This window comes from Hordeum vulgare, chromosome 2H (assembly GCF_904849725.1).
Source record: "Hordeum vulgare subsp. vulgare chromosome 2H, MorexV3_pseudomolecules_assembly, whole genome shotgun sequence".
NCBI lineage: Eukaryota > Viridiplantae > Streptophyta > Magnoliopsida > Poales > Poaceae > Hordeum > Hordeum vulgare.
Window position 1 is genome coordinate 66043635 of NC_058519.1, and position 70909 is coordinate 66114543.

The window sequence follows — 70909 nt, forward strand, 5'->3', positions numbered from 1 at the left end:
TTCACCAAAAGGTTGATTGAAATCACAAGTGGGTCAAACGCCAGTTTGGCGCCATTGTGAAAACACCTCAATGAGACTCGGAATTCCGAGAAGCTTAATCATCATTATCTTCATGAGGTTTTTGATCGCACCTAGGCCACACTGGCTCATTTCAAGAATCGAGCAGAACTTCAAGAATTGGAGTTTGCACAGGACTTCGACTGGTCATGGACACCAAAGAAGAAATTCAAGCCAATTCCAGTTCTAGACCTTGAGGACAGTTTGTTTTCTTCATTCCACACTACAGAATCAGATGAAGACCAACAAGACACTGCCACTGGTCCAAGGAGGAAGTCTGCTCCCAAGAATCCTCACGCGTCTTCCTCAACTGCCAAGAAGTGAAAGTCTTCACGGGGCGTTAGTCCTCAGTTTGTCCCTTTTTGTCACTTGATGACAAAGGGGGAGAAATCTGAGAGATAGTCTTCACGCGGGATATATTTTGGGGCTTATGAACTTTATTTAAGTTACAAACTCTTGGCTCTTCTGAAGTGTTTTATGTAATGAGTTGTAACTTAAGCCCGATGGTACTCTGACGCTTTTGAACGTTTTTCTTCGCATGCTTATTCCTCAAAATAATTAATGCACGCATGCTGGAATTCGTCAGATACCATTTCTCATCATGCATTCTCAATTTCTTCATACTATATGTCAAATGTATGCATGATTTACAAGAATCAGGGGGAGATCTCCATGATATAAATCATCAATGTGCATTTGATGTGAAAAGCAAAATCCTCAAGATATGCACATCTTCAGGGGGAGTCACTCTGAATCTTGATTTCAGATTCCTCAAATGAGCATTTACACTTCATATTTTTATCCCCGTTGAAGACTTAACCTAATTGTCATCAACCACCAAAAAGGGGGAGATTGTAAGTGCATCTAGTGCCCCTTAGTTACTTTTGTGGTTTGAAGACTTATAGGTTAAGTATCTAATGTGTTCATGAGTGTACACAGGATCTATAAGTCGCTGAGGAGTTTGAAATATTCGATGAATATCGACCCGTAAAAATGTATATCTTCGGCTGAAGAAATTGCCCTGAAGCTGAAGAATTGAATCGCGAAGAAATTGCGATGAAATCGATATTCCTCATGAAGAAATTGAAGATGAGGAATTCGGTGTGTCCTGAAGAAAAACAATCTGAAGATTTTGAAGCATGAAGATTTATTATGTTTGTTTTATTTTCTTCACCTTTGGGTCATAGGAACACCGTACTGTTAAAGGGGGTCAAACTAACACGTCGGAATGAATTTCCTCATGATGCTCAACCCAGGCCTAATCCTACCAAAAGCCTCAAGTGAGGAATATGAGAGACATGAGGACTCTCACAGTTGAGGGAACCGATCGTTACCGCAAGTCGCGCCACATCACTGATCTTATCCACACCAACGGTCATATTATTTAAGGTCATTAATGTCAAATCATGTCGGGATGCTCCCAGGCTATAAATAGCCGCTCCCACAACCATTAGCTGGTTGGCTACTCCGTTGGAAACTGACACTTGTCATAAGAGCAACCCAAATTACTCAGAGTCTTCGAGAGTAATTCATCAGTGAGGAAATACCCCAAACACCAAACCACAAACCAAAAACCAAGTGATTGAGCATCACTGAAGAAGTTGTTCCTGTGTGGGACTTAAGCCTTTTACCTTTGAGGACGGTGCATCCTCGAGACGGTTGGGCGTCATGGTCTAGAGCAATCCAGCAGTCATTGTGGATAGCGAGGTGACCAAGTTTGTGAGGGTTTGGAAGTCTGCCCTAAGGACTTACCACGAGTGTTGGGTGAGGACTGTGTGTTCTTAGCCCAAGGAGAATACGGTAGGGACTGTGTGTCCCGGGACTGTGTGTCTTTTGGTTTCAATGTCAAGACGCTCCAAACCAGATATACAACTGTCACAGCAGTTGGAACTGGGTCATCAACCACTGTCTTCACTGTGAAACGGGTTCTATTTCTTCAACTATTTAAATTCCTCATATTGTACGTTCATGATTTTCACTGTCACTGTTTGAAGAATTTGCTGAAGACTTTCTCTGAAATTTCTCAACCCCAAATTCTTCACACGAGTTAATCCTCATCTATTTTCTCCGTGCCTGCATACTGTGCAAACTGTTTTTCATATGCTTCACCTTGAAAACTGTTGTAGTGATACTTTGCACTCCTGATCCTTTGCTGTTTCCGCTGCAAGTTAGTCATCAGTGAGGAATTTCCTCAAAAGGAATTTCCTCGGTGATGAAATTCTAAAAATCTCCTATTCACCCCCTCTAGTCGATATAACGCACTTTCAGGTCCCTTAGTGGAATCACGACATCTTGCATTGTGCGAGGGCGTGAGGAGATTACGGTGGCCTTAGTGTCATCTTAGGGAGCATTGTGCTTCCACACTGCTCCGAATGGAGATTAGCATCCGCAAGGGTGTGAACTTCGGGATACATAGTCGTCTCAGCGTGCCTCGGCTATCTCTTACCCGAACCCTTTACTTATGCACTTTACTTTGTGATAGCCATATTGTTTCTTGTCATATATCTTGCTATCACTTAGTTGTTTATATTGCTTAGCACAAGTGTTGGTGCACATAGGTGAGCCTAGTTGTTTTAGGTTTTGTGCTTGACAAATTAAACGCTAGTTTTATCCCGCATTTGTTCAAGCCGAAACCGTAATTATTTTAAAGCACATATTCACCACCCCCCTCTAGGCGACATCCATGTCCTTTCAATTGGTATCATATCTAGGTCTCTCTTTATTAGGTTTAACCACCTAAAGAGTAAGGATGTCGACTAGGGGTTTAGGATTCTGTGACAATCTTAGTTTCGATGGCACAAATTTTGATGTTTGGGTAATTCACATGCTTAATCACTTTAGGGTCATGGACCCAAATTTGGAGCAAATTGTAGATATGGGTTTTATCCTCCAAAGGATTCTCAAAATATATCTTTAGATGATGAGAAAAACTCTTATCTCAATGCTCAAGCTTCTATTGTGCTTTTTTATGCTTTGAGCAATGTAATTATATTTCAACTCATGCCATTCCGGGATGCTCATGAGTTCTGGACAAAGCTTCAAGATAAATATGGTATGTCCAAGATTTGTGGAATGATAGTTCTCCCTCCACCTCCGATCGTGTGGTCTTCTCAACTTCATCTACTTCACCTACATGTGGATTGCCACAAGGTAATGATATGGTGAGTAGTGGAGATCATTGCAATGATGATAGTGGGCTTGTTGTTCATGATCCTTCATCACTATATTATTGCAATGCTTCATCTTTTGGCGTTAACACTTTGAGCACTCTAAATGGTTTACATGCTCGTGTTGATAGTCCTTGCATATCATGTAAAAACTGCTTGACTAAATCTCATGATGATATGCTTTCTATATCTTGTTGCCATGATAAAAATGTATCTATTTCCTCGAGTTGTTGTGCTAACAATATAGAGGAAATCCATCACTCCATGGAACAAGATGTGGCCTTGAATGATGCTTCAAGGGATCCTACATCATCATCTATTGTTTCTCACTTTTTCCTTATGGCTAAGGCTTCAAAGGTAGCTCCTACTTTGAATCCCAATATATCTCATGATGATGATGTTGATGATAATGGGGATGAGGATAATGATGAAGAGAGTGGTGATATCGCATCCTTAAAATCTAGGGGTGAAATGATTTTTAAATCTCTTTATAAGAATAAACTTGATTGTTCCAACTTCTTGGAAATCATGTCTATTGCCACTGAGGGCAAGAAGTACATTGTGGAGTTGGATGCTCATCTCGAGGAGCATGAGGCCACCATTGAGGCAATGGAAGGTCATGAGCGTGATTACGCTAATGAGATCGCGGAGCTATCTCAAGCTCTTGAAAATGAACAAACCACCAAGGAATCTCTTGAGGAAACCTTTGCTCTAGAATTATCTAGATTAAAGGAATCACATGATAGAGCTCTCGAGGTGGCTAATGATTTTAGAACTAAAAATGATAAGCTTGAAGTTGCACATGCTAAACTCCTTGAGGACTATGAGCACCTCGAAAATGGATCAAGGGCTATAAAGAGTTCGCTCATCGAACTCACCGAGTCTCATGCTCAACTTGAAGCTTCATATGCTAAAGAGCTTGCCAAGTTGCCTTCTCCTCTTATTGCTAATGATGATGCTTGTGATACTAACTCTACTTCTTGTGAAGCATCCATTTTAAAGGAGAATGTTGAGCTAAGGTCTCAAATTGAGTTGCTATCTAGCAATTATGGGAAATTGGAAGAAAGTCATGTAATGCTCACAAGCTCTCATGATGATCTTCTAGCGTCCTATAATGTGCTAAAGCTAGATCATGAGTCCATTACTACCAAGGTAACATCAAGTGAGCCTCATGTGGACAATGGCACTACTTCTAGTCAAAATGCTATATTGCCATGTGCTAGTCCTCGTAATTCTTCTACTCATAATGTTGCTACCTCTTGTGATGAATTACTTTCCTTGCCTTGTTGCTCTAACGATGAAGCTTATACTTCCTCTAGTACTTGTGTTGATACTAACCATGTAGAGGAAATCGAAGAGCTCAAGGCCCAAGTCACTTCTTTGAAGAAAGACTTGGAAAAGAGTCATGAAGGGATGTCCACACTCAACAATGTCTTGTGTGGGCAAAAATCCCCGAATGACAAAGACGGACTTGGATTCAACTCCAACAAGAAGAAGAAGTCCAAAAACTTCAAGAACAAGGGCCAAGAACAAGTCAAGAATTCGGCCAAGATTATTTGCTTCAAGTGCAAAATTGAAGGGCACCATGTTAGATCTTGCCCACTAAAGAACAAGCCCCAAAGTCACAAGCAACAAGGGAAGCGACCACAAGTTCAATCACATACTCAACTACAAGTTGAAGAAAGGCATCTTCCCAAGAAGACCCAAGCCAACACTCCTCGTGTTGAGAAATAAATATGGAAGAAATTAAAGGGTAGATGTTGCTACTCATGTCGTGAGAAGGGTCGCTTCGCTTCTTCTTCCACGAGAGGTAATTTATCCAACCCAATAATTATTGATGATATCTATTCTCTTGGGAAGTATAAGGTTGGCAATGTGTTTGCCAAGTTTGTTGGTACTCAAAGTGGTGTCAAGAAAAGTACCATTTGGGTTGCCAAGCCTATTGTGACTAACCTCTTAGGACCCAACGTGTTTAGGGACCAACAAGCTCAAACTTGATCAATACGTGATTGTGGAGGACATTGGAGACTTGGATACATAATGAAGAATTAAGGGGTCTTCATCATTCATATTATCTCAAGCCAAGTCATTTGGATTATCGAGTTTCTATCTCATATCCAATGTGCCTCCTTACGGTAACTTGTACTTAAATTGTTTACATTGTTATTTACTTGCCCCTTTGCATGTTGTGGTTTTGTACCTTGCATGTGTTTGTATATGTTGTGATTCCAACTTGCTTATCTTGAGTAATCGAGTATGTGTATATTGGTTTGCACATCATGTACATGTGAGTCTTGTATTGAGCCTTTTTGCATCTTGTTTGTATCTTTGTTGGCTCTTGTGATAGATTAATGGATTATCCCATTTTGGGGGAGTGATGTGCTTTGTGCACCTCACAATCCTATAAATGTGTATACATGAGGAATACCACTTAGTATTGATGTTTCAAGATTATCTAGTCTCTATGTGGCATGTCTTACTCATGAGAAATTCAAATTCTAAATGATCCATTAATTATCTCTTGTTGGTTTTCTTTTGCCACTTGTCAATTTTCTTGGGTTATCACATTATGGGGCAGTAATATGCTACGTGGATATTACAAGCCTAGAAAATGTGTATATTTGAGATATTTCCACTTAGTGTTGATATTATGAATTATCTTGTTCCTAGGTGGCATGCTGGCTCTACAAGTGTCATTTGCTTGTGTTTTGGAGTAAATATGACGTTGGATATATTTGCAATCTATCAATAGAAATTATTTCCAAATACTTTTTGTCCTTTGACAATTGGTATTCCCTTCATGTGGTAGACATTGCTAATCATCTTTACATTGGATTTTGTGCATCATTTGTCTTCCTTGCCTCTTGTGGATAGCTTGTTCATGTCTGTGTTTCTTTCTCGCTGTTTTGGTAAAATCTGGAATCATTCTTAAGTTTCAGGCACGGTACTACCGCTCTGATTGCGGTACTACCGCTGACAGACCTTTACTACCATAGGGGGAGCGGTACTACCGCTCTGCTAGTGGTACTACCGCGATGACCAGCGTGATGGGAGGCAAGTCTTGCTCTTTATGATGCTTTCTGCCATCATGAAATTTGTTGAGGGTTTGGTTTGTTTGGAACCTAGCTCTCTTTTGGAAATTAGATACCTCGTGTTTGTTTTTCCTTCAATTGGTATCTTGTTTCCTTTTATTTCGCATGTGTCAATGGATATCTCTTTCCTTGATGTATCTTTTAATTGATATCCCTCAAGTGATAGCTTTTCGTTTGGTATCTGATTTTCACTTGATATCTTGTCTTTTGGTGTCTTATCAACTAGGTGTTGATTGGATTCTTGAAATCCTTGAGCATGCATATTTACTATATGTAAATCCTTTGGCATGTTTTATTTCTTTGACCCAATATATAGGGGAAACTCCACCTTGTCATAAATTGGCTAAAGTGTGCATGAAATTCAAATTCATATCTATATGCACAGATCTATGTGGAGTTTGTCCTATGTATTGTTGGTTTTCTAACTCCTTGGCACCAATGAGTTTGGGCACCATTTTGTTTGTTTTGTTGTTCTAGGAACAATTGGAGATGCATTGGATGCTAGGCTCACCTACAAGGAAGGTTTTGAGACAATGTGCTTATTGGAGCCAAGTTAGGAAGATCAACGAACAACTATCTACTACATCAATCCAATGTTTTCTCGGTAACAAGTATCTACTTGATGCATTCATTTCTTGCAAAGGCCCAAACCTGTCTTTTCTTGGTTGAGCGGTACCACCGTGAATAGCCACGGTACTACCGCTGGAGAGGTGTTACTGCTGCACTGTGCACTAACAGCACCGGCACGGTACTACCGCGTCATCGGGACCGCGAGGGGTTATACCCTCCTCTCGTGGTTCTGTCTCTCTCTCCAGGTTGCATCATGGCATGAATCTCTTGATTCGTTCTTGTGGTACTTGTTTCCTTTCTCAAAGCATCCGAACGATGATGTCTTATTGCTAGTTGAGATGTCTTTGTTGTTCGTATGTTGGAAGTTCATATTGTACAATAAGAAAATAGTAGGCCATGTGCTATGCTTCCAAGCAAAGATCTTATTGATATATTAATGACTTCCTTTTGGATATCTTGTCTATTCCTTCCTGTAACCATTTCGTGTGTACATACTTCTTTGTGGATATATATATCATCATAATTGTCTTCTACCTAGAATCTTTTACACATGAGAGAAGTTACATCTCTAATTGATATCCTCTTTTCTTTCAAATCCACCGTTGCATTTCCGTTCTTCAATTTTTGGTGGCTTCGTGAAAGGATTTGTCTTGAGTATGGATCTTATATCCTTGCATATTGATGCACTCTTTGGTGGTGAAGATTGTTTTTCCTCATGCTTGTCTTGACAGGGGCCTTGCCATTTCGATTGGTATCCCTCCTCTTGACAAGGTTATTATTTCCTATCTTAACCATTGGTTGTCACAAGCGTTGGTTCTTATTTTGTTTATTAGTAAGCTTGTGAACCCATTTTCTAGTGTGTGTGGGTGTGGGAATGATATGTCTCGCACTTTGTTTCTCATTTCATCAAGACTACATCGATGAGTAATGCTCATCTTTATCTTAGTCTTCTCAAGTGCTTTGCCATGACTCGCACACATCAATTTGGTTGATCCTATCCTTAAGTTTCCTCTTTTACATAATGCTCAACCATATGTCTTGTGCAAGTGATATGCTTATTGTCTCATCTATCTTCTTGCACTCGTTGTGTGTTTTTATTAATTTTGGGGGAGCAACGATCCTTTTTTGTGTACTTGTATCAAATACAAAAATTTTGATTAGTGCACAAATCATGGGGAGCTTCTCTAGTTTTGATAAAACACTATATTTATCATAATATCTTTTATTCATGTGGTTCGAAGGACCATGTGATTGTTTGTTCCATCTGGTATCTTTTGATTGCTTGCTTCTATTTTGTATGCCTTTGTGGCATAAGATCCTTCCATTTGCAATCTTTGGGTCCTCGATATAGTTCGTTTTCCTCCAAATTCTTATCATTTTTTATGTGTATTTCTTTACACCCTTTTGCTGAGAAGTACATACTTTTTGTAGGACCACCTACTATATTGGCTTTCTCAACTTTTTGTCCATTTTGGCAATCGATGCCAATGGGGGAGAAGTTTAGAGAGTTTACTTTGGATATGTTTAGAGGGTTTTGCTTTTATTGTGTAAGCATTTACATCTTGCATTATTGCTTTGTAAGTATGCGCTTGGTTATGCTTATTTCCTTATATAAACTCTCTTGAAGTGGTTGTCATCAATTACCAAAATGGGGGAGATTGTTAGAGCATATTTCTCCATATGTGGTTTTGGTAATTGATGACAATCTCTATGGACTAATGGTTGCCTTAGTTATATTTATATGATTTGTCCATAGGCACTTCTTGACGTCCATCTGTTGGGTTCAAGGAATTTATATGATGACCAAGGTGGTATTCAAGGTATTATCCAAAGAATGGTCATAGAGACACAAGGTTGATCAAGATCGTCAGACAAAGAGTAAATCAAGATGATCAACACTCAAAGCGTACAAGATGTATCGAGAGGGATCAAGTGATCCCATGGTATGGTAAGCATTGTCCATTATGTGTTTGTGTACTAACCCATGGTCTTCGTGAGAGTTCTATCTGGGGTTAGGTGTGTTTCCATGGGTCTTGCGTCAAGAGATAGATCTCATACAACCCATGGAGGATGACATCAAGTGGTGATCGTCATCAAGATTGCGGTGTGCAAGTTCAAGTGGATCATCACGAAGATATCATGCTTGAAGCTTGTCGTCCATTGTGGTGGCAATGGACTTGTGAAGATATGCTGAAGAGGGGCTCAACCATAGCGTGTATGGGGGAGCAATCAACTAGCCTTCATCAAGCCAACGCAATCAAGAAAGGTGGTCCATCTTGAGGAAGCCAAGATCATCGTCATCTATCCCAAGAGGACGAGGTGCAAGGTATAGGTTTTCCCTTGATAGGTTTTCTGTTTTAGGATACTTTGTCGTACTGTTAAGGGGGACTCTCAAGTGAGTAGCTTGATCGTATCGTTCGTTAAGAGCTCAAACCATTTGCATCCTTGCATCATACTTCTTGGTTCTTGTTTGTTGTTTGTCTTTGTTAGTTTTAGAGCTTATGGTCATCTTCAGGACAAGCTCGAGTTCATAGAAAACGAAGTCCATATGCATCTTCTATGATGTTTTCGACGTTGGGAGTTTTTACCGGTCTTATTCGAGGAAGGGTTCTCACCATTTTCTTATGGGCCTTTTCTCACTTGCTTCTTATTGATATTTCTATCAATATTTTGTTAGCCCATGTCGTTAGCTTTCTAACAAACTTGGTTTCATTGAATTCGGACTCCGTATGCGAAAGTTAAGGCAGTTTCTATGGCGAGCGGTAGTACCGCTTGTGCCGAGCGGTAGTACCGCTCTAGGAGCGGTAGTACCACTTCGTGGGACTTTATTTGCGCCTACTTTTTGCCTCATCATGGTTGCTGAACCTACCGAGCGGTAGTACCGCTCCCACGAGCGGTAGTACCGCTCCGTCGGACTTTATTTGCGCATCCTTTTTGCCTCAGCATGGTTGGTGAACCTATCGAGCGGTAGTACCGCTCCATCGGACTTTATTTGCGCATCCTTTTTTCCTCAGCATGGCTGGTGAACCTACCGAGCGGTAGTACCGCTCTGTGCGGGCTGTGAAGCATAACGGTTGGATTTTTCCCCACCTATAAAAGGGGATCTTCTTCCCTATTGACCCTTATCCATGAATCTCGAGTTTGCCCCCCATTGTTGACCTTCTTCGAGTTTGCTAACTCCCAATCCCTCCAATGAAAATTGCTAGTTCTTGAGGGAAAAGAGAGAGGAGATCTAGATCCACATTTCCACCAATCACTTTATCCTCTAAGTGAGGGGAACCCCTTTGGTCTAGATCTTGGAGTTCTCCGTGTTCTTCTTCGTTCTTCCTCTCATTTTCCTCCCTAGCATTAGTTGCTTTGGTGGGATTTTGGAGAGAAGTACTTGGGCACTTCGTGTGCCCTTGTCATTGCATTTGGTGCATCGGTTTGAGTTCTCCACGGTGATACATGGAAGTGAGAAGTTTAGAAGCTTATTACCCTTGGGTACTTGGTACCCTAGAAGCTTGGTGGTGCCTCGGAGCTCAATCATTGTGGTGTAAAGCTTCAGGCAAGCGTCGGGGTCTCTAATTAAGTTGTGGAGATTTCCACGAGCATTTGTGGTCACCTCGAAGCCATATGCCATTGTGGTGTAGCTTCATGGTGTTGTTGGGAGCCTCCAATTAAGTTGTGGAGATTGACCCAACCTTGTTTATACGGGTTCGGTGACCGCCCTCAAGGGTCCTTAGTGGAATCACGGCATCTTGCATTGTGCGAGGGCGTGAGGAGATTACGGTGGCCTTAGTGGCATCTTGGGGAGCATTGTGCCTCCACACCGCTCCAGATGGAGATTAGCATCCACAATGGTGTGAACTTCGGGATACATCGTCGTCTCCGCGTGCCTTGGTTATCTCTTACCCGAACCCTTTACTTATGCACTTTACTTTGTGATAGCCATATTTTTTCTTGTCATATATCTTGTTATCACTTAGTTGTTTATCTTGCTTAGCATAAGTTGTTGGTGCACATAGGTGAGCCTAGTTGTTTTAGGTTTTTTGTGCTTGACAAATTAAACATTAGTTTTATTCGCATTTGTTCGAGCCTAAACCGTAATTACTTTAAAGCGCCTATTCACCCCCCTAGGCGACATCCATGTCCTTTCTGGTGGTCCGGATGATCCGGGAGATCGGAAGTCCGAGTGATCCGGAGGTTGGTCTGGGCGATCCAGGTCTCTAGCCCCAGACTTAGCTAGACGATCCGGACCTGGAGCCGGATGAGCCGGGCAACGTCCGAATGATCTAGGCCTAGTTCCGGATGATCCGGGATCACCTAGTCTTGCTCCTTCTCGTGCATCTTCTTCGTCTTGGCCTTGGGGATGCCTCCTTGGTTCTTCGTGATTGTCTCCCTTGTACCTAACAACACATAGGGTTTCATTATGATGCAGCATCCAAGTCCCATTGATATCGATGTCTAGCACGATGAGCAGTGAGTTCACCTTAGCTTCGATGTCACGAGTGTGTGCTCTTGTCATAGGACCACTTGGGGTTTGTTGAGGTAGTGTGGACTCCATGGAGATGATGGTGGGATGCTCCAAATGACTAGGTGCATGTTCACTACCAGATTGTGTCTCGACATGAGAAATAGAAACATCATTGTGATTCTCTACACGTTCGCTAGGGGCATGCAACGTCCTATCATTTTTCTTTTTCTTTTTCTTCTTAGAAGGACTATGCATATCATCATACATTCTCTGAGAATCTTGTTTAATTCCTTCAGGGTGACATTCAGGATAAAGAGGTTCCTGTTTCATTCTAGCTCCTCTTGGCACTACTCTAACAACATGATCACTAATATTATTCATCTCGGTAAGCAAATCATTTTGTGACTTAGCTACTTGATCTAGTAGGGTGTGAACCATAGAGGCATGTTTACCTAGACCTTTCACATCATTAGCAATTCTAACCATCAAGTCACTCAAACGATTTATCATCATGGTATTATTTCTCAATTGACTCTTAACATAGTTGTTGAAGTGCTCTTGCTTAACAATATAATTATCAAATTCGTCCATGCATTGATCAGGAGTCTTAGCATATGGTATCTTATTCTCATTAAAGGAATGGAGAGAGTTTATCTCCACTACCTGTGTCGGGATATCAAGTCCATGTATTTGTTCGATCAATGGTAACTTATCAATATCCTCAATTTTAATTCATGTCTCCTTCATAGTTCTTTTTTTGCTTCTTGCATATCTTCGGGACTAAGAAATAGAATACCTCTCTTCTTTTGGATAGGTTCAGGTGGTGTTCGGGGAGTGCCCAATCATTAGCATTTTGCAACATATTATTTAATAGCTTCTTGGTTTGTTCAATGGTTCTTTTCCTGAAAACACAACCAACACAACTATCTAGGAAATCCCTAGAAGGGTCTATTACTCCATTATAAAAGATATCCAGAATTTCATTTTTCTGAAGAGGACAATCAGGAAAAGCTCTTAGTAACTCGAGAAGCCTCCCCAAACTTGACGGAGATTCTCTTCTTTAATTTGAGCAAAGTTAAATATTTCCTATAAGGCAGCTTGTTTCTTATGGGCACGAAAATATTTTTCAGAGAAGTAATGCATCATATCCAAGGGAGTACGCATACAACCATGAGAAAGAGAAAGGAACCATTCCCTGGCCTCGCCTTTTAGCGAGAAAGGAAATAGCTTAAGGATATAATAGTATTGTATCTTTTCAACATTGGTAAACAAGGCAACAATATCATTCACCTTCATGAGGTGTTCTACCACAGTTTCATTTTCATAGCCATGGAAAGGATCATATTCCACTATAGGAATCAATTCAGGGTCTATAGAAAATTCATAACCGTTATCGGTGACAAGTATAGAAGAAGTAGCAAATTTAGGATCATATTTGATTTTCTCCATCATATATTATTCTTTTAGTTTGCCTAGTAGTTTCTTCAAATCATCTCTGTCATTACAAGGAAGAAAGTCCCTAGCTACTTCGCCATGCATAACATAACCTTGAGGTACATAAGGCAATTCATATGTATTAGGTGGATGGGGTGTAGCAAGTAATTCAAAGTCTTCATCAGTTTCAGCATTTTCAAGTTCACTAGCTCTAGCAATATGAGCATCAAGTAATTTTCCTAGTGGTACAATTTTAGTTTCATCATGTGTAGCAATAGTATCATCATTAATTTCATATGTAGAATCATCAAATTCATGTGGCAGATCACGTCTAGCAACAGGTGGCGGTGTAACGAGCCAATTCAAAACAGTAGGTGAATCAAAAGCAGAGCTAGATGGCATTTCCTTACCTCCTCTCGTGCAAGACAGGACGATCTCGGTTCGATTATCTTTCAGATTCTTCATAATGGCACTTGAATATCCTCAAGTCAACACAATAAATAGTGCTTTGCTCCATGGTAACGGCGCCAGAAAAAGGTCTTGATAACCCACAAGTGTAGGGGATCACGGCGGTCTTCACGGGTAGTATTTCATCCTAATTTATTGATTCGACACAAAGGAAGCCAAAGAATATTTATTGTCCGTAACATTTGAGTTGTTAATTCAGCCACGCTTGGAATATTATTTTGCAGCAAATATTTAGTAGCACAACAAGCGATAGTAGTAACACTAACATTGATAGCAGCAATTTTAGTAAGAGTAGTAGTAGTAGTAATTTAGTAGTAGGTGTGATAGTAGAATCAACAGTAGTAACATAGAACGATTCAATATATGTGACACGTAGGCACATGGACCAACAGTGAATAATGATTAAGATGACATTGATCATATAAAAGTTACACACTAGGCGACACAGAACTAGCTCCAATTCATCAATATAATGTAGGCATGTATTTCGTATATAGTCATATGTGTTTGCAATAAGAACTTGCATGTCATATTTTGTCCTACCTTCCCGTGGAAGCGGGGTACTATTGGAAACTAAGGGATATTAAGGGCTCCTTTCAAAGGAGAACCGGAGCAAAGCATTAACACATAGTGAATACATGAACTCCGCAAACTACGACAATCACCGGAAAGAATCCCAATTATTGTCACCTTGGGGTATGCGGATCAAGACATGTAATAGGTAACTATAACTTGAAAAGTAGGATCCAAATCAATCTTATATTCATGAAAACATAATAGGTTCAGATCTTAAATCATGGCACTCGGGCCCTAGTGACAAGCATTAAGCATAAAAGTCATAGTAACATCAACCTCAAAACATAGTGGATACTAGGGATCAAGCCCTATCAAACTTAACTCGATTACATGATCAATCTCATCCAATTCCATCGCTGTTTAGCAAACCTACAAAGTAATTACTCACTCCCAATTGTGAGCATCATGGTGGTGTTGATGGAGAAGCGTTGGTGATGACGACGGCAATAAATTCCCCTCTCTGGAGTCCCAAACGAACTCCAGATCAGCCATCCGAAGGAAGAACGGGAGGTAGCAGCGGCTCCATCTCGTAGAACACGATAAAAACTTCTCTCCTATTTTTTCTTGATGAATATGAATTTATAGGACTGCAATTAGGGTCAGAGGAGCCTCGAGGGCCCCACAAGCTATTAGGCCGTGGCCTCGGGGAGAGGGGTCGGGGCCTGATGTCTTGTGCCCCCTAGCACTTCCCCTCTGGTAGATCTTTGCTCCATAAATCCTTATAAATCCCAAAAATAATTCACAAAAAGTTTCGTCTGATTCCGAGAACTTTTATTTCTGCACAAAAATAACACCAAGGTAGTTTTGCTGAAAACAACGTTAGTCCGGGTTAGTTCCATTCAAATCATGCAAATTAGAGGCCAAAATGAGAGCAAAAGTGTTTGTAAAAGTATATACCTTGGAGACATATGAGTGGGCTCGTCCTGTGTGTTGCCACTTAAGACCCGATGGCACAGTAGGTTATCCCCCTCTTTTCTTTTCCTTTTTTCCTTTCTATTTTATTTAAATTGCAGCACTATTTAGCTTTTGTATAAATATGTGACCTAGTCCATTATTCACATTGCAATATTTAACACTACCACAAAAAGTTTGGGAATTTTAAGAAAAAGGTTTGAAACTCATAATAAATTGAAAGGCATTTGAATAATTGTTTTGGCCTCTGTTATAATTGTTTTAAGTCGCTACAAAACTCTCAAAAATGTTGGTTTCAATTGTATAAAATACTTAAGTAATATTTGAAAACCAATCATGATTTTAGTATTCATGTTTGCCAAAACATTTAATCCACTTATGAATTAAATTTGAATTTCAAAAGGGGAGTTTGAAAAGAGATATGAATCAGAGTTGATCAAACACTGTTTAGCAAAAGGGATTAGCTTAATCATGAAGATCATTGTAGCTTGATCACGTAGGTTACTGTTGTTGATAATCCAGGGGTGTTACACATCTAGTGTGCAAACATAGGGTGCATGCCTAATATGTGATCATTTGGACAAACTATGCCACGGTTAACCCTAAACCTTAGCTGATTCCCCTTGAAAACCATGCACCCTAGTTCGTGATAGCTAAGTTGTGTGAAGGAAATTTCATGAAAATACCCGTAGTCATGATTTGTTATTTTCCTAGTAATTTAGTAACATAAAATGATGATGTGTGCAAGTTTCATAATTTTTTTAATTAGTTATGATCAAACATAGCATCCAACCCCCTCTTAAACCCATGTGAAAACCTCTCAAAAACCCGCATGACTAGGGTCGTTCGATCGCCGTTCGGGAACGGTTTAGATCATGCGATAGGGTTTGCCATGGTCGATCCATGAGATGAGGCTTGATTGGCTGGATCGGGCGGGTTCCCCGTGGTTGTGCACATGAGTGGCCCACCTGGCACGGGGGAACAGTGTCAGCCATGGGCCGCGTGCTAGGCCGATGGGCTGCCGTAGAGTCCTAGTCTCAGCCTGTCATGCATGCACCCGAAGTAGCATGCCCTGCATGCACGCTACCACGCAGCTGCGTCACATCAGGGCAATTGGTGCTTCCTCGGGACGTAGTTGGACCGATCGACACACCAAAAATCAATGTGAAAAGACGGAGGCAGTGCTCCGTTGAACTCCCCGCACCGGCGGTCCACTCACGTGCTCCGTTTAACTGCCCCCAGTCCTCTGATTAAATATCTGCATGCGGATCATTCCACCAACGCTTCACTTCATTGCTTCCACGTGCTGCTCAATCCAAAGCTAGTTAATCCACCATGGTGAGGGAGCAACTGACCGCAAGGATCTCCACGAGAGGTCTCTGCCCCAGGGTACAACGCCCGACACCGACAGCGGCTCCAATACTGGAGCGGTTGCGGGCTCCAATTCAGGCTCGGGATCCAACTCCGACACATCCTCGTTGGGCTCCAACAGCTACTCCAACTACTCCAAGATCGAGCCCACGTAGTCTGAGCTGTCTCATAACTATAGGGAGCTCGAGAAGGAGGACGTCGAGGAGGAGGTGACATTCGAGGTGATGTAGGAGCACCTCGACATCTACGACGTGGAAGACGCGGCTGAGGAAGATGCACCGCCTTGTGTGCCCGATACTATCGTGCTCACGGCCCAGGCCGAGGAGGCCCTGTGCGTGACGCAGCAACATCTCGACGAGGCAGTGCTAGCTGCATCTCTGTCCATGATGCAGGCAGAGGCTGTCAGGCATCGTATGGTTGAAGAAGAAGCCATAGCTCGAGAGCAGAGGAGGGGACTACTCTGCGTGCAGCACCCGCCGTCGAGGCAGAAGGCGAGGGACCAAACATCGTCATCCTATCCTCCTCCTCCGACGAAGACCATAAATACGACGATGGCACCATCGTCCTTTCGGATGACGAAGACAAATAGCCGTCCATATGTTGTCACTGTCGGCATTTGTCGGTGTCGGCCAACCATCTCATGTCTCGCCTCTCCTTAAAGTATGTATTAGTTAGTGTAATGTCACTATATATATTAGTTCACTCTCTTAATCTATGACCTTGTTTGTTAAGTTAATCCGACGTATTAGTTCGCGCCTCCCCTTTATATATTGTGTTTTACTATTAATCTATGAACGCTCTCTTAATCTATGAACGTTATCTCTTGCTAGTGTCACCGATTCATGGGCCCTTCTATAACGTAGAAATGTCAAGTCGACTAGCCCTTACTCTGCACACAAGCAAACAAATGCACGTAGCTCAAGTGGCTAGCTTGATGCATAATCAAGCGATGGTCCCGGGTTCGACCCCCACCGGAGGCATTATTATTCCAGTGCGTTTTACAAATAAATCAGACACCGACAGGTGGGTCCTATGGTGTCCCAATGTCAGCATATTTCACTATTTTCTAAAGTAACATACCATACATCGACAGGTGGGTCTTGGGTGTCCCACGCGTCAGCATATGCGTTAGGTAATGATCAACTACATTGACCCGACGGAAACGCTCTGTTTTGGGCAGACTTGAGCGCGGCCGAGTGGTGGTGTAGATAAGTGAGCAGCGTTAGTTGGGTGAGGGAAAACTGGGGAGTGCTAAGCAACCAAGAGCACAGAAATAGAAATCCATATATGAATTGTTCCTTGAAAAATCACATAACTATGCGCTTTTCTATTAATTTCCAAACAGTAATCCATATATGAATTGTTCCTTGAAAAATCACATAACTATGCGCTTTTCTATTAATTTCCAAACAGTACTTTGTTTATCCGTCGTATCATGCTTATGAGAGAGATGTCTTTAGTGAACGCTGTTCATGGGTCCACTTTTTCTATTAAATACCAAAAACACAATTACCTTACTTTTTCTATTAAATACCAAAAACACAATTACCTTACCACTCTTACATACTTTTTATTTTATGTTGTTATATACCTATCACTATCAAATTTAATCCTCGCAATTGAGGGGAACAAGGGGATTGCCAACTCTCTTGTCTTCACTGGATGCGAGCATTTGCTTTGTCTGTGTGCGGATGTTATTGATGTTATATGCGCGGTGTATCCTATTGGTTCGATAAACTTTGGTTGAAATACTATTTACTGCTATACTGCTTCATTCCTTTCTCTTGGGGAAAAACCCAACATCTACCAAAGTAGCAGGAGGTCGCTTCCTTGGTGCTTGGGCTACACGGGCCAATCCGACCAGACCTCGACAACGATGAGGAGGCCGTGCTCTGGGTTGCCGAGTTCGTGGGGGCTGAGGAATCGGGGGATGACAACGACACCAACGCTTGGGCGCGGTCAACTTGACGTATCACGACCCATGACTCCTTTTTTACATCTCTAGATCAGTTGTAAATAAGAAGTTCACAGGGCTAATAGCAACTCCAACGGGGCGATCCAAACGGACACGAATTTTGTCCAGATTTTTTCCGTTTGGGTCACCCGTCTGCCTAGCAGACATGAGGCGGACACGCGCGACCGGTGGACGAACCCAACACACGAGATGCAAAAGACGGACAAGTAAGGCTGCCGGTGTGGAAGACGCAGCTTTCCTCCACTCCCTGCGCCGCCTGGCTCACGACCTGGCCGCCGTCGACCCGCCGGTGCCGTTCCTCAGGGCGGTCTTTGCGTCCGTGTCCCGTCGGCTCCTCCACCGAGGCACGCCGACGACACCGGCACCTCGGTTCTCTCCTGCATCCTCATCATCGTCGGGCCCCTTGCCTTCTTCATCGTCGCCTCCCTCTCCATCAGCGCCTGCCTCCGCGACTACTCACCGCTCGCGCCCGTCTCCCCCGCCCTCGCCGCTGCCCTGAACGCACGGGGCGGGCGAGGGGAAGAAGGATCTGATTGAGTCGCTACCCCGGTTCACCATGGCGTCTACGCTGGTGGCGCTGCCCAGGAGCTCCCCGGACTGCTCGTCTGCCTCTTGCCCTTTAGGCCGGAGGCCGAGCTGCGGCTGCTCCCGGCATTCCGCCACGCGTTCCACGCCGTCTGTGTCGACGCCTGGCTCCGCACCACCCAGACCTGCCCGCTCTGCCGCGCCACCGTCGTGCCCCCGCACCCCTCAATCGCGCCCTCCTCGCCGCCGAACAGCCGCCGCCAACGCCGCCGGAGCCTGCTGCTGCGAGGAGCAGGGATCGCTCCACGAGGTTCCACGTCGAGATGGGCAGCGTCAGCAGCCGCGGTAGGTCGCCGGCCACTTCCACCGACAACGTCCTTGGGGAGGGGCGGACCGCTGATAGGTGAGACCAGGGCGGACACGAGAGGGGAGGAACGGACGAGAGTGGACGATGGGAGCGCCCAATTTTGTCCGCCGCGGAAGCATTTGTGGCCTAGTTTTGCGTCCAGTTTGGGTCGGGATGGACAACAAGCGGACATCAGACGGACATGCGCGTCCGTATGGATCGTCCCGTTAGAGTTGCTCTAATTGAATGAGCTCATGAAACACACAAACAACAGAGGCAAACAAACGAATAATGTCCAATCTTAGAAAGCCTACTCATGGGCTGGCTACTGGCCTTGCTCGTCGTCCATAAGAACAGTTAGGTGGTCTAGTACATGGAAGGACGAAGTGTGTGCGCGCGAGGTACAATTTGCTGAGCTGCGGATTGATTATAACAAATAAAGTATGAAATTGTTTGTAAAAATACATGTCAGATAAAGAATACCTGTACGTTTTGATAGTTTATTATGCTACCTTTATTCGGAAATACAAGACGTTGAGCTGCCAAAACAGTGCGTAATTTGTATTTCTTTTTTTCAAACCGACGGTTTGAAAACGACTCAAATCCTCTTTGCATTTCAATTTCAAACCGACGGCTAAAAATCGACTCGAACCCTCGAAATATGGGATGGACTTGCAGGAATAAAAGGAGGAAGCAACACCGACGTCGGTGACGTTGAGCTGTCCGGCTCCGGCGGCACCAACCAAACGAGCAGCTCGATGGAAAAACCCGCGATGCGCCGCTTTCTTAATTCTTTCGCTTCACGTAATCAATTTGGCACTGCTGTGCACGTTGCCGGGTGCCTTTTTTTTTTTATTAGTAGCATCACGCCCACACCGACAGTGTTAGTTAGGGATCTTCCGTAACAAGAAAGCGACGGCAGGTGAACCAATTTTAACACCGGCAGAAGAACACTTTCGTTAACAACGGCGCTGCTTTTACCTTTTAGGACAGAGGAGTAAGTAAAGAGCAAAGCAATTGCAGTGGCAGTGGGCAGTGGCAGTGGTTGGCAGCAGACAGCAGCTCGCCTCCTTCCTTCCTCCTCCTCACTCCCCCCTATATACCTGCTACCCTACCCGTCGGAGGGTGCGCGCAGTGGCAGAGCTCGGTGGATTGTCGGGGCAAATGGATTCCAGGGCCGCCATCTTCTGCTTCCTGGCCATCGCCTCCTCCCTCCTGCACCCCGCCAGATCTGACGGTAAGAGCAGCCGCAGCTCTTCTTTTCTTTCTTGCTTGCTTGCTCGCTCGCTGCTGCATTTGTGATTCGGTTCTGCGTTTCAGCTGGATCTGATTCTGATCCGCGCGGTGTGGACTTACTGATTTAGAGGTCGATTCTTGGAATCTAATCGCTTAGGGTGATGAGCATAGTGTAGACGTATGGGCTAGCAAGCTGCTCCAGGCGAGGATGTTCGTCTGAATTTCGTTTTCGGTGGTGGTACATAGCATCCTAATTCCTGAATACTTAGCTTGCCGTTGCCTATCGATGTGCCGAGTTCTTGGATGTCGCTAAGCGGTTCTAGTGGGTTGGTGAGAGATCTGGCCTTCCAAGATCTTTTACTCTGTTTTACCTTCATTTGAGACTTGAGAATTACTCAAATTGTTCCAGCACACGGAAGATTCCGCATGCATGATCTGATGGCCATGTCTCGTTGGTCAACAATTGCAGTGTTCTTCTGTTCGCTCCAGCTGGTAGCTGGTGCTCATGTTCTGTTGCAGGGCACGGTCGTGGCCACAAACGAACGGGGTCGCTGGTTGAGTTGGTGTCAACTGTCAAGTGTGCTAGGCACAAGACACACCGCTTAATTAGTAAGACGGTTTTTATGCCCGACGCAAAACCAAAAAAAACGTCTTACATTTTTTTTTTTTTAAAAAAACGTCTTACATTTTTAAAAAAAAAAAAAAACGTCTTACATTTTGGTACAGAGGACAGAGGTAGTACTACTATGATCAACTTATACTGGAAGACTTAGCAATAAAAAACTTGGGAGTGCTTTTGCCTCGTAGAGATCTGGTACTCGCTCTCAAATTAGTTGCTTTAGCCACGAAATGAAGACAACTCTGCACCCATTGTTTTGATGCCGCAGCTTAGCACCTTGTAGTAGACGTCTTGATCCTTTGTGTGTGCGTGTTCGTGTTGGCTCTGTCCATCCTAGTCGTGCAGAGACTGGGTGTGTGCCCATTGTGTTTGGATCCTCTTAATGCTTCATTGTGAGTCAATAAAATCGCCCTTGATCGGAAAAAAATCACCTTGTAAACTGCTTGCCTAATACTGGTTACTGTTTTCAGGGGACGACAACCAGCTCCTCAAGGGGATCAACAGCTACAGAGCTTCTCTCAAGGTCCCGGCGCTCACCGAGAACAGCAATGCTGACTGCCTGGCCGAGCAGCTAGCAAAGAAGTTCAAGGGGCAGCCGTGCACAAACACCACCGGAGCCAACACCGTCCCCGGCACCGAGCCGCAGTTCCCCGACTACCCCAAGTTTCTCGACCGCTGCCACCTCAACGCGTCAGTTACCGAGGATGGACAGGTGATGCCGGCATGCGTGCCCGGCCTTGTGGCCGACGTTGTGCTGACCAACTACACCAAGTCCCAGTACAACCGGTTCCTCAACGACACCAAGTACTCCGGCGTCGGGATCGGCAACGAAGGAGACTGGGTGGTCGTCGTCCTCAGCACCAGCACCGACTCCGGCGACTACTCCCCTGCTCCCCCGGGCTCGAACTGGGCTCCTTCTGTCCAGCCATTCAGCTGGATGATTCTTTCGCTGGTAGGGTTTGTAGTTTTGCTGATGAAGTGAGGAGATCGATGTTGCTCATATCGCGTGCTACACCGCTGCAAATGAGTGTTTTGATCTTATGCCCGTGTCGATCATTTCTGTATCATTCAGATTTTCGTTTCTACTTTTGTCCAGTTGACACCACAGTACAGTAGCATATGCATGCCAAGAGGTTTGGGATCAAAACAACTTATTTTCACTATTTGCCTTTCACCACAATTGGCAATGGTTTTATGCATATTGTGGTTAGGTGATGTGCATTATTGAACCACGTCTTTCATCTTTGATTAGCTAAAACAAGAACTTCAACTTTGTTGGGTGTTGGCACTGTGCACTCAATGTCTTTTCACATTCGTACTGTGCATTTAGTTTGTTATTATTTGAACTATATTGGTGAAGCTGAGATGACTTGCGTTTTTTCTTCTTTGAGAGGAGATAACTTGTGTGTTTGTAGCTCAGATAACCAATAGATTTTCAATTAGAGGGCAGACCAACTTTGTTGGGTGTTGGCACCGTGCACTCTACAATCGAGCCCCTCAAATGCCCCTTATATTTGGATGGACAGTCCGTCTGGTCAGTGACGAGTCAAAAAATCAAACTCAGCTGATATCCTCAAACCGGCCTGGCTCCTCAAATGTCCCATATATGTCCGGATTGTTCAGTGACGTTTAAACCGGCCTGAGTCCTCAAATGTCCCATATACGTTCGGACGGATGGCCGGTCACAAAATCAAAACTCAAGCGGTATCCTCAAACCGGCATCAATGCGTCTGGGCTGACCGACACCTCCATATCCAACCCCTATCTGAGGCGAATATGGGGATGCTAGGGCGTATCCGTCACGTCGAATCCGACAAACGAGACCTGTCAAAAATTTCATCAAATCCTTCCCTCCCTCCCCCCCCCCACCCCCACCACCTAATCGACCAACCCTTTTTCTCTCCTCTCTTCGTCATCGTCCGTGTTGGGCCTCTCCTAGCTCCGTTGCCATCCCAACCCCTCAGCGTTGCCACCACAACCACAAAACTCCTTCCCGTTAGTGTCGCCGCCTTGGACGCCGCCATGGTACGCCCGACTCTTCTCGGAGCACATTTTGAGTTTCAAGGATCCATTGGAAATGGAGCACATTTTGAATTTCAAGGATCCGGTCAAAGGGAGAGAGGATCTACGACCGAGATAGGATCGCTAGCGCACGACTGCTCTACAAGGAGTATTTTCAACCCATACCCACATTCCCTAAAACATTTTTTTTCGTCGACGATACCCTATGTGCGAACCCTTATTCTTGCTCGTGATGGAGGGAGTGGAGGCACATGATCCCTACTTCAGTCTCATGAAGGATTGTTGTGAAAAACTCTCTTTCTTTCCCTTGCAGAAATGCATGGCTACTTCGAGGATGCTTGCAGTAGGTACCGCTGTTGGTGAGATGGTCCGGATGAGGAAGATCACATGACTTGATACCACTGTGAGATTTGACTATGTCGTGCTGCAAGTGTTTAGAGTGAAGTATCTGAGAGAACGAACTATGCAAGATACAGAAAGGTTGATGGTTATTGTGGCAGCAAGATTGCATGCATTGGCAATGGAAGAACTACCGCAAAGGTTTACATGGGATGTACCAAGGTCACACCAAAGAGGCCACCAGCATGCTAGAAGCAGTGGTATCAAGGGACTTGTGGATTTGGCGTGCTTTCTTTGGCATGCTTTGTTCTCACAATGACATCAATATGCTCATGCGATCTCCGTTGTTCAAGAGAATTTGTGGTGGGAAGGGCCGCCATGCAACTACACCATCAACATGCGAAACTAAAACATGGGGTACCACCTTGCCGATGGTATATATCCTTAGTGGGTGGCGTTTGTGAATACCATATCTGATCCTCATGGTGACAACCAAAGTCGCTTTGCAACAATGTTAGAAGTAGTTAGGAAGGATGTGAAGATGACATTCAGAGTGCTCCAAGGTCGTTGATGTATTGTTCGTGGAGCTGGAATGATGTGAGAAGCAGAGACTTTGTGGCAGCTGATGACATATTGTCATTTTGCATAATATGATTGTCAAGAACAAGGGTAAAGGCGCAGCCCAAACCCATGATTCTTAGATCCCGAAGTACAAATCAACATTACGAAACAGGATACAGACCATATTCTGAATTTTCTAGAGATGCATCGAAACCTTCGAGATCAATAGGTGCACGTGCAATTACTCAATGACCTTGTTGAGCATATGTGAATCCACAATGGAAACCAAGGAGCTTAATGTTTAAATTGTGCTCTTCAGATCAATTTTGTGTTTTATACTTTCTCTATGAACAAATGTTATTTACATGTTGTTGGGATTTCCTCCTCACGTGGGCTGTGAGGAGATGACTATTTGAGGCCTTTTAGGCAGCCCATAGAGGTGCAAAAGCCCACTACCCATTAGGGTTATGACCTAGGGTCATTTTGGTATTTGGATGTGAGAGGATGGGGATGCTTTACCCTCCATCCACCAGCCACCACCAAGAGTGACGAAAATCAGTTCACCCTCCAAGAGAGAAGAAGAGATAAAATCAAGTGAGAAAGGGAAAAAGAGGAAGATTAAAGTAAGAAGCAAAGGGAATTCCTCCCCAAGGTTGTGATGCTCCAGATCCACCACCTTGTCTCCTTCAAGCTCGGTTCCACCATCTTTGGTGAGATTGTTCCAATCCCTTGCTCTTGATCCCCAAATCCTATTGTATTCATCCAAGGTTCAGAAATCTTGATGTATGAGATCCTCTAGTGATATCTAGAGAAGAACTTGTTGTATCCCATATTTAATAATAGGGGAAGAGGATTTGGTTGTCTTAGTCCCGTGGTTTCCCCCCTCGGGTTGAGGGGTTTTCCATGCAAAATCGGATGTCTCTTTTGTTGATGCTTGTTGCTATCCAGAAAGTTACTCCTACTACAAGACAATCTTGAGAGGAGCGTCTTGTGGTTGAGTAACATTTTTCCTCCATATATGATGTTGCATATGTTTCCTTTCATGCTAACCAATTATCCTTTGAGTTAGTGCATGATGTGTTGCTGAGGTTACTTTGTTTCCGCTGCAGTTTTCAGTTAAGCACAAGTGCATTTGTGTGCTAATTCCGAATAGAGTGGCATCACAGCCTTGGTTTCTTAGGAGGTTGCTAATCCGAGTTGCCTGATTGTTGCTGGAAGTGCTTCTCACAATGGCTTTGGGAGAAAGCGCTACTACAAGTGGCAAGATGAAACTTGATTCTTCCAATTACTCACTATAGAAGCCCATGATTGAAGACATCCTTTATTGCAAGGATTTGTATGAGCCAATTGTGAAAGACAAGATACCCACAGGTGTCACAGAAGCAAAATGGAGAGTATTGCAGAGAAAGACAGTAGGTATGATTTGGTTGTACATCAACCACAATATATTCCACCATGTTGCAAATGACACAAACGCGTATGAGATGTGGCAAAAGTTGGAGTCTATGTATGAGAGGAAGACATCAATGAACAAGGCATCGGTGATCAAAATACTTGCAAAGCTTGAGTACCGAGATGGCACACGTGTTATTGAGCACTTGAATGTCTTTCAATGCCATATAAATCAACTTTTTTCCATAAAGATCAACTTTGAGGATGAGGTGCAAGCATTGCTGCTACTGAGTTCCATGCCTGGTAGTTGGAACACGCTTGTTGTGTCACTTAGCAATTCAGCTCCGGATGGGAAGCTGAATTTGGAGATGGTGAAGAACAGCATACTGAATGAAGAAGCCAGAAAGAAGGAAAAGGGTGATGCCTCCTCTTATGATGCGTATGTGGCTGAAACCCATGGGAAGAATGAGAACCATGGACGTGGTCGCACTAGATTTTAGCATGGTAGAACCAAAACCAGGGGGAGATCAAAATCAAAAAAGAGAAAAGATATTACTTGCTTTCATTGTGGCAACCCGGGACACATGAAGAGCGAGTGCAGGAAGTACAAAAGAGATCTTGGAGAGGGGGAACGTGAAAACCGAGCAAAAGGCTGAGAGCAGCTCAACCATGACTGCAACACATGAGGACTATCTAGTCATTGAAGATGATGAATGCTATAGTGGTGTTCGTGATGATGCCATGAATTGGGTTGTGAATTCTGGTGCATCCTTCCACATCACATCACACAATGAGTATTTCATATCTTACACTAGTGGTGTTACTGGCCAAGTGAGGGTGGGAAATAGTGGTTCGTCAATAATTATTGGCAAGGGCTCTATATGAATTGAAACAAACACATGTTGCAGGTTGGTGCTCGATTATGTGAGGCACGTGTTGGGGAACGTCGCATGGGAAACAAAAAAAAATCCTACGCTCACCAAGATCAATCTATGGAGATCAACAACTACGAGAGGGAGAGTGCATCTACATACCCTTGTAGATCGCTAAGCGGAAGCGTTGAGAAACACGGTTGATGTAGTTGAATGTCTTCATGATCCAATCACGATCCGTCCCGTGATCCAATCACGAACGTCCTGATCAAGTGCCGAACGGACGACACCTCCGCGTTGAGCACACCTAGAGCTCGATGATGCCTTCACCACCTCAATCCAGCGAGCGTGTGTGAAGTAGTAATTCAGTTCTCCGGCAACACGAGGTGTGGTGGCGGCGATGGTGGTGTTATTCCGGCAGGTCTATGTTGAGCGCTACCGAAACCGCAAACGAAGGACAAAACGATCTAGGAAGAGAGAGAGGGTGCCAAGGGCTTGGTGTGTCCTCTTTGGGCGCCCCTCCCCCTGTATATAGGTGGAGGGGCGTGGGGAACATCCCCTCCAATCCCTAGGGCGCATCCAAGGTGGGAGGAGGTGGAATCCTAGTCCTCCTCCTTCCCTTCCATACAAAGGTGGACTTTCCACCTTTCCAAATTGCATGGGCCTTGAGGGAGTTTGTGCATCCGACCCAATAAGGCCACGGAGCCTCCCCTCAGCCCATGCATAACCCTTGGGACATGGTGGAACCCTTGGTGGACTTTCGGACCCCTCCATAAGTTTCTGGAACCTTCTAGAAGCTTCCCAGTACAATATCCAAAAACCCTCAAACTTTTCCGATAGACAAAATATAACTTCCCATATATAAATCTTTACCTACGGACCATTCCGGAACTCCTCGTGACGTCCGGGATATCATACATGACTCCTAACAACATTCGGTCACTAACACAATAACTCAACTATGTCTATATCGTCACCGACGTTAAGTGTACAGACCGTGCGGGTTCGAGAACTATGCAGACATGACCGAGACACCTCTACGATCAATAACCCATAGCGGTACCTGGATGCCCATATTGGTTCCCACATATTCTATGAAGATCTATATCGGTCGAACCAACGATGTCAAGGATTCAATTAATCCCGTATGCAGTTTCCTTTGTCCATCGGTATATTACTTGCCCGAGATTCGATCATCGGTATCTCCATACCTAGTTCAATCTCGTTACCGGGAAGTCTCTTTACTCGTTCCATAATACAAGATCCTGTGACTAACTCCTTAGCCACATTGCTTGCAAGCTTATTGTGATGTTGTATTACTGAGTGGGCCCCGAGATATCTCTCTGTCATATGGAGTGAAAAATCCCAGTCTTGATCCATGCCAACTCCACAGACACCCTCGGAGATACATGTAGAGCATATTTATAGTCACCGAGTTACGTTGTGACGTTTGATACACACAAGGCATTCCTCCGGTGTCGGTGAGTTTCATGATCTCATGGTCATAGGAACAGATACATTGACATGCAGAAAGTAATAGCAGTAAACTGGATACGATCAAATGCTATGCTTAAGGTTTGGGTCTTGTCCATCACATTATTCACCTAGTGATGTGATCCCGTTATCAAATGACAACTCATGTCTATGTCTAGGAAACCTTAGCCATCTTTGATCAACGAGCTAGTCCAGTAGAGGCTCAGTAGGGACACATTGTTGTCCATGTATCCACACATGTACTTTAGTTTCCAATCAATACAATTATAGCATGGATAATAAACGATTATCATGAACAAGGAAATATGATAATAACTAATTTATTATTTCCTCTAAGGCATATTTCCAACAGCATGTTCCCGACATAAGGCTGAATTTATTGTTAGTGGGCAAGCTTGATGGTATCAAACATCCTAGTTATTTTTGTGAAGGGAAGTGAAAGCTCACCAAAGTCTCTTTGATTGTGGCTCGAGGAAGTAGGCAAGGTAATCTCTGTGTGACTAAAACCAAGTTGTGTAATGAGGTGTTAAACATTGCTGAAAAAGACACTTGAGTGGAATTGTGGCACAAGAGGCTTGGGCATATGAGTGAGAAGGGCATGCATGATCATGCTCGCATGGAGCACCTCCCTGAGTTGAAAGGTATATCCTTGAAACTCCGCGCACATTTTTTTTTCTGGCAAAAAATATAGTATTGCATTTCATACACTCCCTCCACAGCGTGCAGAAAACGTTCTTGATATTGCGCACACTAATGTTTGCTCCACGACTGAAAATTCTCATGGTGGAGCATTATACTTTGTGACTTTTATTGATGACCATTCGAGAATGGTTTTTGTGTATGTGCTGAAACACAAATATGAGATGCTTGAAGCCTTCAAGGAGTGCCATGCCAAAGTTGAGAGAGATACTGACAGGAAATTGAAGTGCATGAGATGAGACAATGATGGTGAATACCTAGGTCCTTTTGAAAGGTATTTTAGGAAGTTTGGCATCAGGTTTGATAAGAGTCCACCAAAGACACCTAAGCTCAATGGTCTTGTAGAGAGAATTAATAGGAAACTCGCAGAGAGGGTCACAACTATGCTCTCTCATGCTCATTTACTTAATTATTTTTAGGTTGAAGCATTGAATAATGCTATGTATATGGTTAACCTATCTCCCTCGGTTCCTCTTGGAGGTTATATTCCTCAGAGAGTTTGGTCAACGACGGAGGTATCATACAAGCACTTGAAGGTTTTTGGTTGTAGGGCATTTGTACATGTCCCAAGAGACGAGAGATCCAAGCTTGATAGCAAGACAAAGCAGTGCATCTACCTTAGCTAACCAAGTGAAGAGTTTGGCTACATGTTGTGGTATCCAGCAAATTGGAAGATTGCGACAAGCCGAGATGTGGTGTCCATTGAAGATGAGACAATAAAATATATTCAAAAAATAGAGAAGCCAATGACCAACACACCTAAGGTTGACATGGACCCAATTCGTCCTCTTCTTGTGCATGACAATCATGGGGGAGATGATGACGCTGAAGATAGTGGAGATGCAACTGACCAAGGCAATACAAGTCAAAGTGATGAGCAACCATCAAGTGATGATGATGATGGTGGTGGTAATGATGAAGCCAACGAAAATCCACCTCATTCACCGCCAGTGCAACAACAAAGAAGTGGCAGAGGTCTCATTTCTTCTTCTAAGTATCCAGCACATCAATATGTGTTGATGACGGATGCATGTGAGGCTTCATTCTGTGAGGATGCAATATCTTATGAGAACAAGGGTGAATGGTCAGAAGCCATGCAGGATGAGATGGAATCCGTGTATGACAATGATACCTTTGAGTTAGTAAATATGCCAAACGGCAAGAAAGCACTCAAGAACAAGTGGGTGTACAAAGTGTATACTGAATAAAACACCTCACATCCAAGGTACAAGGCTAGATTAGTTGTGAAAGGTTGCACTCACAAAAAGGGCATCTATTATGATGAGATATTCTCTCTGGTGGTCAAGATATCTCCCATCCGAGTTGTGCTTGGCATGTCTACTACCATGTACTTGGAAATTGAACAACTTGATGTGAAGATTGTATTCTTGCATGGTGACCTAGAGGAGGAGATATACATGGAGCAGCCAGAGGTCTTCATGGTTGTAGGCAAGGAGCACTTAGTTTGCAAATTGAAAAGGAGCTTGTATGGCTTCAAGCAGGCTCCTCGGCAGTGGTACAAGAAATTTGAGTCTTTTATGACTGGGCTTGGTTACCATAAAGAGGTACGCCGAGGGTGACTTTATTATTCTCTTGCTGAATGTTGATGATGTGCTGATTGTTGGAAATGGCACAAATAGGATTGCTCTCCTCAAGAAGGCTTTGAGTAAATCATTTGCCAAGAAGGATTTAGGACCAATGAAGCAAATAGTTGGCATGAATGTCTCCCGTGATAGATCAAATAAGTTGCTTTGGCTCTCACAGGAAAGATACGTTGAGAAGGTACTTGGAAGGTTTAATATGGAACATGCAAAATATTTATCTCTTCGCTTGCAGTTCATCACAAACTGAATTCAAAACAATATCCTACAAGCAAGAAGGAGGAATAAGAAATGAGAAAAATACCTTACCAATCTGTTGTGGGTAGTTTGATGTATGCCATGGTATGCACTAGGCCTGATATTGCCTATGTAGTTGGAGTTGTTAGCCGGTTCATGACAAATCCAGGTAAATCTTACCGGGAAGCTATGAACTGGATTCTCGGGTATCTCAAGGGAACTTCTACATCGTGTTTATGCTTTGGAAGCAGTGATCATGTATTATAGGGCTATACATATGCAGATTATGTAGGTGACAATGATCATAGGAAGTCCACATCTAGATACCTGATGGCGTGTGCTGGGGGAGCAGTGTCATGGCAACCAAGATTGCAGAAATGTGTTTCTACATCAACTACAAAAGTTGAGTACATAGCAGCGGTTGATGCTGGCAAGGAAGTTTTGTGGATGAAGAACTTCTTGCAAGAGCTCGACATGAAGCAAGAGAAGTATGTTCCGTTTTGCAATAGTTAAAGTGCTATTCATGTTGCCAAGAATTCAAGCTATCACTCTCGAACCACGCACACTAATGGGATGTTTCATTGGATTCAAGATGTTGTGAGTTTCCAAGTTGCTGAAACTTGGGAAGATCCATACTGATGACAATGGTTCGGATATGATGACCAAGATATTTCCAAATGAGAAGCTACAAGTATGATGCAAGGTAACGTGCATGGCGATGCTCCCTCATGAGTTAGAGGGGGGATTTTTTGCGATATCCTCATGCGGGCTGTGAGTAGATGACCATTTGAGACCTTTTAGGAAGCCCAAAGAGGTGGAGAAGCCCACTACCCATTAGGGTTATGACCTAGGGTCATTTTGATCTTTTAACGTGAGAGGATGGGGATACTTTACCCTCCATACAGCAGCAACCACCAAGAGTGACAAAAATCAATTCACCCTCCAAGAGAGAAGAAGAGAAAAAACAAGCGAGAAAGGGGAAAAGAGGAAGATTGAAGGAAGAAGCAAAGGGAGTTCCTCCCCAAGGTTGTGATGCTCCAGATCCACCACCTTGTCTCCTTCAAGCTCCCGGTTCCATCATCTTTGGTGAGATTGTTCGTATATCTAGCTCTTGATCCCCAAATTCTATTGTGATCATCCAAGGTTCAGAAATCTTGATGTATGAGATCCTCTAATGCTATCTAGAGAAGAACTTGTTGTGTCCGATATTTGATAATAGTGGAAGATGATTTGGGTGGCTTCAGCCCGTGTTCCCCCCCCCCCCTCAAGTTGAGGGGTTTTCCATGTAAAATATGATGTCTGTTTTGTTGATGCTTGATGTTGTCCGCAAAGTTACTCCTACCATAAGACACTCTTGAGAGGAGCGTATTATGTGTTGAGTAACATTTTTTCTTCCATATATGTTGTTGCATATGTTTCCTTCCGTGCTAAGCAATGATCCTTTGAGTTAGTACATGATGTAGTGCTGAGATTACTTTGTTTCCACTTCAGTTTTTAGTTAACCACAAGTGCATTTCTGTGCTAATTCCCAACACATGTGATATTCATGTGTATGATGAACGTGTATAGTTTTGCATGTATTTGAGGTTTTGATATGAGGAGTGTGGTTGCATAGTGGAACATTTGAAGGGTCGTCCGATGTTGTTCGAGATCATGTCCACGTGCGTCTGCAGATTTGGCAAGTCCACTTGTAGATGCGCTAAAGACTTGGACTAGGTCTTGGAAAATGAGGGCAACTGAAATATGGTACACCAAAATGAACACCATCAAATGTTCATGGACATGTAAGAAAGTGTTCGCAAACAAGATTTTTTTTGAAAAGGGGAATATATTAATATCACAAAGATACCAAATACACACAGCCTCTGCACCTACAAGATGTCACAAGGCATGCATGATGCACACAGCCAAAGAAGAAAAACAAAAAAGAAAATCAAATCAAATGTCCTGTGACAACGATCAATTCCTTTCAGCAGTAGCACACACCAACCACCACCAAATACAACACCCAGAAAACATAAGAGGTCTTCAAAAGCAACACCTTCAAGAAGGAAACAATGCACAAGCGCCATTGTTGCCCGATACAAGATCTTAGGTTTTCACCCTAAAGGGAGTCCGAGTTCTTAATACAATTCCTTCATCAAGGCAATTGCCAAGCACAAGCAACGAAGGTCACACCTTAGGCTTTCACTGTGAAAGTCATGACTCGACACCCAAAGAGCACCACCAAAAATGAAATCCTAAAATGTTGTCGCCCCCACTTATCAGTGTTGCTTTCAAGAGTTATCAAACACCTGGCCGACTCCACCGTTGCCAAAGCCCCGTCCGACTAGCCGATCCTCCGGTCCCAGCCACCGTGACCTTCTCCATGGTTGTCTAATCCATGGAAATCGAGAAGCACCATGTCGCATGGTATAAAAAACACTAGAGCTTCGCGATGTTCCCTGTACGTGCATGATCAGATGCTCTTTGATCTAGATATCTTGGGCAAGATCACTCTCAGTAGTTCCGGAACCCGTCGATAACGAGATCAAGGAGGGCCGATCAAGTCAAACGTTGCCGTGATGCAAGCAGAACACGAGGACCACCATCTTTATTCACAACAGCAGGCCCTCACGCCGCCCCAAATCAGCCTACCGCCGCTTGGCTAGCCACCATCGGTACCACCATGATGCCTACCCAACGCCGCGCCAGAGCCGAGCCCAGCCGCCGCATCATCACAACACGGTACCTCCCACATATCAAAGTATGTCGGCCAGATCCACCGTGCTGAGATCACGAGAGCACCCGCGCAAGACTGGCCGCCGGGCTGAAGCTCTCAAGGAGTCGCAGCGAGCATCACTCGGGACGAAAGTATGACAGTGCGAGGGCACAAAATGCACATGTTGCATCTGTGTTTGTGTTGCACCATCTCTGCTCATCGCCGCCTACCTTTGCAAATCACAACACCTAAGTTGCAGCCCGCCGCCAAGCTAGCCTCGAGACACCCCGGATCTGACCACTTCACGCCAGGTTAGTGCCCTGCCACCGTCGACGCCGCATGGGCTTTGCCCGGCGCTTCGAGGGCGGCGAGGGGAAGGAGGCCCTGGACGGCTGGACTCAGCGCCCCGGTGCGGCTTGCTGGAGCGGCACGGGAGCGAGATGAGATCCGTTTTTCACGAACCGCTAAGTTGATGTCCGTAATCCGTCCCTGGACATGAATAGGGGCGTCACCTATCCAATGACATGTGTCATATACAAATCATGTGATATGGCTGACAGTGGGCTAGATAGATTGGGAGAAAAAATCTGTCGCTCTCGCCCTCTTGCCAAGAAAGAAGATCCGTTGCAACTGTTGCTCGCGTCGGGACTTCATGTCATGATCATGATGTCCTGGAATCACGGAGATACATCCTCTAACTCTGCCACCATCTTTGATGATTCGATGAGGAAAAAGCTATGTCCGGTTTTCATGGTTGGAGTTAGGGTAGGGTTTGACGGATTTGGGGGTTTCTTGTTTGAGCTATATTGAATTGATTTAGTTGGTGGTTTAGATGACATACACGATTGCTTGTAAGGATTGGATCAAACTAGAGAAGATTACACTGGATCATGTTTTCATAAGTTCCCATGCAAAAGGTTGTTGGCTTCTGTATTAGTTGTCACGAGGAGAAAATGTCTGGAATATCTTATTTCTAGTTGTTTTAATAACTTAGTTTGTGTTATTTTAGTAAGTGTAATCTATTGTACTTAGCAACTGCAATGTAGTGGTTAAGTAAAGAGTGAAAAGCGTCGTTAGTCTGTTATATCAAACACGCTTTTGGCGAACAATTCATAAATTGATCGATTTAGATCACAAATTCGTTAATTTAATCAAATAAGACCAAACAGATTCGGGAGAAAACACTCATGGGGTTGCCACGTCAGCATACCTTTGACTCCTCACAAATGAACTACTCCCTCCTTTCCGGTTTATAGGGCTCATCTTCAAAATTTCAGATTTCCATTATACTAGGCTCATTTTGAGTCTAGTTGAGTTAAAGTGCTTTGAGTCTCACATCATATTTAATTCATAGAGATAAGGGAAAGCAAATTAGTGGCCATGCATGCATCGTTTTCTACATGCATCATGCAAGTCCAATGAAAGGGAGGATGCTACATTTATTGCCTTGAAAATGAATATGTGAGAAATATTTTATTGGCTAGTTAGAACTAGTGCCATCCACTGACAATTCATCTTGGTTGATGAGATTTCAGATTTGAGCCCTATAAACCGGAAAGGAGGGAGTAACTTCTATAGGTGTCTTTTGGCAATAGCACCAACGAGATCTAATGAAGGAAAGTAAAAGTAAAAATATCGCATGGGAATTGAACCCACAACCCGAGGACATGAAAAGTGGCTTGCTAACTAGTAAAATATTAAAAACGTTGTGCACAAAGATGCAATGAGAAATATATATGAGACTGCAATGATATAATTAGTTATTTTAAAATTGCATTTGAAAAAAGGTTCGATTGCATTCAGTGGGACTCGAACCCGCGCCCTAATGAAAGGGAGGGCCGGATATTGACATGTCAATGGGACTTTTAAATTTTGCGCAGTAGGACAACCTCACTAAAGGCTTCCTAACTCCTGAGTGAAGAAATCAAACTTATATGCGCTGAAGAATCACCTTTGTCACACACAAGCTTGAAGACTTTGCATGAAAGCAAATATTCAAGTCATCAACTCCAAGAAAAGGTTTGACCGAGCACACGCTCGAAAATACAATCTTCGTATCACCTGGACCCCCCCCCCCTCAATAGTACGGTTTGTCCTATAACTAAAAAACAAAGGAAGCTAGTAAAGAGCCATAGTTTTCCGTGTTCCGATTCTTTAGAAGGGTGCACCAAAATGTTCAAGTTTCCTTCACATTTTTAGGGTTCACTATTCTTGGTTAAACCAAATCTTTAGGAACTCTCACGTGTGTATGCTCACAAATAGATTAGTCACTTCATCACTTTTGTCGTCAATACTGCAAAACCTCAAAAAGGGCACTAGATACACTTATGAATGTTCTTAAATAAACAAAAGTTCCTATAATTTTTAAAAAGTTATTAGAATTTGTAAAATTTCTCAAATTTGAAAAGGTTTTCATGTTTTCAAAAAGTGTTTTGAATGTAAAAAATGTCCCCGAATACAAAAATTATCGAATTTTAGAAATGTTCTCAGAAATATAAAAATACCATATTAAGAGAATTAATGTTAAGAAAATTCTAAAAAATAATAAAGTTCTCAAATTTGAAAAATGTTCATTAGTAATCCTTCCGATTCATACTACGTGTGTCCTCAATTTTAAATAATTCTCTTTAATTATAAAATTCAATGTAAAAAATATTCCCAAATAAAAAACTGAACATTTTAAAAAAAATGGAAAAAACTAATAGAAAAAGTAAAAAATGAAACAAATAAAAAGACGGAGGAAACCAAGATAGAAGACGAATTTTCTTAGAAAATGAAAAATAAATCTAGAACATTCTAGAAGGTCTTATTACCGAAAAACAAAGCCATATACTTTTTTTAGGAAACACAACCAGGATTTCATTAACTTATGTGAATGTGTACTAGAATTATATGATCACCGTGGGGTGTAACCAACCAAATATACCTCTTCTAAGGCAGAATAGTACCCAACCTAGCTATCTTATGAGCTTCATAATTAAGGACGCAGCTTGCCGACACAAAGGTGTCCGTTCGCGGGCGTGAGCGTACTCCAAGAATAGGACAGCATCAGCCGCGCATGCGTAAAAGACAGCCCATAAAAAACTATCTCGTTCACTCTTCAATTGTAATTAATTACGTTCGTTCCTTTTTTTAAAAAGTTACATCTTTTGAACCGAGCGTCAGAATTGAGATCAGTTTTTACGGCTAGCTTTTTACGACGAGTTCTTCAAAAATAGATCCCATATGAATAGGTTTTCAAAAACTTTGTTTGGCAATTTTAGATGATATTGAGGCAACTTTAGTATTATAGGAAATGAACTTATTTTTGGCCTAGTTGGACTATCTATTTGGTTGTTTTTTGTAAAAATGAGAAAAGCACGCAAAACATGAGCCGCATTTAGTGCTATCTATAAGTAATTGATGCACTTGATGCTTAATTGCCTATAAATACTAAGAATTTGCCAAACATTGATGTCTAGTTGCCTATTAATGATGACCGATTGCCTATGGTTGATGCTCACATGCATACTGTGAAATTGCTCAATTTGATGCTCAGTTGCCGATTACTGATGATCAATTGGCTACGGTTGTTGTTCAGTTGCCTACCACTCATGCTCAGTTGCCTGCTATTATTAAATAGTTGTCATAATTGCACTCGACTATCACAACAAAGTTAGCAACTTTTAGTGTGTCTTTGCGCAACTCCACTACATTCAACAAGCAACTCATGTGTATACACACGATGTAATTTAGCTAGCAGCAAAGTTGCTTCTGTTTAGCACTAAGGTTGCCTCATCTAGCATCAAAGTTGTCAGCGTTCTAGGAATGGGGGTACCTAGACCTGCCTGCCTGCGGCCCAGGGCTGGCCCACTTCATCGACCTAAAACCAATGGACCCGGCGTCACTCAGAACAAGGCCCTCGCGAGGGGCCAAGCCTCGCGAGGAGGAGCAGCATCAAGACCCGCACGGGCCTCCTCAGGACCCCTCCGGAGCGACGAATATTCCGAGGCTAGGCCCGGCCTCAGGAGTCAAGGGTGAGGCAAGGGGAGGACAGGCGAGCAACAAACAATAGAGCGGATCAGTTTCCCCTTTGATGCAAAGGGGGCGAGGACGAACGCATGTTCCCAAGGCATCTCCTAAAGGTTTTCATTCTCGTGCAACAAGACCCTGGCCGCCCGCCGGTAGGACGGACGTCATCCCTGGGCCAGCCCCTGCAACGTTGCAGTTACTTTGCAGGCGAAGACCACCTTTGGGCGGGGAAGCATCTTGCCCTGCTCCCCTTCAAAATTGGCCACTTTGGGATCCCTTCCCTCCGAAACGATAAGGGAAGTGGACCGGGACCGCCACTATAAATAGAGGATAGGTTGCTTCGTAGAAGGGGATCGGATTCCAAAACTACCTATTCACCCACTAGCACATCACCAGGTCATCCAACCTCTGGAGGCGCCTAAGCACTATACTAGTTCATCCACCAACCTCCACGAGAGGCAATCTACCAAAGTAGGAGTAGGGTTTTACTCTTCGCAGCGGCCTGAACCTAGGTAAACCGTTGTGTTCTGTGTGTCCCTCACCATCGAGTGAGTTCTTCGCCGTTCCCATCGAGTAGAGAGCTGGGCAAGGTTAGGTCATGTGAGATCTTCATACACGCCCCTGAGTTCAAATCCTTAGGGTTTTGCGGCGTCCGAAATCCAACATTTGGTGCGCCAGGTAGGGGGCGTGTTAAGATCATCTCCGAGCTTCACCTTCCCCAGGCCCGCTGCTCCGATGGCCGGCGCCCAACCGGCTTCTTCGAGCCTCATCGAGTTGGCCGCCAACCGCTACGTCACGGCGGCCGGAAGTGCACACGCCGGCGTTGTGGTACCAGGCGGCTCGTACCAGATCGTCAATGTCGTCTCCACCGTCGCAACCACCCACGCCACCCATGCGACTGGCAGCTGGGTCGTTCCCCCGACACCCACGACGCGTCGCATCAACTTGGGGGACCTCGGCGCACACGATGCGTTGCAGATGGCGAGAGAGATGCTCCGTCAACGACCGAATGTGCAGCGGCACTAATAGCGAATTAGGAACATGCGTGCTAACGAAGGGATGCAGAGCCTAAGGATTCAGCGGCGGCAAGGAAGAAGGCCATTGACCAAACGTGCAGCGGCACGAGCGGTGCCTCGAGAGGATATGACCTCCTAAGGGCCCCGGCTCCCATCACTCCCAAGCAATGGCTAGGGCAGTGACGGACCCTGAACCTTGAAGCCAAGCCGCAACGACCACTGGCGAGCAAGCCATCAATTCAGGAGCGAAAGGACAAAGGAAAACGACGAAGGTAACGAACAAAAGCTTAAACGCCCGACAGGGCAAGGTTCTTGACCCACTGTTACAGGGGAAGGAGACGGAAGTTGAGGACGCTTAAGGGGAAGGGCTACAGAAGTCATCCACGGCGCCAGCAGGCTCGGCGTCGGGGCCCTCCTCCCCGCTCGATGCGGGCACCTAGACATACCGCTCCACCAAGGCGTCCACACGCGGGCGGATTTCGTCTCGGAGAACACGCTGGGACGCGGCGGGCACGGGTTCGGCCACGCACTGGAGATCGAGCTCCGGGACGAGGCGGCGCAAATTGGTGAAGACGAGCGTCAAGGCAAGGCCCAAAAGCTCGCGCGCGCTGGACGCACTCTCCTCCTCCACCCGGGAGACGCCGACCTCCAGCGCCTGCACCATCTTCTCGAAGGAGGCGAGGTAACCCCCGTCGCTCCTCACGGCGGGCAGCGCCGGAGCCTCTCGTGTGTATCGGCGCGTCGCGGCAAGGTTGCCAGAATTGTGATCCTCAATCGGACCGGAGCTCCAATGGCAGGATCACAAATCGTAGAATCTTCACTATCAGGATCGTAAAAACGTAGATTCTATGAATCAAAATCATAGAATCAAAGGGGTTAGTTTGGATCGTAAAGTCGTAGAATCATACAAAAGAATCGCGATTCTCACAACCTTGGCAACCGCTCGGCCGGCAATGTCCGCGAACTTTCTGGTGCGCTGTGATGCCATCAGCCGGGCATATGACGCCTCGTCCTAGGCAGCTTGAACAAAGTCGGTCTCATCCTTGACCTGCTGCTGCAGTGATGCCAGCTTTGACTGGGCCTCCGCCTCACCATGGCGGGTGGCCTGGAGGGCGGCCTCGGCGCTGTCAAGCTGGGCCCGCAGCCCCACGACCTCCTCTTGAAACTCGCCAAGCTTGGGCTTCTTGGAGGAGGGCGTGCTGGAGAAGAGAGGAAGTCACCCACCAAGCTACAGAATAGGCAACAAGTAAAGGAAATTCAAGCAAGGGGCTTACTCGCCGGCCAGAGCCCAATGGTGACGGGCACGCTGAGGCCCCGAGGGGCCCTCCGCCGGTGCCTCCGGGAGCAAACGGAGGCGTCGGAGGCGCCGCGCGCTTCCCCTGGCCGAGACCGTCCCCCGGGGATGCCATGAAGACAAGGAACAAAGGGAGAGGAGGTCTTCTCGCGGCGAGCAGAGGAGGCGAAGAAGAAGCTCGAGATTGCAGTGCCTCCCCCTGGTGGGGGCGGGGCAGATTTATAGGCGAGTCACGACCACCAATCGTCGTGGAAGAGCAAGCGTCACGCGCCTCACGAAGGTCGCGAGGTGGGCCGACGGGAGCGTTGTCGCCCACGTCACCTCACCTGTCCACCGAGCGGTCACGTTTGCAAGGGCCGTTGGGAGTGGTCAGGCCACACCTATGCCATTCAATGGGAGCAATGATGGCCTACGCAGTTCTAGGAGATCGTGTCGCCGTGGCCTGGCGCACCCGAGATGCCTCGAAGACGCCTGGAGGAGTGAGAGTGTCGCCACATGGCTGCTGGACACGTGTGCTGCCTGGTCCACAGGCAAATAGGACCCGCGACGCTTCAGGCTGCCCTCGAGGATTTGCCAAGAAGCCAACCACGGCACGCCTTGGGCCCGGGGGCTACTGTCGGCGTTCTGGGAATGGGGGTACCCAGACCTGCCTGCGTGCGGCCCAGGGCTGGCCCACTTCATCGACCTAAAACCAATGGGCCCGGCGTCACTCAGGACACGGTCCTCGCGAGGGGCCAAGCCTCAGGAGGAGGAGCAACATCAAGACCCGCAGGGGCCTCCTCAGGATCCCTCGGGAGCGACGGATATTTCGAGGCGAGGCCGAGCCTCACGAGTCAAGGGTGACGCAAGGGAAGGACATGCGAGCAGCAGATGGTAGAGCGAGCAGTTTACCCTTTGATGCAAAGGGGGCAAGGATGAACGCAGGTTCCCAAGGCATCTCCTAAAGATTTCCATTCTGGTGCAACAAGACCCTGGCCGCCCGCCGGCAGGGCGGACGTCATCCCTGGGCCAGCCCCTGCAACGCTCGCAGTTACTTTGCAGGTGAAGAACACCTTTGGGCAGGGGAGCATGTTCCCCTGCTCCCCTTCAAAATTGGCCACTATGGGATCCCTTCCCACCGAAACGATAAGGGAAGAGGACCGGGGCCGGTAATATAAATAGAGGATAGGTTGCTTCGTAGAAGGGATCGGATTTCAAAACTACCAATTCACCCACTACCACATCACAAGGTCATCGAGCCTCCGGAGGCGCCTAAACACTGTACTAGTTCATCCACCAACGTCCACGAGAGGCAATCCACCAAAGCAGGAGTAGGGTTTTACGCTTCGCAGCGGCCCGAACCTGGGTAAACTGTTGTGTTCTGTGTTTCCCTCACCATCAAGTGAGTTCTTCGCCGTTCCCATCGAGTAGAGAGCTGGGCGAGGTTAGGCCGTGTTAGATCTTCATACACGCCCCTGATTTCGAATCCTTATGGTTTTGCGGAGCCCGAAATCCGACAAAAGTTGCTTTGGAAAAAATTCTTCAAAATATATTCATATGGGAATTCTTTTTGAAGAGTTCATCATGAGGAATCCAATGATGAAAACATATCATAATTCCGGCACACGATTCTTCTTTTTGAATTATTTCATACACGAATAAATGCACATCCAACGCATGAGGAGTCGAGCATGCACATCCAACGCATAATTTAACCATTTCAGTTTAGAAAATAGCCGATGACATATGTCATATGGATGCTAAAGGATGAAGTTAGTTAACCTTCTAGTCATGATAAATAACTTTGAATGAATTTTCATTTGTAAGCGATCATACTACGCAAACTAATAAGAAGTTGCTTTTCTAGCACTAAAATTGTCTCAATATCACTCCAAAGTCGTTTTAAAAAAGTTTGTCGAAATCTATCCATATTGGATCTTGTTTTGAAGTACTCATCACGATGAACGCAATGTTAAAAACGGATTTGAAATTCCACAATAGAATCAAAAGTTACGGATTATAAAAAAAATTCAAAACCCTAAATAAATGAATGCATGTGAAATCGAAGATGAATGCTGTCGGAACTGTTAAAAAGTGCAACTCTATTTTTAAGTATTTGAGCATAATTAATAGCTCGAGTGCCATAAACCTTCCAACTAACTAGCTAAACCGACGGGCTTAGTTAGTCGCTCACCTCTCCGTGTCTTGCGTTTGCTCGGGCATTTCCTATTCGGCGCTGCAGGCGCCTGCAGCATTTTTAATGGGCCAGCCCATATACACGGCTGGTGATAAACTTTTTCTGGCAAACTCTATAAACATTTTCTAATGTTGACGTACTACTTTCAAATTTTGATGAACAGTTATTAAAATTGATGAACATTTTCTCAAACTGATGAACTTTTTTAAAAAAATCATGAACTTTTATTTCAGTTCAACGAACTTTTTTTAAAAATACATGAACTTTTTTCAGTTCAATGAACATTTTCTAAAAATACATGAACGTTTTTTGAATTTCGATGATTTTTTTTCCAATTTAATGAAATTATTTCTCAATTTCAATGAACATTTTCCAAATTGGATGAACTTATTTCAAAATTGATGAACCATTTTTAAAAATATGAACTTTTTTCAAATGGATGAACCTTTTTATTAAAATCTGTAACACTTTTTTGTTTTCATATTTTTATTTTTGTAACATATAGAAAATCTGGGTTGTTTTTTGTACTGTATCAATAGAAAAAAAAAGAACAAAAAAAAACTGGACAGCTCGCGTATGTACTAGTGGACCGGCCCAGGACAGCGAGGCTGCAGGTGCCAGATCGTTAACCGGCGCCTGCAGCGCTGACTAGGAGTTCCAGTTTGCTCGGGAGTCTCTATACACCGCCCATGTTCTTGAAAAATGTGAGTCCCATGGTGCTTGGGCCGGCCTATTATGCCCCCATCGTTCTATTAGAGTATAGAATCTGGTTCAGTGCATTACCCCAGTTTTTTGCTCGGTTTTCACTGGGAACTTTTTATAATATGAATATATACGCTGAACATTTTTTGAATACGTACTGACCAATTTAGAATATACATTGAACAATTTTAAAATGTGCGTTTAAAATTTGTCTAACGTAATTTGAACAGGTTTTAATATACATTGAACATATGTGTAATATACACTAAAAAATTGAAATACACAGTGAACATCCGTAGTATTCGTTGAACAAATTCTTAATATACGCTCAAATTTTTAAAAAGCATAGTGAGATTTTTTATAAAATAGAACACCTTCTTAGTGTACGATGATTTGTTTTTTTTTTAATTCACACTGAAATATTATATACTGTCCAAAAAAATTCAATAAGAATAAAGAGTAATAAATAAGTAGAAAAAGAAACAAAAACATAAAATAAAAAAGTGAAACTTAATCATGGGCCAGGCCAAACTGAGGCATCTGGCACCGTCAAATAAGAAAATCGAGTTGGACTATGGGCAGATTCAATGGGCTCGTAAATACTATTTAGCGCTACAGGCATCGGTTAAAAGCATCTCAAACAGGCGCGCTTCGTTCGACGTTTAAAAAATTGATTTACAGCGCGTCTATCGACAGGTTTGACGCGGCTGGCAGCGCTGGCTCCAGCAGCCGCGCTGAAATACAGCGCGAACGTGCATCTCCAACAGCGCGCTAAAATGTAGCGCGCGCAGCCGACGCCTCACATTTTTTCATTTTAGACACAAATTTCATACATTTCATTCAACACAAAACACATGACATATAATTTGAATCACAAACATCATTCAATCAAGTTCGTGCCAAAAGTTCATGACCATAAGTTTAAATACGCAGTAGAAAACCATGCACACCCCGTCTGAAGTACTACACGTCCCGGCAGACGCACCACACTAGACCCGTCATGAAATACAATAAAATAGTTCAACAATACAACAAATAGTTTAACAAATAGTACCAGCCGCGCCGCCGTCGCCGGAAAAACGGGGTGACGAGGGCGGCTACGGCGGCGCGGCTGGATGGGTAGGTGAAGTTTCGCGCGAGCGTTCGAGAGTTCAGTGTGCGGGAGCGGACGCAGCAAATAAGCGGCGCGCGATGGCGTTTCCTCCCGCGCGCTGAATTACATATGTCGTGCGCGCCGTTTTTGCGCGTCCACCGGAGCGCCCGGAACGGTAGCACGCGCTAAAATGACCACTTTTTCAACGCGGGGCGTATATAGCACGGCTGCTGGAGATGCTCTTATGGCAATTTTTTCTAACTGGCGCCTAAAGCGCTCCGCCACGGGCCTGCCCATTTATAGATCCAAACTGTGTTTTATCCCGTGACTTATTTTCCAAATCTTTGAACTTTCTTGAAAAGTGGTGACTTTTTTGAAAACCAATGAACTTTTTTTTAAATCGATGAAGTTTTTTGAAAAGCTGTGATCATAATTTAAATTTCGTGAACTTTTAAAAATTAATGAACTGTTTTTAAAAATTGTTGATTTTTTTCTGCAAATCGATGAACTTCTTTTGGGAATTAATGAACAGTACAAAACGGCGCCTGAAGCGCCAAATTGGAAAAAAACCTATACAGCCCCATGTTTTTAAAAGATGTGAGTCCCAGGGTTCTTGGGCCGCTCCATTATGCCCTCATCCTTCTACTCCCTCCATTTCTAAATATAAGTCTTTTAAAAGGTTTCATTAAAGGGCTAGATACGAAACAAAATGAGTGAATCTATACTTTAAAACATGTCTATATACATTCGTGTAGTGTCTTAATAAAATTTCTTAAAAGACTTATATTTAGGAACGGAGGGGGTATTAGAGTATAGAATCCGGCCCACTGCAGCACCCAATTTTTTTGCTCGGTTTTTATTGGGAACATTTTATAATACAAATATATGCACTGAACAATTTTTGAATATGTACTGAGCAATTTATAACGTAACTTCAATTTTTTTAATGTCATCGAACATTTGTGTAACGTAATTCGAACAGTTTTTTAATATACATTGAACATTTGTGTAATATACACTCTATTGTTTTTGAAATACACAATAAACATTCATAGTATTCGTTGAACAAATTCACAATATGCGCTGAAACTTTTATAATGCATGGTGAGTCTTTTATAAAAATACTGCAAACACTTTCTTAGTAAACTATGAATTTTTTTTGTAATTCACACTTAACTTGTATATTATATCCAAAAAATATATAAGAACTAAAAAAAGAAAAAGATAAAAGAACAGAAAAAAAGTAAAAAAAGTGAAAAAAGTGAAACCTAACCATGGGCCGGGCCAAACTGAGGCGTCTGGTAGCGTCAAATAGGAAAATCCTAGTAGGACTATGGGCAGATTGATCCATCGTTTTGATTAGTTATTAGGTTCCTGCTGTGTATTTCCCTAAAAAAAATTCCTGCAGTGGACGTACACGTTAGGCTCGCTATACGGACTACTAAAATATATCTTATCTTACCTCTTTATCTTTACCTATTAACTAGCAAAATGGCCCGTGCGTTGCCACGGAAGAAAAAAAAACATAATCTTTAATGATGGTGACCACATTATGTTCACATATCATCGCTTGATTTAAAAAATTTGTACTCAAATGCAAGAAAATGTTTCTTCTTTTAAAATTATTCAAAAATTGAAGCAATCTTTACATTTTCAAAAAATATATATCATGGTTGTCAAAAAAATTGGTAACTCAAATATTTATTCTGAATTTCAAGAATTTTTTTAGAAAACATATAATAATAATCCGATCCATTCAACAGTTAATTCTTCAAAATTCACACAGATAAATTGTCACAAAGACTTATAAGCATTAATATTTAACTACATACATTAGATCTTTCGTGAACAATTTTATAAATATGGGAATAATTTTAAAATCAAAAACATTTTTTACAATTCACAATCATTTATTAAAAATCGTGAATATTTTTAATATTTCGAACGGGTTTAAATATTTTCTTTTGAATTGGCGACCATTCAAGAAAAAACGAACATAATTTTTTATATTAGAGGATTTTATTTTAAATTTACAAACAATTTCTGAAATGCATGAAGCTTTTCTGAATAAACAAACATTTTTATAAATCAGTCATATATTTATTAATTCATGGACATTGTTTTGGAATTTGCAAAACAAATATAAAATCCGGCGCTTTTTTTGAATCCTATTTTTAATTCAAAATCAAAATTCGTCAGCATTTTAATTCGAAATTCCTATTTTTTAATGTGCATTTTTTTTTTGCAATTCTAAATTATTTAACTTATAAATAAACAAAAATGGAACGGAAAATTTGAAATAAAAAAAGAAACAATCAAAACAGGGAAAATTCTAAATAAAAAAAGAAACTATCAAAACAGGCATTAGCTATTTTTAAAATTTTAGGACATTTTTAAATGCATTAATATATTTTTAATTAGAAAGCATTTTGTTAAATGCTTTTAATAATTTTTAATACATGGAATTGTATTTGAGATCATGGACTTTGCTTATTGTACAAACATTTTTTCTAAAATTGCAAACATTTTATTGTATATGCGAGTATTTTTTACAAAACTCCGAGCATTTTTTTAAATATGTTGACTTACATTTTTAGGTTTATTAAAATTTTAAAGATTATTTGAAGTTCTAATTTGTTTAAAATAAATAAAAAATGGAACTGAAAATAAATAAATAAAAGAAACTAAAAGTAGGCGTCTGTGCATGGGCCGGACCATACGGTGTGCTTGATATTCTCTCACAATGCAGAGCGTAATATAGGAGGTTTATACATGGGCCGGCCCAGTCCAAGATTTTTCTTTTTGTGAAACGTTTTCTATTACTTACCGGTGGCATGGTGGATAATTTATGTAAAATTTAAGGGTAATTTCCAAGACGGACGACCAAAAATCGAATTTGCTTTATTATTAGGGAGAGATAAAGCATCTATTGCTTCTACGGTACGTCATTATAATTGCCTTCGAAATTGTCTAATATTACCCACCAATGCCATCGATAAATTATAGAAAACATTTTGCAGGAATCCTGGCATGGGCCGGCCAAAACATAGTGACCAGCTATACTACGCTCTGCTCGCTGGAAAATAAACAGCACGCCCATTTGGGCCAGCCCATGGGCAGGGGCCTGTTTTTTAGTTTTTTAATTACTATTTATATGTTCCTTTTTATTTTTTCTAATTCAAATAAATCAAAAAAACTTTTGCAATTCAAAAAATTATATTTACATAAATGTTTGATAAAACATAAAATGTTTGCGAAGTCAGAAATTGTTTGAGATTTTTGTAAAAATGTTTGCATGTTAAAAAAATCGTAATTTTGGAGAAAACATTTGTGAATAAAAAAAAGTCCATCATTTTGAGAAATTTCTTTAATGCAATTAAAAAAAGTTTGATAATTCAAAAAATAAATTATTCGCTAATTCACAAGAAAATACTTGAAAACAGTTCGTAATATAAAATCAATACCGATTACTCCTTGTTTGTGTCTTGCCCCAGTAGTGGACTTTACAATACAATGAAATGTGAACACTGATTGTTCAGGCCAGAATGTTTGCAGTAGTTCATTCATGCACGCCGCGTGCCAATGGGTTGGGACATACTTTAAAGTATAGATTTACTCATTTTATTTCATATGTAGTCTCTTAGTGAAATCTTTAAAAGGACTTATATTTAGGAACGAAGGGAATATATCAATAAAACTAGCATATTTTTTACTCAATGTAACTCATATTATCTATCAAACAATAATTCATCTGGATTTGGTACAGGCGATTAAACTCATTGAACTGGTTTGTTTATGAAGATCTCATGAAATATCATGCCAAAAGATCGAACCGCTGATTAAATTGATTGTTACAGACCGACGTCCTCAAAGGCCAAGGTTATCTTAGCTTCTTCAATCATGTTCATGGACTTGATTAATGCATGTATTGCTAGTTAAAGTTACATACGTATACTTCAGTATATAAATGTACGTACACATGGCCTATGGATGTATACTGCCGTGTTGTCGTCTCTCCTTTTATACTGACCTTCACGAAAAACAAAGCGATGCAAAACAAGCTGATTCCGGCCAAGGCAGCAAGGACCAACCAGGCCTGCAAGTTAACCGAGGCACTTGCCGGGTTTCAGGTATACAGAGCCAGGCATGTCTCGGTTCTTCCTAAAAATGACCCGAATTTAGGTAAAAAATGGCAGAACTTCGCCCCTCTAGGTCAGAATCCATCGTTTCAGGCAACAATTAGGTAGGTTCGCTTGGTTTCAGACAAGTTTTAAGGTCGTCCGCCTCATTCGATCCTAGCACTATCCATAATTTTCAGCCCAGTCAGCCTCGATCCATATATGGGCCAGCGAGAGCGCCTCACGTGTAATTTGAACAGTTTTTTAATATACATTGAACATTTGTGTAATATACACTCCATTGTTTTTGAAATACACAGTAAACATTCATAGTATTCGTTGAACAAATTCTCAATATGCGCTGAAACTTTTATAATGCATGGTGAATCTTTTATAAAATACTGCAAACACTTTCTTAGTAAACTATGTTTTTTTTGTAATTCACACTTAACTTGTATATTATGTCCAAAAAATATATATGAATTAAAAAAAGAAAAAGAGAAAAAAGAACAGAAAAAAGTAAAAAAAGTGAAACCTAACCATGGGTCATTCTGGTGCAACAAGACACTGGCCGCCCGCCGGCAGGACGGACATCATCCCTGGGCCAGCCCGTGCAACGCTGGCAGTTACTTTGCATGTGAAGACCACCTTTGGGCAGGAGAGCATGTTCCCCTGCTCCCCTTCGACCTGGAGGCGGACACCATCGACGTGGAGGTGCTCAACTCCATGTCGGTGATCATGGACGACCTCGTGCACGCCAAGGAGGTGACCAAGCCATCGGCGCTGCGGGAGACGGGGCTGGTGGAGGTCCCCAAGGTGTTGTGAGAGGATGTGGGCGGCCTGGAGGACGTCAAGCTGGAGCTCCAGGAGACGGTGCAGTACCCCGTGGAGCACCCAGGAAACAGAGGAAGGGAAAAAACGATTTATCATATGTAAAATGTGCAATACGTCCCTCATCATTAATCACCAGGGCCTTCTGTGCAAAAATCACCTCACACGTGAGCCTCGCGTGACCGCGAACGAAGAAAACCGGGCAGAAGACCGGTCCAACTGACGGTTGTGACCTAGATAAGCCCGAAACGCAAGTTCTGTGACGGGTTTTTTCGGTTTGCAAGTAGTGGGACTTAAGTGCACCCGCAACACAAGTTCTCAGACCGCCAGCGCCTTTTACTCAAAGGAGGCCTTAGCTTGGAAATAGTTAGGCAAGTCGTTCTTGTAGCTGTTTCACGAGTAACTGAAAGTGTGTGTTTGGTATTAGGGTTTTGACCGCCGTATTAGTGGATTACTCATGGATTCAAACAACGGAAGCCAAAGAAACCCTAGGATTTTCTGAACAGTGGCAAAGGAATCTGCCAGGCGTTTTGTTGCTGCTAACTGTTAAGTACAATTTGATCCCAGAATAATCAGAACTCTTGACCCGGACTGGCCATTCATTTGTGAACAAATATAGGGAGCACGAGTTGTTGACAGATTTGCACGTCCTAGCCTTTCTTTTGATGTGCACCAAATAAGGAGCACTAGGTTATTGGGCTATTGGTAGATTGGTCAGACCATTCATGGAGTCAAATTATTTGCACAACCACTTCAGCTCTACCACAGTAGCTGCTCTAACTTAGCCTGTCTATCGCAGTAGCTGCTCTAACTTGCTATTGTTTTGCTTTACTCCTTGAATGCCATGATTTCCGCAACAAGGCCATTCACTAACTGCTGATATTATTATTTTTTACTTTGCAGCGAACAAAGCATGAAGATAGGCTCAGCATGCTGACTGATGACATATACACCCTCCGTTTCTAAATACTTCCTCCGTAAACTAATATAAGAGCATTTATATCACTAAAATAGTGATCTTTTAAAAGGAGTATATGTTTTTTTAAAGATTTCACTAAGGAACTACATACGAAACAAAATGAATGTATCTACATTGTAAAGTATGTCTATATACATCCGTATGTAGGTTTGTAGTGAAAATTTTAAAAAGACTTATATTTAGGAACGGAGGGAGTAATTATCTATTTTGTGGAGAGTCGACACAGCCACGGCAACACGGACCAGCGTGTTGTCAAAGGGGTGGAGAGATTTGCCACGGTTGCTTCCTGTGCTCACCCTTCGTGCCTGGGATTTTCTGCCCCATCCATGGCCGGAACCCGTTACGGCACATCACGTGGATCAAGCAATGTCACGTCTAACCAAGGCAACCAGGAGTTTGTTGGCTGACCCAAGCAGCAAATCGACCGTCATCAAAAGGCTAGAGACTGTGCACGTGAGTATATGCTACAGCAAGCCCTGGCCGTCAATGGTTTTTTGCCTATATATCCTTGTGTGTTTCAGCACCTCACAAAGCTCCGTCTGTATAATGTTCGGTTCGCCGAGTGGGATATGCAACAACTCCTGTTTGACTCCTGCAAGCAACTCAAGCAATTATTTCTGTTCCACTGCGATGTTGGGGACTCTTCAGTATGGCAGATAAATGCACCTGATTCCAAACTCAGAATCCTTAAGTCCGCATGTCCTGCTTGAAGAGAGAATTGAGGTGCTCTGCCTACCAAAACTGAAGCATCTACAATGGGACGAGTGGTTTTGTTTTGAGGCCCCCTTGCGTTTTGGTTCTGTTCCATCCCTCAAGGGGCTGGGCCTTATTTGCGGTGCAACCGTTGATCGTCAAGAGTTTAGTCTAAGCCAGGTTCTACATGGTACCAGAAACATCCATACTCTTACTTTGGACTTCCAAGGAGAAAGGCTTTGGATACAACCCGAAGGAAAGCAACTCTGCCATGCATTCAAAAGGCTAAGAAAGCTGTCTGTTTGTGGCATATTTGTTGATTTTAACTTGTTATGGACAATAAATCTCCTTGAGGCCTCGCTTGGTTAAGGGGGATTGGAGAGGTTTTGAAAGAAAAATCCCCGGAAGGGCCAGAAACCCCACAGATCCTCGGACGCCCATTTGGTAGGAGGGGTTTGCTTAGCCCAATCCCCTCCGTTTCCCTTCAATCCCTTCCTATCCATGTGTTTCAAAACCCTCCTCGAGGGATTAGTGGAAGCAAAGCCCCAGGGATTTGAGAGGATTGGGTGAAACACAGGGATTCACCCAATCCCCTGAAATCCCTCCCTCTCAAAACCTCCCCAATCCCCCTTAACCAAACGAGGCCTGAAGCTGCTCCATCCGTTGAGATATTTTCCGTGCCGGTACTTCTCCGGTCATTCATTTTTTACTTTCTTTAGTTTAATATATATCGCACATAACATACATTTCGGGATTCAGAACAGGCTCTCACAGCAGATAAGTATGCATGGCCGTGACCGTGTTGTACTGAATGCGTCGCTACTATATGCAGATATGGGACCATGCTTGCCAGGATGATGAGCAGTTAAGAACAACGACAGGTTACGAGGCTCAGATAACAAAGCCGTCATGGAGCATGGCTAAGTTCACAAGCTCCGAAACGTGGCAACTGAGAGAGCTTGAATTTGTAGGCTTTAGGCCCCGGGAGCAAGAAATTTCATTCTTAAGGTCCGTGATGGAGCGAGCTTCAAACTTGAAGACGGTTCTTCTCAAAGAAGATGAAGATCTGTGCGAGGACTGCGATTCGATGAGCACTCCAAGAGGAGGTTTCTGTCCGGCGGACAAAGGCGAGCAGGAAGCAATCGTCAGGCAGCTTACAGATGGGGTGCAGTCCTCTGCGCAGATAATCTTTCCAAACAGTGGTGGTAGTTGAATGCGAGCTGTTGTTGAATGTGTGCTTTGTATTCGGTGTAGTTTACTTGTGAACGGCTTGTTTCTCCCCTCTTGTCTCGCTGTAGAATTTCCGTTGCCATGCAACTCTTGTAAGAGACGTCCAGTGGTTTTTCGACCAGGGGCGTCCCAGCTTTACCTGTATTGTGCAAAAGTGCTGATCCTGCAGTGTCAACGTGTAGATTTATTAAACCTGGAAATATTTACCTTGCCATCAGATGTGCTCCATCTCTTGAATACTCCGTGTTCAGGTATTTTACTGTCAGGTTCTGTTGGAATTTTGGATAGGCTCTCAGTCACAACAAATAAGTGTGCGTCTTCCTGTATACTGGATGTAACAATGTGTCTTTCAGAAGGGGTCTGTCTCTCCCCGCAGATAATTTTCGGCAGCAGCTTTTTAGGGATGCAGGGCGGCATCCCGCAAAATCCTGCAAAACAGGAAGTTTGTTCAAACTGAACTACACCGCTAACAAAATGCTACAAGTAACATGATTCGTTTTAACTGCATAGCGAGCGGATCGGCTGCCGTTCTTTAGGGGTGTCGTGGACAGAAACCTGACTTTAGAGTTCAAACTATCAGACCTGTTTCTTTGGCCCTGTTTGGATACTCTAGCTTAGCTAGTGGTTAGTGTTAGTTTCTAATTCATGACTAACCCTAAACTAACTCTAGCCAAATAGGTGTTTGGATGAAAGGGTTAGATTGACAATAGATGCACTTCATGAAAAGAGAAAAGTGATTTCTTAATGAGCCCCATGAGAACTAGCTTCAATTAGCATCTCTTGGCTGATGGGAGAGAAAGAGAGAAAAATATTTTTTAATAAACCCCACGAGAACTAGCTTCAATTAGCACCTCTTGGGTGGGATAGTTTTTTTAGGTGGGTTAGATGCAACTAGCTCCAATCTAACCCTTATGTTTAGATACTTTAGGGCTAGTTAAACCCAAACTAGCTCAAACTAACTCTAACCCATGTATCCAAACAGGGCCTTGTTGGGACTCTGTCTTGGCGCATTTTAAAGGGAGAAAATGGCCCTGGAGATGTTCAGCCTTCAGGGCCTCTTGTCCGAAAATGCTGACCATACAATGTTTTCAAGTATTTATGTAGAAATTGTGAAAGTAATGCTGATCCTGTCATGTTTTAAAGTATATGATTGTAATGCAAGAACCGTACCAAATCTTAGGGAGATACCACAAACTAGGAACTGCCACACAACAACAAAATGACAGGTTCAAATCCCTACTCACCAGTCAACATGAGACGTTCCATCAAAACACAAACGCTTATAAGAGACATTTCCAGACAACATCCTGTCCATATATGTATAATGCACAGTTTTGTGTATGATCCGGCACACAATGTCATTGTACATTGGACGGACCGACATTACAGACTTACAGTCCTCCAGAGGGGAGGAGTAAACACCGATAAAAGAAAGAAGAATATTGGTTTATATGCACGTCGGCAAACAACACCACCTCCTGTGATTTCACAGCCCAGAGCGTCTCAAAACGCTAATAACAACTAGGTGTAACAAGGCTCATTAAGGCTGTAAAAAATCTGGAGGGGAAAAACCTTCCACGGTCGCAAAGTGGCACCTTTTCCAAACTTCAGCGCAGCTGAAGCGACAGTGGGAGCGCAAACTAGAGATCATACCCTGGTGCAACACCAGTAAAAAGAAACATGTAAATATGTAAGGTAAGGCGTCAAAGTTTGATCGCTGAACTCTTGCTTCAGATCTTTCTTTTTGTGAGGACGATCTTGGGATTTGGAAGATGGCGAAGGTTGCTGCTGTCAACTTCCAAGCCCATTTCTTTGTATAAAGCTGGTTGAGGCTGCACCTGCAAGTTAAGAGTGCCGTATTAACATTTGAAATTTAGAGCACAAAATTACGAGGATCCCACGAACGTAAGATCCCATCTACTTTGTCACAAAAACAAACAAACCGCCAACAACTTCAAACATTTACTTACTGCATTTAATGAAGCTCCAATATAAGCTATGCAAGGGATTTGCATAAACCAAGAAGGCAACCAACTCGTGAAAACACAGACACATAACAACAGACAAGCACAATAGTTATCGTAACAAACCTCGTAATTGTGGAGAAGAGAGGCAACCAACAAAGAGATCCCAAGAATTGCAAATTTCTGCCCAACACATGCTCGACTCCCAGAACCAAATGGAAGAAATGAGTCAGACTTATCACACTCGGTGAAAAGCTTGATCCCGTTTGAGCCTTTATGCGCTGCTAATATTTCTATATTAAAGTAAAAAAAGTGAGTCAGAAACGAAATAGGAAGAGTCTCATCTTTGCATAAAATAAATGACGTGGAAGCAATATAGATGGAACAATCCTCCCAGAAGATCTCGAAGAAGGTTTTCCAAGATCTAACAAATTTGTGACAGATACAGATATAAGTAAACATGCATTCTCCAGAAGATTGAGTCATATGGTACTTCACATGTAAATTCTCAGTATTGATGATCAGGTACTTATGTTGCATAGGAACCTTCCTTGGCATGAATGGAATTCTCTTTGAAATATATTAAATGTAATACCCATCAATACATAACTTTTGCTGCTTAATTGCACTATAATATAAGAAGGTGTAACCTAGAAGTGGAAGTAAAATGGGGGAGGGAAAAACCTCCAAGATCGATGTCCTTCTGGAGCAAACGATTAGGATTGAACTGGCAAGCATCATTTCCCCATATAGAAGCATCCATTTGCACGAGATGCAGAGGAACAACCAATATTGCTCCAGCTGGTATAGTAATGCTAGATTTGAGAGTCAAATCTGCAATTCAAATCAAAGGGAGATCAATAATATAACAAACACATACTACGAATGAGTAACACTTGATCTCTCTTGCAGCTAGATGTGTAAATGAACTTCGGGATAAATGCATAATTATAAAGCAATAATATTAGGCCGTCAAAAAAAGATGTTCATGCCCCCATCCTGGGATGTCCACTAATCCCCTTGTAACAATGCTGTAATTGCCTCTTAGGAGGTTGTAATCCCCCCCCCCCCTTTCTTTTCAATACAAAGAAACGCAAGGCTCTTTGCGTTTTCTCGAAAAAAAAAAGATGTTCATTTAAGATCATATGAGCTTTGGAAATGTTCTCGTAGTAACATAAGGAACATGTAAAGAATTTTGCAAATTAATGGTAAGACCATGTAATCATACAAGTAAACAAGCTCTAAAGCTCAGTGTTGCTGAAAAAAAATCTTTCTTAAAAAGCATGTGTACCGTGTTGCATAGAACATCGCTGGAGAAGAGGTCCAGCAGGCAAAAGGCGAGCAGATTCACAAATAGTCGCAAGTACAAATTGCATCTTAAGCACATCATCTATCACCAGCTCAGATGATTCAGTGTGAACTGCAACAATATCTGCATATAGCTGTCCGAAGAAGCAGTAACTGTAAGTCAAAGTCAAACAGTATAAACTCAAACACACACCGACAAGAACATTTTAGTTGATGTGGACATGGAGTAAAGGTCACTTCACCCAAGTCAGACAAACTAGAAAAACATATATTATGCACACGACATATAACCCTGAGACTACCAAAAATTCAAAATAATATACAATGGGGTAGAAACGATGAATAAAAATGGAAAGTAATGGGGGGCTATGAAACTTAAGTAATGACCTGTTTAGAACATATATGTTCATTTCATCGTACGAACAAGAAGGCTAAGAAGCATCAGTGTTAACATCAAAAGAGCAACCAGGACAACTTGCAACAGAGAAATAACAACATGTACCTGGTCTTTCAGCTTTGGATACAAGACAAGTCTCGTCAAAATGTTGCAGAGCAAGTTAGCAGATGTAGAAATTCCATGCAGCATCAAACCCACGATATTCCCACATGTTTCTTCTTCTGAACTAAGAGGCCCTTGCACAGCCCCATCGAAACCACGACCTGATATCATCCCATCTAGCAGAGAAGTACATTTAACTGGATCTTTTACCACCCCTTCACTTGAGCTCAGACTGTTATGCCTAAGTGCACTATTTTGGTCTATGGATTTTCTGATGATGCCTTCTGTTAAGATCTTCAGCTTAGCGCATAGGGTCCGGTACCTCCTATAACCAGGTTTCCAAAATGGGGGAACCGCATACGAAGCCCAGAAGCAGCCGTCTTTTGCAACAACCATCAGGAGCTCCTCATATGCTGCAGCATCAGACCAATCAAAGAAGACATCACCAAAAAGAGCTGCACCGATGATGTTAAATGCTATATGTTGGGAAAAAGATCTGCAGTCTAGAGAATCAATGTCCTTAGTAGAATCAGTTCTACGGAGAACAGCTTCAATGATCTTGAAAGAACTTCCACTGGCAGAGACATTAAGTTTTTCATTCAAGAATACTTTCAGTGATTCCCTGGTACTTTTGACCTGAAAAGAAGGACAAGAGCATCAAAAGAAGTAAACACAAGATCAAAGCAATAATGATATGTACCATCTACCACTTATAACTAGCATAATAACACATATAGCAAGACAAAAGAAAGTGCAATGATACAGACATCCACATCAACAATATACCTTTTCGAATGAGGAAATGAATAGGCCAAGGCTTCCACAAGCTAAATTATATGTCCTCCCAGTCAGTGGTAACTTATCTTCAGCTTTTGTTAGCATCTCTTTGATTAGGGAAGCATCTTTAACTGAGACAAGTAGTTGAGATGGTCCTAACCACAATCGAACAATTGGTCCAAAACTGCCATGCAATTTTGATAGATAGCCTGCAAATAAAGCAAGTTGAAGGAACATTTGATCAAAAGTCAAGCGATAAAATAATGAAGTGCAAAGGGGAAATGTGCTGTAAGCGATTGTGCATGAAGCTCTAAAACTGACTACTATCTCTTTTTTTTAAAGATAAAACCGACAACTATCTTTTTGTATAGATAAAACTGTTAGGAAGTATTAGTATTAGTCTAGGAGTCCTTATTAGTCTATTAGTATTAGTCTAGGAGTCCTTATTAGTCTATGTTTACTTTCCTTGCACCTCAAGTCATGTGTAATATATATATGCCCCTTGGGCCTTCAATAAAGATAAGTTGCTTTCCTAACATGGTATTAGAGCCTAGGTTTAGGTCTCCGGACGCTGCAACTCGTCCTTACAATCCAATTCTTTTTTTCTTTCTGTCGATCGATCTGTTCTGGGTCAATCTCGTCTTCTCCCGTCTCGCGCTGCCTCGTCTCCCGCATCGCCGACTGGACGCGCACCCGCTCCCGACGTGCTGCTGCTGATTCCGCGCTGGCTCCCGTGATATTCGCTGGCAGTTAGATCCCGTCGTCACGCAGCCGCCGCCGTCCACACCTACAGCTGCTTCGGGTTTCTGCCAGATCGACCTGCAGCTGCTTCGGGTTTCTGCCAGATCAGGCCTCCTGGTCAAAGCTCGATCCCGCAGCCGCCGCTGTCCACACCGGCTGCTGCTTCAGATTTTCTGCTAGATCGTGGTCTCCTAGTCAACGCTAGATCCCGTGTTGTTTCTGCCAGATCGATACAGACACGGGCAAAGCGCTGCTGCCTTCCTTCAACAACCATGCATGCTGCTGGCTCCCGATGCCTCATGTACCGTCGCCCCGCACGGCTCCTGGATCGGGTGCCTGCACTGGCCGCTACTCCCTCCAGGATGTACGCCGCCGTCGACTTCCAGGTCGCGGGCCCCGCTGCTTCCCTCCGACCGGAGCTCCGGCGACCTCCACCGTTGGCCAGTCGTCCCTAGCCGCCGGCTTCCTGTGTCCCGCGTTTCCTCACTGCTGCCCCGCCCGCGTGTGCTCCTCCTGGCTGGCTGCTGCTCTGTTCCTGCACATCCATCTGCATGCATGTTGCTCTCCTCCTGCTATCATGTGCTGCTTGCTTACATGCTTGCTGGCTCTTTTCTATAAGCTACCATTGCTGCTCACATGCTGATGCTTGCTATCGCATCTAGTTTCATATATGCTTTTCAGTTTTTTTTTCCGCTGCGTCCACCAAATCCGTTCATATTTTGTGTTATCACGTCATGCGAGTCCACCATACCTTTGTCCGTCGGCCTTTTCTTCGGTCCTGATCCTTTTTATACAACTTTTGTGGCCTATTTGCCCTTGTTGTTTTCTATAGGATTTTCTGGACTTCTTTTGCATTGTCAATCTATGTTCATCGTGCTTTAACCGCCGAGTTTATTTTGCCGTCGGTTGTCGTGGACTATGATTTTCCGCGCAATGCTTTATTCTCTTGATGTGCCATCTTCTTTTGACAACCCATCTTCTTTTGATACTTATGTTGTATCTTCAAGTGATGTGGTGTCTTCCTCTGATGTGCCATCTTCTTTTGACAACTCATCTTCTCTTGATACTTATCTTGTATCTTCAAGTGATGCGGTGTCTACCTCTGATGTGCCATCTCTTCGTTATCTCCTTCGGCGACTCGACAAGTTTTGAAGACTCTTCATGCTACGACGACACTCTCAAGACGCGGATTTGGATTATCATTTTTTTTATATTACACTTCTTCAAATGCAATGCTATTGCATACGCTTTGCATTTGAGGGGGGGGGGGTGTTAGGAAGTATTAGTATTAGTCTAGGAGTCCTTATTAGTCTATTAGTATTAGTCTAGGAGTCCTTATTAGTCTATGTTTACTTTCCTTGCACCTCAAGTCATGTGTAATATATATATGCCCCTTGGGCCTTCAATAAAGATAAGTTGCTTTCCTAACAAAAACAAACTATTATCTATACAATACATTTGGTGGACCATGTGTTTTAGACTTCAATAATATGGGCCCTACAGAGTTGAGCTGGGCTTAGCTTATGCCGCTCCGGATTTATGCACATGCTAACCAACCTGAAAAGATAAGGAATGCCATAGCCATAAATATAGGATTGCATGGGACGGGAAAGAACAATTCAACGACAAAGAAATGACTTGTACCAGCTGCCTACAATGTTCAATAATATTACAATGCACGACAACAGGTCTTGTTCTTAGAAAGTTCTTCTGCAAAAACCAAAAAGTACTAATTTCAAGGAAAATAGAATACATGGCGAAGTATACTAACATGATAGACTTTTCATTGCGTAAATATAACTTAGCAAAGTAACTTGACTTCCTCTTCCGCCAAAAGTGCCACAATTGCCATACATTCTATGTAGCACTCGTGTACCATGAATTCACTGCCCTTTTCATTTGACTGATGCATTTGCGATTTTCATTTTGCACAAAATTGTGGACTGATGGTTAAACAATGCATGCAGTTAGAAATCTCCGTAGAAATGTTCAAGCATTTGGCTAGTATAATCAAAATTGAGCATCCAATATCTACCTGATCACCACATAATCAGCAAACCCTGGAAACCTTTTTCAAATTAAGGTCAACTGTGCTAAGCATCCATTCCCTGGGCGTACCTAGCGCCTAGTGCTGACAAAGTATCAATCATCGCCAGTTCTTAACACTAGTTTTAAAGCTAGATAACCAAATACCGTTGCCAGCAAACAGAGCTGCACTCAACCAACCGCCTTAACGACCTCGAACAATCAAATTGATATGCCCAGATCAACACCTCAGCTAAAGCAAATCTGAACATTACGACGTGTCAAGGAGGCGTAACCAAATCTGGACCAAGGCCACGCAGCAATCGCATACAGTTCCCGATCGAAAAGTGACACTCGAGCATCGCAACAAGGCCGTGCCGAAGATCCTAGAGCGTCGAGGGGACGAGCTCGCTCGAAATCCAACCCAGCTCCCACCCACCGGAGCCACCACCAGTACAATACAATACAATCAAACGCAACCACCAAACCATAGCTACGCCAACTGGGGGAGGGGAGGGGGCGGAGGGGGGCGCGGTGAGCCTACCGGTGATGTCGCCGCCGGCGCGGCAGACGGCGGCGAGGCCGGGGTCGGCGAGGAGGGCCGGTGGGCCGGGGAGGCGGGAGCCGAGGGCCCAGAGGCGGATGAGCGCGGCGATGCGGCGGAGCAGGACCCACGTGACGGCGAGGAGTGCCAGCCACAGCATCGCGTTGGTGCCCCGACGGGCGTAGTCGCGGAGGAAGGCGCGGCCGCCGCACGCCGGCCAGGACGGGGCGTACGACCCGCCACCTCCGCCAAGGAGCGCGCCCAGGAGGGTGTACGGCACGGCAGCGCCGCAGGAGGGGGCCATGGCCGCGAGCTGCGAGAGAGCTCGAGCTCTGCCTCCGATGTCCTCCCTGAGAAGAGGGGAAATGGAATGGGAACATTCGCCTGCGGCTGCTCTAGTACAAGGGAAAGATCTGCAGGCCACTTGAGGCGCGAGGCAGGCTGGTGTTTTTTTCTCGTTCAGCTCCATGTGCAAATGGAAATTTGGAGATGTAGGGCTTATGGTGGACTTTGGAAGAGTTTTGTTTTTCTCTAAGGCTGTGTTTGACATTGCGTCGCTCGTGTAGAGGTTGTGGTCCTTCGCCTACAATGGATATTGTTTTGACATATCTCGTCCAATTTGACTTGGATATTGTTTTTGACATGTCTGGCCGTCACAATGAAAATGCTCTCGTTGTGAACTAAACCACGACGATAATTATGAAAGGAAGGGAGTGTTGTCTACATATGCAACACCGTCGCAAAATCTTTTGTTCTCATGATGTGTCGACAGAGCATGAAAAAATATTGCAATATATCAAACATGCATGTGTAATATTTTTCTTTATTTATGCAATAAGTTCTCATTGGTCCTAACAAATTGCTAAGAAAAAATATCATTGCATTGTTACATGGGAACTGGCCTATGCAATAACAACTTTTGAGCATGAATGCAAACTTTATAACATACACCCATAATCATCGTGACATGTTGCCCATGTGTTTGTAGCAAAGCACCCACCCATGATATTGCAACGTGTCAAAACAACATATGCACCACTAAAAAATCTTAGAAAAATAACCTTCCATGACCAACATTTGGGGGCACTAACTTTGCCACCTCCCACTCGCTAGCGAGGAATCCAACTCTTTGAAGCCCTACCGTCACGAATTCTGGTGAGCCTGAATTCATCCACTCTGCTAATCATCTTCCCCGAGATAAAAAACATGCGAGTTTTTATTTAGATATCCAACATGAGCTTCAACTAGCTCGATTTGTGAACCATATATGAGACGGCAAGGAGAAACAAGCGAAGGAGAAGTGGGTGACGAGAAGAAGCATGTATATGGATGTGACAGCCCGATGTCGACGTTCCAGAAGATTTCCCCCTTTATTCCATTTTTGTCGTGTGTCTATTTTTCTTTTGTCGCATCATCATCGCATCATGTGCATTGCATCGGCATCTCCGTTGCCGCCAGTTTTCCAAGTTGCATCCGTTGTTAGTTCCCGGTTCTCGTCGTTATCCGTTCTGAGCCCGACCGCACACGCACGTGCCCACGGCATCGTCAAGCCCTATTTTAAAAGTGTGTTGAAAACTTTCTCTGGTTGAGGTGAAACTTGACATGCGGTCGTGATTAGTTATAGCCAGGCCGCCTCTCGAATTTCGTCGCGATCGAAGACCGTCTGGTACCCGAACGGTCGACCGTAGCGGCACCGTATTCGGTCTATCGTCGGACGTCTTTCGGTGTTTTAAAAAAATCGTTGCCGCGCCACCCGTTCTCCCTCTCGTCTCCGGATATCCCCTCTACACGGCCTCGTAACCGTTCCCGCGTTCGGAATTACTCGAATCCGACCGCGCGGTTGGATCCGGAACGAAATTCCGGTTAACCTAGCCCCCTCGTCTCTATATATAGACCCTCCTACTATTATTTTTAGACAGCCCCCTCCTCCACCTCGGGATCCGCGCTACCTACCCCCGAAACCCTAACCGCCTCTCCCACCTCTCTCTCCTCCCCAGCCGTCGGGCCCGCCCGAGCCCGCGCGCGGCCCGCCTGAAGCCCATCCGGTCGCCACCCAATCTGCTCGAGCTCCCTGCCCGAGTCTACCTACCCGCGCCGCCGCACCTCCCTCACGGGAGCCCCTCGACGGCCGCCACCCTGCTCCTCCTCGGTGTGCCCGCAGCCGGGTCCCGCAACTCCGGCCTCCCCGTGCGCCGCCCCAGGCTCTCCCGTGCTCGCCGCCATGTGTCCGCGCCGACGCAGGCTCTCCAGTGCTCGCCGCCATGTGTCTGTCGTTCCCTCCGCCGGGAACGGGTTCCCAGTGCCCGGATCCGCTCAAGGCCGGCCGGATCTGGCCTCCCTTGCCCCGCCGCCGGGTGCCCGTGCAAGCTCTGCAAACCCGCCGCCAGCCGCCTCGCTGGTCTCCTCTCCTCTCGGTCGGGAGCGAGGAGGAGGAGGACGATGCCCCAGCGGCCATTCGGTCGTGGGCCGGCCCAATTCGGCCATTGCCCAGGCCAGGGTGGCTCCTCCAGGCCACCTCCTCCTCGCGGCCTAGTTCGAGCCGGCCCAGATGGCCTTTCCCCGAGGTGAGCCTCTATTCCTCCCCCCCTGTGCACGATATCTATGTTGCGCCCACCATTTCGGCCCAATAGATTTTATTGGAGTTTTTGATTTAGAGAATTTTAGGAATTAGACGATTATTCTTTTGCCCGTAACTTTTTAACCGTGTGTCAGAACGAGGCGTGAAGCATATGTATTTCGTGTAGTTTTGTGTGTAGATTACGTTGGTGCAACTTGCATAATTATTTGACGTTGTTTGACGTATCGAATGCATAGATTAGCGTGCTATCTAGATAGGATAGACGTCGTATTTAATTTTTCGCGCGTGTCCGGTTTGCCCGAATGCCGTAGTATAAATGCCCATGTTTTAGGAACCATTTTTCAATGTATTTTAGAGCGGTCACTCGTATTTTTGCATGTAGGTATTGCCGCTAGTTTATTTTTCCGTGTATAGGTAATTTTCTCGCATTTACGTGTGGCATTATTTTTGTTGCGCAACCCCACATATTTTATATGTTTTTGGGGTAAAAATCCATGGGATTTTTCTGTGCAATTAGTTTTAGCATTAGAGTAACTTAGTTCATGCGATATTTTGCCATGTTGCCCTTTTGTTTATTTCGTAGGATTTATTACGTGCTTCGTTTGACGGAGTTGTCAACTAGGGAGTTGTTCTTGGGTGTTTAGACTAGCCCATGGTATTTTTGGTTGCAATGGAAATGCATGTTTAGGTGTGGTTTGATTGCCCTCAAGTTGCTAGAAATAGTGCTGATTTGGAGGTGCTGAAATATTTCTAAGTCTGAGATCTGTTATATTTTGTTGATGTCTTGTCTTGCGTGTAGCTTGTGATCTGTAGCTCTTTTGAGGTTGGTGCAATGGAGTTAGTTCTAGCCCTTATGTTTCTCTAGCATGCTGTGAATTTTCATGCCATTTGGAGTCATGTAGCTATAGGTTTTGCTGCTATCTATATGCCTTCAGATCAAAAACTGCAGCTTAAAAAACTCCTATTTTTACTAAGTCTGAAATAGTGTGTGGGAAGCCATTTTGTGACTTCTTTTCCTTGTGTTCCTTGCTGCCATGCTAGTTGTTGTTAGTTGTTTGTTGTAGTGCTTCTTGCCCTCTTTCGTGTCATGCCTTGGTTGATTATATTTGAGTTGTGTAGCTCGTAGTTGTGGGGCGTAGAATATGCTATGTGGCTGATTTTGGCAGATTGTAGTGATTTCTTGTTTTGCTCGTAGTTGTTGAACCGTAGCTCCGATTTGATTGTGTCCTATATGAAACTTGCTTAGAATCTCAGGCTAGTTTACCATTTCTATCATTTATGTCTCGTTGCCTACCACATGTTAAATATCAGCCTCTCAACAATGCCATGAAAACCTTCAACCTGTTCAACCTAGCAACCACTGATTGGCTATGTTACTGCTTGCTTAACCATGTTGTTAGCATTGCTAGTTGCACGTGCAGTTGCTTCCACGTGATAACATGGGTTCCTTGTCATATCACCATATTAATGCTATTTAATGTAATGCACCTATATACTTGGTAAAAGGTGGAAGGCTTCACCTTTCTAGCCTGGTGTTTTGTTCCACCTTTGCCCCCTTAGTTTCGTCTATCGGTGTTATGTTCCATAAACGAGCGTTCCTAACACAATCGGGGTTGTTATGCGGACCCCCTTGATAATTCGTTTTAGATTAAAGTTGGTCCGGCAAGGCCCAACATTGGTACTACATTTGCCCAACATAATAACTTGTTAATACTGAAAGCATAGGGCGTCATGAACCCGAGGAGTAATTTCACATAATACAGGGGGGCCAGTGCTATTAGTGCCGGTCCAAAACTAGAGCCGTTTGCGGGGCCAATCCGGGGCAACTCGGGAGATTTCTATCAGGCCACCGTACGCTGTGCTTCTCCGTCGTGTCGTGAGAACGAGATACGCGGCTCCTATCAGGATCGTCGACACACCGGGCGGCCTTGCTGGATTAGTTTTACCTTTGACGAGATATCTTGTGCATCGGGATTCCGGTGATGCTTTGGGTAATCTCAGAGTTGAGGTTTTCTACTAAGGAATCCGACAAGATTGCGAGCTTCGTGATTGAGGATTTCTATGCGGCTTGTGGTAATTTGTGATGGACTAGTTGGAGCACCCCTGCAGGGTTAAATCTTTCAGAAAGCCGAGCCCGCGGTTATGTGGCAACGTGGAAGCTTTGTTTAACACTGGTTCTAGATAACTTGAAGTTAATTTAACTAATATATGCCAACTGTGTGCGTAACCGTGACTGTCTCTTTCGTGAGTTCCTTCTCCGATCGAGGACACGGTGGGGTTATGTCTGACGTAGGTAGGTGTTCAGGATCATTCATTTGATCATCAGTAGATCACGTCCGCTATGCGTAGATCATCCCCCTCTTATTTCTTGTACTCGTAAGCTAGCCATCAAATATATGCTTAGTCGCTGCTGCAACCTCACCACTTAACCATGTCTCACCCATTAAGCTTTGCTAGTCTTGATACCTTTGGAAATGAGATTGGTGAGTCCACTGTGGCTCACAGATTACTACAACACCAGTTGCAGGTACAGGTAAAGGTTACTTGACGCGAGCGCGTTGATTGTACATTTGGAGTTGCTTCTTCTTCTTCTTCTTCATCGATCTAGGATGGGTTCCAGGCCGGCAGCATGGGATAGCAAGGATGGACGTCGTTCTTCTTTTGTCGTTTGTTTTCGTCCGCAGTCGGACCCTGCTCTTACTCCTGATGAATATGTAATGTACTGATGTGACTCTGATGTAGCTTGTGGCGAGTGTAAGCCAATTCTATATATATATATCTCTTCTTTTCAGTACATGTACTTGTAACAATATCCATTCTTGCGACACGACGAGATGCGCTTCTATCCCTGACGAGGCCTTCGTGCCAAATTAAGGATAGGTTCGCATCTTGCGCGTGACAAGTTGGTATCAGAGCAGTACCGACCTTGGAGCCCCCTTGATTGCTCGAACTTGGCCGAGTCGAGTCTAGTGAAAAACTATTTGAGTCTTAGTTATATATCAGAGAGTATGATTCTTTTTTATCCTCTTCTATGCTCTGGTGAGGAATCTTGACGTAATAATTTAATTCTACTCCTCTTATCACTCAAAAAGAATTTTAGGATCATGCGTATATTTTTGGAATCTATATGATGCCGATGTGACGAAGTTCTGTCTTGGTGCCTCCTATCTGCTTTTAGTTTCAGGGGAGTTGAGCTCCAGGGGATTCTCGAGCACATCGTTATCATTCAGATTTCTTAGTATCTCAGTACGAAGGATGTTCATAATTGCTTCAATACTAGTAGTGGCGAGATAACCCCGATGTCCCCAGTACTGGTGCAGATTGTTCGGGAGTACTGCCATACTTTGTATCGTTGTGATCACGAGGGTCTGTAGTAGATGAAGGTCCGAGATTCTGGTTGTGTGTTGACGGATGTGATACATGTGACGGGTTAGTATAGGAGTTGTGTGATATTACTCCTTGTATCCGTGTACCAGATTGCATGACCAGATATTTCGGGAATTCATAGGTGGGAATTCAAGTAGTTACTTATAGGACGATCTTCCAACAAATTTGTGTTACTTCGATGTCAAGTGGTGATTTTAGATCTTTTCTAAGAGGTGTTCTCATATTTTTATGAGAGTATTAATTCTTTTGCTCTATCAATTGTCTTATCAATTCTTGTCAACCGGAGTCGTCATGTTAATTCTTTTCCAATCGGTGTGTTTCTCTTCAAGTAATTCAACCCTCTCCAATGTTGCAAGATCATTCTCTCATTTTATTCCGGAGTTCATGTCATTTGTCCAAAGTTGTCTTTGTTTTTCCCCGCCCTCCCACCCTTTTCTTCGGTGATTCAATTTTCATCCAAGAGTTTTCTTTTCATTGTGCTTCCGCTGTCTGTTCTTTTCTCTCTTACCCGGTGATTCATTGTGAAGATTCTCAGGAGATTCGTGTCATATTTGTTCATTCTTGTCACCCTTAACGATGAATTTAATTCAGTTGTCGTGTCATCATATCCTTTTCATCCTTGTAATACTTTCCTATGTTGGAAATTTTTATCAGTCTATCTTCCTGTTGTCATTTCTCTCTATTCTATCTGGAGCGTTGAAGTTATCTCAGAGTTTCCTGTTTTGAGATCTTTCATTATTTCGAGGTTCTCAACTTCATCTAGTTCTCTTCATACCGGTGCAATATCTCTCTTCTAGCAATCTTTTCTAATGGTCGTTTCTTTGAGTGGGCCCATAACCCAGAGGTTTTTCCCAGGATCTTTTGGCTCTTGTTATTTTCCCGGAGATCCTTAATTATTTTCAACTATGACGTAAGTATGATTTCCATCAGTCATATTACTTCTTCAAGTTCTATTTGAATTAATTCTCATATTGGCTCAACCTTTCATTCTTCTTTATTCCGGAGTGTCTCAGCAATTCTTGGTGGTGTTCTCCTTTTCATTTCAGCTTTGAAGATTCGAAGGAGTGTTTCTCTCAATCTTGGTCCATTCTCTTCGAGATTCATCATTTCAGCTTTGTGCCGTCATCTTAATTGTTGTCAGTCATGGGTAATTCCTTTCTTGCTATTCGGTGCATTTCTGTGTTGTTTTCATTCTCGATCCTCCGAAGGCCATCATCCAAAAGATTTTGTACGTTCTCAGCTTGCAGCTTTCATCCTCAATTCTTCTCAACTGTTGTCTCTTCGTTCGTCTCTCAATTATTTTGGTGTCTTGTTTAAATTTTTCTCTCAGGTGGCTTATGATCTCTTCATTCTCTTGCATCTCCATTAATTCTTGGTTTTTCCATTCAATTGTGAATTCTTACCGGTGCTTCCTTCAATTATGCTTCAAGTGGTGCTTATCTATTTGTCTCTTCAAGATTCTTTCAATAGGAATAAGTTGTATGCTTAATCCGTTGCTTGTCATCAATTAAACTTGATGAAGGATAAGCATAATATAATTCTTATTCTTGTTCATAGTAATATGAATTCTTCTTCCGGAGTGGCTCATGATATCAATTCTTTTATCAAGTGTTCTTATCTTTTCTTTTCCGGAGTTCTAAGTTTTATTAAGTATCTCTTTGTGAAGCTTCATCTAAATCTTGGCAAGGTCATAATCTTATTCTTTTCTACCTTGAGATCTTTGCTTTATTCATTCGTATACGGAGGTCCTTCTTGGTGGTTCATCAAGATTTCATTCATTCTCAAGTGTTCTTCAACATTCCTATTGGAATACCTCAAGCATTCTTTCTCTTGCATTTCTGTGCATTTGTTATTCCTTTATCCTTTGATGTGGTATTATAGCATTCTTGTTAGTGTAGGAGCCTCGAAGAGATTTCCTTTCAAGAATGAGATAATTAAACCCACCCATTCTATGATCATGAGATATTTGCAACCCATGATTTCTTCATTGAGCTAACTTGGTTTGGATTTCACCTAAAGCTTTACCTATGGATTGTTGCTATCATGGTGCTTGTCATTAATCCAAGTTTTCAATGTATCCTCTTGGTGTAAGGAATTGTTCATATCTTGCTTCTCTCAATCAATCCTTGTTTCTGTTAGTGGCTGGTTGTCACTTCATTAGTTTGAAAAGGTTTCCATAAGCCCACAACTATATTGTTCTTTCGTTGTTGTTTTCCAACAACTCCATTCAATTCTTCTTGCAAGGATGCTTGCCAAGTTCATTTGTGATGATAGTTGTCATTCTTTCTTCATTCTCTTCCTCCGTATGAGCTAGTTCCTATTCTATTGTTCCGGAGGCTTTGTGATGTTGCTCTTTTGGGTCTAGCTTCTTGTTCTCTCAAGATCATGGTGTTCCCTTGTTCTACTTAGTTGTTTGTTATGTATATTGTCTAATTCCCTCTTCTTATCGAACTTTTTGTCCCATTTTCCTACCGAAGTGCTGCCGAAATTATCCGTGAATTCTTTCCTTTTTCTCATATCATTCCTAATCGCCTTGCAACCTTCAAGGATCGTTGGTTTCACTCGTTTGTCAAAGAAGCGACTAAATTTTACCTCTTGCTTTCTCATCCTCTCCCCCTTTCATTCTTAGATCTCGGGGCTAGATCCTCTTGTAGTGTAGTAGAGTTGTGATAGCCCGATGCCGACATTCGAGAAGATTTCCCCCTTTATTCCATTTTTGTCGTGTGTCTTTTTTTCTATTGTCGCATCATCATCGCATCATTCGCATCATCTGCATTGCATCGGCATCTCCGTTGCCGCCAGTTTTTAAAGTTGCATCCGTTGTTAGTTCCCGGTTCTCGTCGTTGTCCGTTCTAAGCCCGACCGCACACGCACGCGCCCGCGGCATCGTCAAACCCTGTTTTAAAAGTGTGTTGAAAACTTTCTCTGGTCGAGGTGAAACTTGGCATGCGGTCGAGATTAGTTATAGCCAGGCCGCCTGTCGAATTTCGTCACGATCGGAGACCGTCTGGTACCCGAACGGTCGACCGTAGCGGCACCGTATTCGGTCTATCGTCGGACGTCTGTCGGTGTTTTAAAAAAATCGTTGCCGCGCCACCCGTTCTCCCTCTCGTCTCCGGATATCCCCTCTACACGGCCTCGTAACCGTTCCCGCATTCAGAATTACTCGAATCCGACCGCGTGGTTGGATCCGGAACGAAATTCCGGTTAACCTAGCCCCCTCTTCTCTATATACATAGACCCTCATACTATTATTTTTAGACAGCCCCCTCCTCAAACTCGGGATCCGCGCAACCTACCCCCGAAACCCTAACTACCTCTCCCACCTCTCTCTCCTCCCCCAGCCGTCGGGCCCGCCCGAGCCCAAGCGCGGCCCGCCTGAAGCCCATCCGGCCGCCACCCAATCTTCCCGAGCTCCGTGCCCGGCCTACCTACCCGCGCCGCCACACCTCCCTCGTCGGAGCCCCTCGCCGGCCGCCACCCCACTCCTCCTCGGTGTGCGCCGCAGCCGGGTCCCGCAACTACGGCCTCCCCGTGCGCCGCCCCAGGCCCTCCCGTGCTCGCTGCCATGTGTCCGCGCCGACGCAGGCTCTCCCGTGCTCGCCACCATGTGCCTGTCGTTCCCTCCGTCGGGAACGGGTTCCCAGTGTGCGGATCCGCTCAAGGCCGGCCGGATCTGGCCTCCCTTGCCCCGCCGTCGGGTGCCCGTGCGAGCTCTGCAAACCCGCCGCCAGCCGCCTCGCTGGTCTCCTCTCCTCTCGGTCGGGTGCGAGGAGGAGGAGGACGATGCCCGAGCGTCCATTCGGTCGTGGGCCGGCCCAGTTCGGCCATTGCCCAGGCCAGGTGGCTCCTCCAGGCCACCTCCTCCTTGTGGCCCAGTTCGAGCCGGCCCAGATGGCCTTTCCCCGAGGTGAGCCTCTATTCCTCCCCCCTGTGCACGATATCTATGTTGCGCCCACCATTTCGGCCCAATAGATTTTATTGGAGTTTTCAATTTAGATAATTTCAGGAATTAGACGATTATTCTTTTGCCCGTAACTTTTTAACCGTGTGTCGGAACGAGGCGTGAAGCATATGTATTTCGTGTAGTTTTGTGTGTAGATTACGTTTGTGCAACTTGGATAATTATATGACGTTGTTTGACGTGTCGAATGCATAGATTAGCGTGTTATCTAGATAGGATAGACGCCGTATTTAATTTTTCGCGCGTGTCCGGTTTGCCCGAATGCCATAGTATAAATGCCCATGTTTTAGGAACCATTTTTCCATGTAATTTAGAGCGGTCACTCGTATTTTTGCGTGTAGGTATTGCCGCTAGTTTATTTTTTCGTGTATAGGTAATTTTCTCGCATTTACGTGTGGCATTATTTTTGTTGCGCAACCCCACATATTTTATATATTTTCCGGGTAAAAAATCCATGGTATTTTTTTGTGCAATTAGTTTTAGCATTAGAGTAAGTTAGTTCGCGCGATATTTTGCCATGTAGCCTTTTGTTTATTTCGTAGGATTTATTCCGTGCTTCGTTTGACGGAGTTGTCAACTAGGGAGTTGTTCTTGGGTGTTTAGACTAGCCCATGGTATTTTTGGTTGCAATAGAAATGCATGTTTAGGTATGGTTTGATTGCCCTCAAGTTGCTAGAAATAGTGCTTATTTGGAGGTGCTGAAATATTTCTAAGTATGAGATCTGTTATATTTTGTTGATGCCTTGTCTTGCTTGTAGCTTGTGATCTGTAGCTCTTTTGAGGTTGGTGCAATGGAGTTAGTTGTAGCCCTTGTGTTTCTCTAGCATGCTATGATTTTTCATGCCATTTGGAGTCCTGTAGCTATAGGTTTTGCTGCTGTCAATATGCCTTCAGATCGAAAACTGCAGCTTCAAAAACTGCTATTTTCACTAAGTCTGAAATAGTGTGTGGGAAGCCATTTTGTGACTTCTTTTCCTTGTGTTCCTTGCTGCCATGCTAGTTGTTGTTAGTTTTTTGTTGTAGTGCTTCTTGCCCTCTTTCGTGTCATGTCTTGGTTGATTATATTTGAGTTGTGTAGCTCGTAGTTGTGGGGCGTAGAATATGCTATGTGGCTGATTTTGGCAGATTGTAGTGATTTCTTGTTTTGCTCGTAGTTGTTGAACCGTAGCTCCGATTTGATTGTGTCCTATATGAAACTTGCTTAGAATCTCGTGTAGTTACATTTTCTCTTGCTGGTTGTATGTTTTGAAGTGCTCGTGTCGTCGTTGCACACGTATTGCATACATGCCTTCATATCTTGCGGTGCTTGTAACTTTTGATCTGTAGCTCCGTTGGAGATGTTCTCTATGTGTAAATTGCTTGTAACAACACGTAGAATCACGCGAACATATTTGTTTTGCTGTTTAACAACTAATTAAATGTGTTAGTTCAGATCTGGACAGAATTGTAAATTAACATGTGAGGTCGTTTCGGAGGTGCTATATGACATTTCCGACCTCATTTAAAATGCCTAGATAGGTAGGTTAATTGCGCTTAATCTCTTTCCATGTTCAACCACATTTAATATTGCCATGTATCTAATGGGGATAGAACTAAATAATTAAACGTGGAGTTTCGTTAATATGCAATTCATTGCATATTGAACTTCACTTAATGTGTAGTGTTTGTTTGTCGTGATTTGTCATGCCGTGTCTTGCATGTATTCAGCTGCTCATGCATCATATGTGTTCTGCATCGTGTGGTGAATATCTGTGTTGATGCTTGTTTCCGGTTTCCTCCGTCTCGATAGAGTTCCGCAAGCGTGTCGGATTGTGAGGACCCGTTCGACTACATCGGTTCGTGTGCTTCACGGAGTCATTCTTCTTCCAAGCGGGATCTCAGGCAAGATGACCATTTCCCCAGATACCATTACTATCATTGTCAGGCTAGTTTACCATTTCTATCGTTTATGTCTCGTTGCCTACCACATGTTAAATATCAGCCTCTCAACAATGCCATGAAAACCTTCAACATGTTCAACCTAGCAACCACTGATTGGCTATGTTACTGCTTGCTTAACCATGTTGTTAGCGTTGCTAGTTGCAGGTGCAGTTGCTTCCATGTTATAACATGGGTTCCTTGTCATATCACCATATTAATGATATTTAATTTAATGCACGTATATACTTGGTAAAAGGTGGAAGGCTCGGCCTTTCTAGCCTGGTGTTTTGTTCCACCTTTGCCCCCTTAGTTTCGGCTACCGGTGTTATGTTCCATA

General features: G+C 43.7%; 2 protein-coding genes and 1 pseudogene across 2 annotated transcripts; 2 read left to right on the plus strand and 1 right to left on the minus strand.

Moving 5' to 3' along the window:
- The first annotated feature begins 19945 nt into the window (after window positions 1-19945).
- On the plus strand, window positions 19946-22077 carry LOC123425028 (uncharacterized GPI-anchored protein At3g06035-like). Its single transcript, XM_045108700.1, has 2 exons — window positions 19946-20186; window positions 21275-22077. The coding sequence occupies exons 1-2, from the start codon at window positions 20114-20116 to the stop codon at window positions 21784-21786; spliced, it is 585 nt and encodes a 194-aa protein (XP_044964635.1). The 5' UTR covers window positions 19946-20113; the 3' UTR covers window positions 21787-22077.
- Window positions 22078-49403: 27326 nt separating this feature from the next.
- LOC123425487 lies at window positions 49404-50848 on the plus strand (annotated as a pseudogene).
- A 1309-nt stretch (window positions 50849-52157) lies between these two features.
- On the minus strand, window positions 52158-59187 carry LOC123425029 (11-oxo-beta-amyrin 30-oxidase-like). The gene is made up of 7 exons (XM_045108701.1): window positions 58724-59187; window positions 55423-55622; window positions 54640-55272; window positions 54121-54271; window positions 53514-53663; window positions 52956-53122; window positions 52158-52703 (listed from the first exon to the last, which is right to left on the minus strand). The coding sequence occupies exons 1-7, from the start codon at window positions 59025-59027 to the stop codon at window positions 52596-52598; spliced, it is 1713 nt and encodes a 570-aa protein (XP_044964636.1). The 5' UTR covers window positions 59028-59187; the 3' UTR covers window positions 52158-52595.
- Between the last annotated feature and the right edge of the window lie 11722 nt (window positions 59188-70909).

Coding starts and splice junctions, on each gene's coding strand:
- LOC123425028 (XM_045108700.1), top strand. CDS start 20,114: ATGGATTCCAGGGCCGCCATCTTCTGCTTCCTGGCCATCGCCTCCTCC. Junction 20,187..21,274: donor GCACCCCGCCAGATCTGACG/GTAAGAGCAGCC, acceptor TACTGTTTTCAG/GGGACGACAACCAGCTCCTC.
- LOC123425029 (XM_045108701.1), bottom strand. CDS start 59,027: ATGGCCCCCTCCTGCGGCGCTGCCGTGCCGTACACCCTCCTGGGCGCG. Junction 53,123..53,513: donor GAAGGACATCGATCTTGGAG/GTTTTTCCCTCC, acceptor ACTTTAATATAG/AAATATTAGCAGCGCATAAA. Junction 52,704..52,955: donor CTCTTCTCCACAATTACGAG/GTTTGTTACGAT, acceptor CTTAACTTGCAG/GTGCAGCCTCAACCAGCTTT.